The following is a 54,592-nucleotide window of genomic DNA, read 5'->3' as shown; positions in this document are numbered from 1 at the left end:
GCATCACCCTACTTTTGGTTGGAGAAGGGGGGAGAATTGCCCCTGGAGAACTTCTCTCAGCTCCTCTATTTGGCACTCTGGACAGCCAGCTCATCATTTTTCACCCAGCTGAGCTTCTCTTGACCCAGGGACCTTCTCTGTGTCCTCAGCATCATTTTATGCATTGAGTTCCCCTATTAGAGTCTAGACATCTTGAAGACAGGGACTACCTTTTTCCTGGTACTTAGCACCATGCCCGGTCCATAATAGAGGCCTTAATTAAGGTTTGTTGACTGCCTGACACTACAGTGTGACCCTCAGACAAGTGGCTTAATCATTCTCTAAGGGTCACTCTAAATTGCAAGGACAAATGCAGCTCTATGTTGGTAGAGGAAATTTCTTCACAAAGAGTTCTCTAAACCAGTGAAATCACAAGTACAAGCATATTGTGTATATGGAGATATAATTATATCTGGAGATATATGTATAATATTGTGTATATATATATATATATATATATATATATATGTTATTCAGTTGTTTTGGTCATATCTGACTCTGTGACTTCATTTGGAGTTTTCTTGGCAAAGATACAGGAGTGCTTTGCGTTTCCTTTTCCAGCTCATTTTACAGATGAGGAAGCTGAAGCAGTTAAGTGACTTGCCCAAGGTCACATAGCTAGTAAGTAAGTGCCCAAGTCTAGATCTAAACTAATATACATGTTAATTAGAAATGAATGGTATTTATACCTATTCATGATTTTATTAAATTTTAGGCATTTTATTGTTTGTCCTTCTGTGTGTGTGTGTGTGTGTGTGTGTGTGTATGTGTGTAAGCAAAACAACTCACAGACATTCATAGGATTTGGATCTGAAAGAGACTCTAGAGATTATTTAGTTTAGCCCTCTCAATTTAGAGAAAGAAACTGAGGCCCAGAGATACCCAATGAATAAAAGGTCTCCAGTGACACAGTATGCTACAGAACTGGGACTGGATTCCTCTCATTCTAAAGCACTATTTTTTTCCCCCACCATGTCTTGAATAGGGAATCATTGTACTGTCTTTTCCATTTTCTTCATCCCTATCAGAGCTTCTTGTCCATTCCTCCCCTCTCCTGAAAAGGACACAAAAGAAGAAACTTTAAGTAACTTCTTAAAAATGGTCAAGATAAAGCATGCACTCATTACAATAAGGTAGTAGACATCCTGGATTGTGGCACAGAGCACTGGACTTCCATTTGGAAGACCTGAACTCAAATCTAGCTCCCTACGCTTCTTAGCTGTGTAACCAGTCCTAACTCTCTAGCTGCCTCAGTTTCCTCATCTGTAAAATGGAAATATTTAATAGCACTTAACTGCCCAGGATAGTCACGAGGATCAGATGAGGCAGTATTTGAAGGATGCTTTGCACACCTCAAAGCACAATAGAAATGCTATTTTCATCATTATGAATACTATTATTCTCATCATCATTATTCTTCTTCTCCCTCTCGCCACCTCCACCCCCAATTTAGCTGCTTTGAGGGGATAGAGGGCTCACAACTGCGTTGTTCTCCGGTGCTTTGAAAATAGACGTTCCCACTCTAATGTTCGTGACTTGTGACTATATCCCTCTGCTTCCTGATTTTCCTGTTTTCCTCCCGAGTCAAAAAGCAAGAGTTTGTACCCCCACCCCCTCCCTTGAAATGTTAACAGCGTGTTTTCTTCGTGATGAGACAAAAGGTGCAAATTGCAGCCTCCTTCCCGCCTTCTTTTTCCGGATAATTTGCCTCAGTGCCTTCCGGGTGTCTCCTGTGGAAGATCCCCTCGGGGCCAGAAGAGCCTCCCCCCCTCCAGGATTCTGAGATAGTCTAGAGGCGCTCGGCTCCGCCAGCCCTGTCCCGCTTCCAGGCTCAGTGTGTGTCCTTCCCTGCTTCTTTCTGCAACTTCTCGTGAGTAAGCCCTGGTTCTAGGGGGGCTCCGGCCCCCCTCCGCCCACCGTCGTGAGCTTCCTCCGCTGCCTCGGCAATGACTTGTCCTTCTGTTTTTCTCCAAGTTCGCTGAGTGTCATCCTTCGCTACCGTCTTGCCTCTTCGAGGAAGGATGCGGCTGTTTAAGGAGATGGGCTTTGGGGGAAGCGAGCTACAGGAAGCCACCGTGCTCTTTCCCAAAAGGGATCCGGCCTCCCGGTTCTGGAACCAGCTCACGGTCCGTTTGCCGCGCCTCTTATATAGGGTGTCCCAAAAGTCTTAGTGCAGTTTTAAGATTATCAAAGCCTAAAACTGGACCGAGGCTTTTGGGACAACTTATATGTTTCCGTGGTACTGACTCCGGGGAAGTCCTGTTCGCGAGCTGGAGCCGGCTTGCCGTCCGCAGGTCTGGGTGCCTGGTGTGCAGGGTGTCCCAAAAGTCTTAGTGCAGTATTAAGATCTTTGAACCTATAACTGCACTAAGACTTTTGGGACAACCTCTACATTGACGTCGCCGTCATTGACTGAGAATCCCCTTCCGTCCCGGGGCCCACTGGCTTCCGGTCTGTGGTGCCTGCGATGTGTATCCGGAGCAGCATGTGGTGGGAGGGCATCACCTGATCATCTGAATAGCAAACAAAATGGAAGGAAAACACGTTTTTTGGCGTTCCCAGATGAGTACGGGGAGCCGGGCTGGGAGCCCTTTAAGTTACCCGCTTTCTGCTAAAGTACGTTTTTTGGTTGTTGTTTTTGTTCCCCAACCCTTCCCCCCCCCCCCCCCCCATTGAGGAAACTCCCTTTACAGGTACCGATTCACACAGGATCTGTGACCCTGTCTTTGGACAGTTTCCTCGATTGATGAGAGATTAAATGGTTTAGCCCGTACATGCTAGAAATGGGATTTGAACCCGGCTCCTGACAAGTGAGGCCTTTCTCTTTCTCAAAACAGACCTGTGGTTATAGGAGTATGAATGCAAGTCCACATCTCTGTATATAATAGAGATCTATACATCTCTACACAAGGACAGTGGGTTCATTAGTTAGAGCAGTGTTCAAGAGGATGATTTCCTAATAACAATAATAGCAATTTTTCTGGGTTATGCGTATATTGTCACTCAAATCCTATTTCCATATTATTCATTCTTATAATAGATTAATCTTTTAAAAACCAAAACCTCAAATCCTATACCCATATAAACGAGTGATAAATCATGTTTTCTTATGCGTTTCTACTCCCACAATTCTTTCTCTGGATGTAGATAGCATTCTTTCTCATAAGTCCCTCAGAATTGTCCTGGATCACTGCATTGCTTAATTATAGCAATTTTTAAATGGTTCCCATTTTAAAATATTTCTTAGCATTTCTGATGAGATGTTCCAAATGGATCTGGCTACTTTTCCCCATTGATCTTAATAAATAGTCATTGCCAGAGGGTGTCATTTCCTTCTCTTATTTTTCAGTTGTGTCCATTGTTTGAGACCCCATTTGCGGTTTTCTTGGCTTTTTCTTTTCTTTTTTTTCTTTTAAAATCTTTATTTTATTCCAATAGCAAATTTAAACATGTTTTCCAAAATTACATGATTCATGATTCACCTTCCCTTCTTCCCTCTCCCCCTTCTGGAGTTGACAAGGAATTCCACTGGGATATATATTATCACTATTTGAGGTTTTCTTGGCAAAGAGACCAGAGTTGTTTGCCATTTCCTTCTAAATTAGCTGATTTTATGGAGGAGAAAACTGAGGCAAATGGAGTGAAGTGACTTATCCTAGTCACATTAAGGAAGTGTCTGAGGCCAGTTTTGAACTTGGAAAGATGAGTCTTCTTGATTCTAGGTGTGGTACTCTCTCCACTGCTACCACCTTGCTGCCTCAATGAAATCATGATTAAAAAAACAAAAACAACCCCAATTAAAACAACAGCAACAACAACAACAACAAAAACCAAGCCAACAGCAAAATGAATAGGGAAAGTGTCTCATTTGAACAGCTGGGGTCTAGACAAGCCATGGCTTTCTTCCTTCCTCAGTTTCCCTGGTATGACTGGTGAGACAGTTTTTCTCAAGCTGTTAATAGATTTCATCAAGGAATCTCTAGGCAGTTGCTATATTACCTGCTGTAGACTGGGCTTTGGGGGGACCACTGCTCCTCCTTTGGTTGGCAGGATTGGGGAACCTCTTCCATGACCCAGAATCCTAAGGAAGCACACGTCGAGGAGCCCTGCATCTGGCTTTGTGTCAGTATGGCGGGAGATCCTCTGAACAGAGCTGTCTGCATGATCCTATAGTGTGATCATCTGCCATCATGTCCTATGTCATTGAATGTATATATTCAACAACCTGTTAAAAGCTAACGAGGTTATTTTTGCCCATGTGAGCCAGGGTATTGCAGGGTGGTGAACAGGGGGAGGTAGGGATAAAGACTACTGATGACTTTGTCAGGAATTTTAGAAACTTGAATGGGTCACATTCTAGAGATGATAGGATCAGAGGGATCTTCTTGTGTTTGTCCTTTGGCCTCCAAGCCATTTTCTTATTGATACATGTGGTGTCTTGTCCACATGTGACCACCATAGAGTTTCTGGATCCTTCTGACATGGAAACTTCTTCACCTTGGAGGTTTACTCCATGTCTGGCCTTCTCATATCAGAAATCCCCCTACCCCTTTGCCCTGGCTGGTGCAGTGAATAGAGACCTGGGCCCTGGAGTCAGGGGGACCCCGAGTTCAAATGTAGTTAAAGACACTGACTGTGTGACTCTGGGCAAGTTATTTAACCTCAGTTTGCCTATAAAATGGGGGTAATAATGGCACCTACCTCACAGGGTTGTTGTGAGGATCAAGTAAGGTCATTCTTGTGATGTGCTTAGCACGATGCCTACCAGATAGTAAAAGTTTTATATAAAAGCCTGTTCCTTTCCCCTGCCTCCCTCCATTAGCTGGCTTCTCTAGGACCTCCATTTTAAGGAGACCACCCAGGCCAGCCAGATCTTCATTCAGGCCAGGCTGCAGTCCTGACTCTGGACGTTCTCTACCATGCTGTAGACCAGGAGAAGCTCTCTCTATTTCTGGACTTCACACATTGGAAGAACTGTAACCTGAACCCGGCCCCCTCATCCCCCTCTCCCCCCTGCCCTTCATCCTCTTTTTATATGTTGAAACCCTCCATTAGGATGAAAGCTCTTTGGGGACAGGGACTATTTCTCCTCTTTCTGTTTATATTTATAATCTCAGCCATTAGTGTTCAGCTGCCTACGAAGAGAAGAAGAAACTAGCTAATATATACTCTATGTCCTCCAGTATATGTACTGTTCTCTGCCTATAGTTTCCTACCCTTGCAAAGAAGAAAATTCTATTTTCTCAGTTCTTCTTAGGGCCAGGCTTCAGGTCATTATCATTACATGGCATAAAGTTTCATAAAAACGTAGCTAATTAAATGTTCATTATGTAGGTGAGTGAAATTTTGCATTGGAAACTTGGGTGAAATGTCTTAGCTGGACAGATTTCAGCCCTGAACATTTGCTTGAAAACTGTTTCTGCTAATGTGCAAATATTAAGTTCCCTCATCGCCCATCTTTATAAATTAAATGACAGCTTTGGAGGAGAACATTTGTGATGTTTAGTGTCTTGATTTATAAGATAGTACTCCTTCCCATGTGGTCATTGCACATGCACCCTCCCCAAAGTTTAAAAGAGGAAAATCCATATTAGGTGAAAGCATGGTAACGTTATATTTGAAGCATGAAAGCAATTAGGAAAAACTTGTAAGCAGCTCTGTCAGTATACAGAGACCTACACCATATATATTTTTTACAAACCAGCAAGCCCAAAGCATTTAAATAGTGTTCACAGCCACTATATTCCAAAGAACATTCGTTTTACCTGCTCTGTCTTCATAAAAGAGGACTAGTCAGATTGGATTCAGAGAAACAGCTGAGCCCTCTGAAGTTGAGCCAGACCCAGTCCACTATGCCTGGAAGATGGGGAAGTTTCTTTACCTACTTTTTCTTGGGAAGTTCCCAGTGTCTTCCAGGCTCTCTGAGGTTGTCTTGAGACTGCTTTCCCATAGTATTGATGTTAATCATTTTGTTGTGGGGAACACCTTAGTGATTTTCTTGCCATAATCAATAAAAGCCATACCACCTTGATGGATTCTTTTTGAAGGCAACACCATTCTCACTAATTGGGAAGATTTTTATTTGTAGTGGAAGGTGGAAGACAGGTGACTAGCAAGCTCCTTTATCCTGGTAAAGGTGTCATCAGAAAGAGAAAGTTGAGCAATCCCTGTACTGAGACTGAGCCTGACCTTGATTTCATGAGCCGAACAAACGAATGCAAGGCAAATCTAAAGAGCATTAAAAATAACATATCCCACGTTTGCTCAACGGGGCTTCCTTATGTTATGTCTTAACTCTCATCAGCTAAGTCATTTAGTTTTGTACTTTACAAATCATTCAGTTGCAAAATGTTTCTAATTTTCTTGTTGTTAGGAGGGACATAATAGCTGTCTTCAAGTATCTGATGGGCTATAATGTGGAAGAGGGAGAAGATTTATTCTTTTTGGCCCCACTGGGAGTTTCCTAGAAATGATTGGTCTGGCATAAGCAACAACAGACATATATCTTGGATTGTAATGTAATCTTGGGTTGAAGGAGCAATGGGTGGGTAGTAAAAAGAGGAAAATCTAAATTTGATGTAAATAAAAATGTATAACAATTCATAGTCTCCAAAATGGCAGTTGACTACCCCAGTGGTAATGGGTTCCTCTTCATTAAATGTTTTCAAAGAGTACTTGATGAGTTTGTTATAGAGAGGAGTTTTGTTCATGGATGACTTGGATTAGATGATCTCTGAGCTTCTTGCCAGATATAAGATGCTGTTTTTCTGTTACCTACTTCACCATTGCCCCTAAAAGGATTTCACATGGAGAAATTTGCCCCTCAGAGACAGCATGGCCAAGTCAATAAAGTCAGAAAGACCTGGGTACAAAACTCATTTTAAATACCTGAATAACTGAGAAAGCCACAACCTCCCTAAATTTCAGTTTCCTCATCTCTGGCAAAGAATGACTTGTGAATCAGATGAGATAATGAAAGCACTGTGCTGAGGGCTGGGGATACAGATTGAAGAGTACCATAGTCCTTGCCCTCAAGGAACTTAGTTTGGGGAAATAATACATATAGAAGGTGATATATATATACACACACTATTTAATAAAAATGCTATGTAAATATTAGCTCTGTTGAAGATGCTGAAGACTTTTATTACCCTCTGGTTAAGCACAAAATGACTTAGTATTTCTCCTAAAAATCTCCATTTCAAAAAAAGTTTTATTGATGCCTTTTGTCATTATATCCTATCATCTCTGGGGTGGAGGGGAACATCCCCCTCTCCTTCAACCCACAAATGCAAATGAATGCTGCTTGTCCAATTGAAAATAGTCCCAGTAGAGTCTAAAGAAATCAGATAGCAGAATACCCAACTGCTTTGGCAGTCCCATTTAGGGAAGATCTCCATTCAAGCAACTGGGGCCCTGCATGGATAACCATCAGCTATCTGGGGAGGTCTGGACTGACTTTCCACCAATGTTGTGCAGGCTGATGTCCAATCTTGGTCACAAACTTTTCCCACCCTAGGAAGTGTCTTTCCTACAGTGGAGGCGAGTGTTTTTAATATTGCATCTCTTAAAATACCAGTCAATGTGTGACCACAGAAGTGAGGATTTGTTGTAGGGCGATGAATGAATGAATAAAAAAATTTATTAAATGGTTATTCTCTGTCAAACACTATGCAAAGTGCTGAGGATACACATAGAAAAATCAAGTCAAAAATCATTGCTTTCAAGGAACTCCATACTCTAATTAAAGGCAACAACATATAAAAAAAGAGTTTGGCTTCAAGGTGGATGGAAAGTCCCAAACACGCTGCGTCAGCAGTAGGTCATTTATTAGTCACTTGGAAGAAAGGCTACTGTTCATTTTAGCAATAGCGAAAGGACCATTACCCATTCCTATTTACTTAGGATTCTGCTCCAGAATGAGCTAGGATAGAAGCTTTGGAGGCTGACATTATTTGCTTTTTCACTTCAGTTCAAACATTGACCAATGAATTCCTATCTTTGGCATATAAGCAAATAAGATATTGTGGGTGCCCTCAAGGAATTTAGAAACCATTGGTTCTAGAGAGATATGACCTTCACACAACAAATCAAAATGCTAATTGGAATATGATAGAAAAGCCCAGAATTTCTGGAGAGTTGTAGCTTTTGGATTGGAGGATGAGGCTTTCCCTAAGGAGGATTCAGGCCTCTCTGGAGTGTGTTAGTCAATCATTGATTTTCCCCAGACTGATGAAATAAGAGTATTTTCCTTGTAGACAAGTCCTTGATTCTTCTCTCTCTGTGTTGTGTACACACTTGGGTCCAGTTAATTGCTCCTTAGCAGCAAGAGTTGAGGGTTACGAAGAAAGCAAATGAAGCCTAGGGTCATCTTACTGCTTATATTTAGACACGCCATGGCGGGGTAGACATGAACACTGATGGGCCACGATCAGAATTTTTAAACTTTTGGCTAAGAGTTGTTGCAAGATTCCAGGGCAAAGAGATAGATTGATATAAGCTTACAAGAAGTTACTAGGACAAGAACAGATCGAATCAAGAGTATCTCATAGAACATAAAAACGAGTACCATTTTTGAGTTATTTCATAAAAGGAAGAGGCATTGTGGATAGAGAACTAACTGGAGCCAAGAGGACTTATATTCAAGACTTGCCTCTGATATATACTGATTGTGTCACCTTGGCCAACTAATTTAATTTCTCATTACCTGCCCCCACTGACCCCCCACCCTAGTGGTACCAACCTGCTCTAGTTCTTTGAGTCTAAAAATGGCAGAAAGTTATTTCTCTTCCTCAGTACAGAAATTGACATGTAAACTCCTCATAGCAACAAAATCACAGTCTGAACCTCTCTAGTTCCCCTCATTTTTCATTTTGTTTTGTAATGTAGTGTCTAAAATAGTTTCCATTTCTTAAGCAAAGCCTGGATGCCCATTTGTCAGTTTTTATTTTTTGTCATCATTCATGGGTTTTCTTTCTTTGTACCATTTTTCCCCCATGAGATTATTAGTACCCTTAGAACCAAGGTGGTCTGTGATGTGATTATGTGATGAACATAGTGGAATCTAAGAGGTTGTAGCTCATTCATCAAAGAGTGTGGTAGCATCTGAGCTGCATAAAAAGATACCCCTTTCTATCCTACTACTTTAGAGAGATTGCCTCCTAAGGAAGTGAAGAATAAGCAAGAGAGCAGAATGACATTTAGTTATTAAAAAAAAAAAAAAGGCGGGGAGGAGTTTTCAGAAGACCAATTGAAGACCTTTAAAGAGGACTTTGATAGAAATCAGTATATTCATTGTGACCAAGCCAAGGTCTTGACTGCTGAAATAGGCTTGACTCCTCTTCAGATCAGGTACTAGTTCGGTAACTGAAGAACAAGAAAGAAAAAATATGAAGCCTGGCTCTTAAGAAATGCCCAAGCACTCTGTCCTAGAAGAATTCCATCCTCATTCAAGTGCCTGGAGTTCCCAAGCTTGTCCTAGTTCTTCATCCTTGGGTTCCCTCTAACCAAATCCAATGGAAATTAATTTTTATAATGGAAACAAATGTTTATACCCCTGTTAACAACTTCTATTGACCTTTAAATGTCCCTTTTTCTCTTCTGATTCCCCATAATTCCAAGTGTAGTGGGGCTAAGTTTTTGAAAATGTTCAAGTTTACTCAATATGAGACCTATGACTTAAAGAAATATCATCTGCCTAAATGTAACTAGAGGAAATATATTTTACACACAGACATTTGTCCATTTTTAAATATGTTGGAAGAACAAAAATAAAATATGAAAGGGGATGAAATGGTGGCCTAAGAGATTCAATGACTATTGTCCCCTGCCCCTGGTTGTCAGTGTAGATGGAAGTATAGAAATGCCCATACATTTCACTTGTCCTTTAGTCTATGGGCAGTAGATGCCATAGGATTGTAGTTGTAGTACTAGGGGAAACCTCAGAGGTCTTAGCATCTTACCCACCCATTTTACAGATGCGGAAGATGAATTTCCATCAAATAATAATCATTTATTAAGCACCTATGGTGTACTGGCCACTAGGTTAGAAAACTTGCTCAGAATCACATAGCTAGTAAATGGCTGAGGCCCAAGATTGCTTCCCTCTTGTCTTCCTGCCCCGAGAGATCGTAGCCCAGAAGAGATGGCTTATCTCAAGTAAAATGGTTCCAAAATGTATTTAATCTCCTCCCTGCCCTACAGAACTTGTGATATTATGTTACATGCCATGCAAAAGATTCCTGCATTGTCATTTGCATGGATTATAAACATCTCATCATAATTATTGATTGAGATTCATTCTAAGAATGACCCACAAATGGGTAGATCAGTGTCATGATTTTTCCAACTTTTCCTATTTATCCAGCATACAGATTGTTTGTACCTAATTGTTTGCTCTTTTTCCTCTTTGTACTGTGAGCTCCTGGAGGGCCCACCATGGTGCCGGGTAATTAATAAATACTTATTGACTCATCTATAGACTGATGAGTGGCTTGAGCATTGGCTCAGGAGTCAGAGGACCAAGTTTCACAGTCTTAGCTTCACTACTTAGCATCTCCCTTGAGCTAGTCACCTAAACTCTGTGGTCCTGGCCTTCCTCAAACATAAAACAAAAGTGTTGGGTTCTGTGAGCCCTGTCTATCTCTAAAGTTAGGATCCTTCAGCCTCCTCCATCCAGGATCCAACTATTGACATTTTCAGGGTCACTCCCTGCACAGAGATCCCATTCCTGACCTGAATGATGCCTCCTCTGAGTTCTCAGTGGATGGGAACATTTTCAGTTCAACAGACATTTAGTTGGGGCCCAATTGCATGCAAGGCTTTGCCTAGGTTTCCAGGCACCAAACTCTGTAGGGGCTGAATTTGGGGAAGTGAGAGGCAAGGAGCTGGGGGTGTGAAGGGACAAAAGTGTAAGCAAACCCAATGGGGTAGTAGTGCCTGATGAAGAGAGCAGGGAAGAGTGGGGACCTGAGCCAGTCCCAGATGGAAGATAGCCATTTGGAGAGGAGTTAAAGCGTTGCAGCTTAGATACATAGAGCGATACCTTCTCAAGAACCGGGAGGGAGGAGTTGAGATGTCAAACCGGAGAGACAAGCTGCTTGTTTGTTCCTTTTGTCTGAGATGTGACATGGCAGGAAGGAGATTGCTCAGAGAGAAGGCTAGAAGGAGCCAGACTGGGGAGAGCCTTCCGTGCTTGGCTTTCCTCTCCATTTATAATATTCTAATTTGTATTTTAATTTTGTGTGTACGTGCTTTGTTATCTCTCCAATTAGGCTGTAAGCTTTTCAAGTTCTTTTTTTCCTCAACATGTAGAGGTGCCTGTACATATCAGAAATTAAATAAATGTTTGTTAAATTGAATTGAGTATCAAATGAATGTGCGTGTGTATAAAGTCATTCCAATTTAATTCCCAATTATATGCTTTGCATTTTCCTGACATTTTTTAACTTTTCAAAAGATCTGTACATAGAGTCTCTCATTTTATTGGGGCAAGACGAGGAGCCGACATTAAGGCGCCACGGACAAGGACGACAAAATGTTAAGGGTGAATTTCCAGATCCAGGACTTGGCCTGCAAAGTACCTGCAGACATTGATGCATTTAAAGGGTGTAAGACTTGAAGACATGAGCATGGCTCTAAATGTCAGCTCTTGAAGAAACTCGGGTCAGGTTATTTTATGGACAAAGTGCAAGCCGTCTCAGGGCAGTAAAGCTTTAGACTGCATCCTGCAAATATCAGGGCTTGACTTCCCAGTGTTTTCTTTCTTTCTCTCCCCAAAAGAGCTTTGTAGATGGCTTAGGACTGTTGCAAAAAGACAGTCCCTGTGGAAATCTAACCAAAACTGTCTCCAGGAGTTTGTATTCAAATCCTCTTAAGATTTTATGGCTAAAAAAGCTTCTCCCCTAACTTCTCTCCTCCCACCAAAATCAGACTAATATTAGTAAATTAATGTTTTACTTTACTATGAAATTAAAAAAAAAAAAAGACTGGTGCTAAAGCTCCTTCAGAGATTAGCTTGGTGTTCAGAGAATAAACAGCTTGTTGAGACATTTTCCTGGTTGCCCTCTTAGCTGAAATGTTCTCATTCCACATTTCTGTTTCTTGGCTTCTTTTCAGGCCCTAGTGAAGACCCAGATCCCCCTAAATGCTAGCGCCTTCCTTCTAAGATGTTCTCCGATTTGTCCTGTTTCGGTCTCTCTTGGATGTGCACAGTTCCTTGCATGTTGTGTCCCCCATTAAATTTTTCTTCGATCCCCAGTAATTAGAGCATTGTGCCCAGAATATTTGTAAAGAGCCAACAAACAATAGTTGGCTCCACTTGGTACCTGATTAAGTTGGCTGTTGGCCCATCAGTTGTTGGCACTGCTATCAGAATTAAGTTTAGGTGGATCAATGTATTTTTTAGGATTGTTTCAAAATCTGAGTCTCATGTATTGTTTTGGACATGACCAAAGCAGAATTCTGTTTCATTTGTTTATACATATTTGTTACAAGGATTTTCCTTTTCTTCTTTTCTTGGTGGTGAAAAAAGGGAGAGAAAATTGAGAAAGAAAGGAGAGAAAATAGATTTTTGTTCATTTTTTAAAATAACAAAGTTAAATTTTAAAATAGACAAATAAGTAGATAAAAATAGATAAATAAAACCTTGTCTCCTCTGGATACACTCCACTGAAGCAATAGGATATGCTGGAAAGTAAGGTAGATTTAGGGTCAGAGGACCTAGCTTCAAATCCTGGCATTTGCCCTTATGTGAGACTGATGAATCACTCAACAGCTAAAATTCACTTTCCTTATCTATAAGGAAAAGAGATGAGACCAGAGGACATTCAAAGGTCCTTCCAACTTTTTACGCCTTTAATCTTTTCATCATTGTATGTAAGGAAACAGTCCAATATCATTGCCACTCTAAAAAAATTTTTTTATTAAAAACTTTGTTGTTGTTTTTTTTAGATTACCTAACTTTCCCTCCATAGGCTTCCACCTCCTCTCCTTTTCCAGAGGTGCATTCCCCATGAATGCCATTCTTACCAACATATAGCCAGGGTGAAGTTTTGTCTTCTGAGGATCCCTCTGGGGAACTTAATTGAAGCTCCATTTGCTTGGTGCTCAGTCCATTTTGGACCCTTGGGAAACATTCTACTCTTTATAAAGCTCATGTAAGGCCACATCCCAGGAGTCTGAAAAACTGGATGCCTCCCTTTATCTGTCCCAGAGAGGACAATGAAATATGATGTTTTGAAAGTTTTGAGATAACTGCTGAATTATGGCAGCTCACACCAATGGTGGCTGAATCCTGAGTTAACTGGGGAATGAATGAATTCTGATTTTAATCACTGGATGTTTCCTGCCATTCCTGCGAGTTTTTCTAATAAGACTATAATATGAAGCTTCTTAGTGTTCATTGCAAAATGGTTATTAAACCTACACATTTATCAAAGGCTTATTTTTGCAAGAAATAATTATTATCAAATATGATCATGTGTACAAAGTCCTTTGTAAACCTTAGAGTACTACAAAGAAGTCACATGTATTATTGACAAATTTATCAGACTATTTTTTTTTAAATCCTTGTACTTCGGTGTATTGTCTCATAGGTGGAAGATTGGCAAGGGTGGGCAATGGGGGTCAAGTGACTTGCCCAGGGTCACACAGCTGGGAAGTGGCTGAGGCCAGATTTGAACCTAGGACCTCCTGTCTCTAGACCTGACTCTCACTCCACTGAGCTACCCAGCTGCCCCTATCAGACTATTTTTAAAAAAACATTTTTTATTTTAATAACAAAATTTCCACATAAGTTTTCTGAAGTCATATGATTCATATTGTCTCCCTTCTTTCTTTCCTCCCTTCTCCCAGAGCTGACATACAATTCAATCTGGGTTATGCATGCATTATCACACAAAACATTTCTATATTATTCATTTTTGATAGCAAATAATCTTATAGAACCAAAACCCCAAATTCATATGCCCAAATGAACAAGTGATAAATCATATGTTTTCATCTACATTTCTGCTCCAACAGTTCTTTTTCTTTTTCTTTTTAAACCCCTATCTTCCATCTTGGAGTCAATACTATGTATAAGACTGGTAAGAGCTAGGCAATGGGGGTTAAGTGACTTGCCCAGGGTCACACAGCTGGGAAGTGTCTGAGGCCAAGTTTGAACCTAGGACCTCCCATCTCTAGGTCTGGCTCTCAATCCACTGAGACACCCAGCTGCCCCCCACAGTTCTTTTTCTAGCTGTGGATAGCATTCTTTTTCATAAGTCAGAATTGTCCTGGATCATCATATTGCTGTTAGTGGCAAAGTCTATTACATTTGATTGTCCCACAGTGTTTCAGTTACTGTGTGCAATGTTCTCCTGATTATGTTTATTTTACTCTGCATCGGTTCACGTAGGTCTTTCCAGTTCTTTCTGAAATCATCCTGTTCATCATTCCTTATAGCACAATAGTATTCCATCAGTATATATCACAATTTGTTCAGCCATTCCCCCATTGAGGGATATCCCTTTAGTTTCCAACTTTTTGTCACCATAAAAAGAGCAGTTATAAATATTTTTGTACAAACAAGTCCTTTCTCATTTTTTTTACATCTTTTTCAGATACAGACCCAATAGTGGTATTACTAAATCAAAAGGCATACATTCGTTTTTTATAGCCCTTTAGACATAATTCCAAATTGCCCTTGGGAATGGTAGGATCCCACCTCCACCAGCAATGCATTAATGTCCAGATTTTTCCACTTCCCCTCCAACATTTATCATTTTCCTTTACTATGATATTGGCCAATCTGATAGGTATGAGGTGGTACCTCAGAGTTGTTTTAATTTACACTTCTCTAATCAAGAGAGATTTAGAATATGTTTTTCATATGATTATTGAAAGCTTTTATTTCTTCCTCTGAAAACTGCCTGTTCACGTCCTTTGACCATTTACTAATTGGGGAATGACTTGGTTCCTTATAAATTTGACTTAGTTCTTTTTTATTTGAGAATTGAGACCTTTATCAGAGAAATTTGTTATGAACACTTTTTCCCAGTTTGTTGTTTCCCTTCTAATCTTGGTTGCATTGGTTTTGTTTGGGAAAAAAATCTTTTTAATTTAATATAACCAAAATTATTCTTTTTACATCTAGTAATATTCTGTCTCTTGTTTGGTCATAATTTCTTCACTTCTCCATAGATCTGACAGGTAAACTATTCTATGTTCCCCTAATTTACTTATAACATCACTCTTTATGTTTAAATCATATACCCATTTTGATTTTAGTGGTATAGGGTGTGAGATATTGATCTAAACCTAATTTTTACCATACTCTTTTCTAATTTTCCCACCAGTTTTTTGTTCAAATAGTGAGTTCTTATCCCTTTGGGTTTATCAAATACTAGATTGCTGAGGTCATTTATCCCTAATCTATTCCATTCATCCTCCCTTTTATTTCTTAGCCAATATCAGATTGTTTTGATAATCAGTGCTTTATAGTTCATTTTAAGATCTGGTACTGCTAGGCCTCTGATCTTCATATGTTTTTTTCATTAGTTCCCTTGATATTCTTGACCTTTTGTTCTTCCAGATGAATTTTGGTATTATTTTTTCTAGTTCTATAAAAATAGTTTTTGGTACTTTGATAACTATGGCACTGAATAAATAAATTAATTTAGGTAGTATTGTCATTTTTATTCTATTAGCTCAGCCCACCCATGAACAATTAATGTTTTTCCGATTGTTTAGATCTAATTTTGTGTGAAAAGTGTTTTGTAGTTGTGATCATATAATAATTCCTGCGTTTTCAAAGGCTATTTTAAAAGATGTCCAGAACAATAACTTGCAGAGAGAGAGACCTGCCAAAATGTTCAAATAGAATTCATTCTCTTTTTCCTAAGCCCTTGAGTCCTGCCAATTGATGAGAGTACATTCTGTCAGTCCAATCCCCCAAGTTAGAAACTTGAAAGTCCTCTTTGACTCCTCTTTCTCCCTCACCCCTTCTCAAAATTCAATCTCCAGATCATCTATTCTCTCTCAATAACACCTCCTCCATCCATCCCCTTCCTTCAGCTCCCATGGCCATTGCCCTATTGCAACCCCTCATCATCTTTCATCTGGAATATTGTAGTAGCCTCCACACTGGACTCCCAGCCTCTTCTCTCTCTCCTTTTCGCTACATCATCTACATCATTGCCAATATGCCTGTCTTAAAGGGGGTGCCATCATGCTGATCCTCTCTTTAAGAACCTTCCTGCCTATTGCCTATTGCCACTAGGTTGAAAACATCTCTCTCAGAGCTTAGCATCTAAAGCTCTTCATGATCTGATTCATCCCAACCTTTCCAGGTGTTTGGAAGTATGGCTATCCAAAATGGCTCATTTAATAATCCCTTTCAGTTCAAATGGGCTTATTATTATTATCTCCTAAAGGCAACCATTTCCCACTTCCACACTATATACAAGTTGACCCCATTCCTAGAATTCACTTTCCTCACTTCTGTTGTAAGAAAATCCCAGTTTGCTTCAAGATTCAACTCCTATGGGAAGCTTTAGCTATTTCATTCGTTAGTATTTTCTCTCTCCTCTTAAAATTATTTTATGTATTTGTGTATATGTACTTTTCTGTTTACATTTTGTATTCTCAAATGGCAAGTAGTATATTGGTGTGTGTCCTTATATGTTTACCTTTTGTATTCCTAAATGGCAAATTGCCCTTTGAGGGCAAGGATTGTCATTTTTGTCTGTATTCCCAATACCTATGGACCTGGTACCTAGTAGATTCTTTCTTTTTTAACTCAACTTTTTGGTTACATTTTAAATTCCAAATCTCCTTCCCTCCCCACTCCTCAATAGAGAAGACCACTATTTGATATCTATGTCTATATCTATATATATTATATATGTAGAAAACCATATAATTTATATTTCTATTGAGCAGTTATTTCTCTGGAGGTGGATAGCATCTTCCTTTGTTAATATTAAGATTACTCAGAATATCTAGTAGGTTGGTTCTTAATAAGGGTTTGTTGACTTGTTGAGATAGAAAGATGATACCTTGTTTAAGGAATCTGCACAAATAATCCAGTTCTTTCCTTCCTTCCTTCCTTCCTTCCTTCCTTCCTCCTTCCCTCCCTCCCTCCCTCCCTCCCTCCTTTCTTTCTTTCTTTCTTTCTTTCTTTCTTTCTTTCTTTCTTTCTTCTTTCTTTCTTTTTCTCTTTCCTTTTTTGAGCAGATGAAATCATGAGGGAAAGGGGAACTAGAACAAAACCACTAAATTTTTTTTAACAGAATAGGTCAATGGCTCATTTAATAAATTAGAATAAGCTAATGTAAAGATGTTTTACCTTCCCTGAGAATATACCAGTTGAATGGTATATCAAAGCAATGCAGAACTGATAATTTCATAGGATCCCACCCCTGGAAACCAAGAAGGAACTTAGAAGTCCTGCAGTCACAGGATCAATACTCAAAATTAAAGAGAACCTTCATGGTCATCTAGTCCAAATACCATATTTTAATGAAGAAAGGAGCTCCAGAGAGGATAAATGACTTGTTTTGGGTAAATACATTCAAGGGGTGACAGAGCTTGAAACAGAATCCTCCAACTCCCAATTCCAAGACCATTGGCCTTTCCTCTGTACCATTCTGCTAGCTGTTGTGTTTCTATGTAATTAGAAAACAAAACAAACAAAAAAACCCAAAACTTGTGTATGGAGTCAGGAAGATCTGAGTTTCATTTCTGCCTCAGACACTAGCCATATAAGCCTAGGCAAGGTTCGTACCCTCTCTGGGTCTCAGTTTTCTCATCTGTTGAAGGAATGAGACTCAAAGATCTTTAAGGTCCCCTCCAGTTCAAAAAACAACAACAACAACAAAAACAAACCTTAGGAGAGGTTAGAGGAAATATTTCAAAATGAAATCAGTGAATCAGGAAGACCTGAGAATAAATACATCCTCCAGTCACTTCATTTAATTGTGGGTCCCTGGGCAAGTCATTTAACCTGTTTCTGCCTCAGTTTTTTCAACTGTAAATTGAGGATAAGAATAGCACCTACCCATAGCTGTGGGGAGTATCTAAAGAGATAGTGTTTATAAAGTGCTTTGTAAACCATAATTGCTCTAGAAATGCTAAGTACAAGAGGTAATAAGGAAGTCCTTAGTGAAAGCAGTTTCTGTTGAGGGGCCTGTATGGAAGCCACATTAGAAAGGTAGGTGAAGGAGGGAGAAAGAACTAGCATAATGCATTCTTTTTAGTACTTTGGCTTAGAATGCTTGGGAAATGGTTTTTTGTTTTTTTTTATAGGCTGAAGACCTAAAAAGGGACAAAGAAAGGGTGGAGATGAGATTAAAGAGAGAAGAGAGAAAAAAGAACATCAATGGAGCAAGATTCTAGGAGGAGATTTAGCTGCTGGGGGTTCAAAGACAAAACTCATAGAGCCATTGCCATTGGGTAGGCAATGCACCTTGGGCTGGGGTAGTCTTAGGAAGAACTCAGGAAGAAGAGGCAGGGGGTAGATTGTGGACAGAGAAATTCTGAGGTGTGGAGGGAGGCCCCTGTGCTACTGTGGGTCTGAAGGACCCAAGATCTGAACACCCCAGGGCTTGACACAATGCCTGGCCCATAAGTAGGCCTTTAAAAATGTTCATTAATTGATTGATCATAACAATAGATCCTCAAAGTAAACCAATAAGATCCAAAGGCAGGTTGGGGCAAGTGTTACTTAGAGGCTGTAGGCTAGCCTTTGCAGCTGTAGACAGAAAAGTCCCTGCCATCAAGGCATTTAGGTTCCAATGGAGGATTGGTCTATTTACATCTGTCAGCTCATTTGGTCTTCACAACAACCCTCTGAGGTGGGTACAGGGATTATCTCTATTTTACAGATGATGAAACTGAGACTCAGAGGTTAAGTCCCTGTCTGAGGCAAGATTTGAACTCAAGTCTTCCTGGTTGCAGATTCCTTGCTCCATATTCTAGGCTTACAGGCTGGATATATAAAAAGTCAAAAATGAAACATTCCTGACTTCAAGGAGCTTCCATTCTTTCATACCATAGAGAGGGAAGAGATTTTGGGTCTTGACAGTAATGGAACCATAAAGCAGTTGGTTGTCATTCCCACTCTGGTACCAATAGCAATATCGATTTGATAATTGTTCAGGGAACGAGAGATAGAAAGGAGTGACCAGAGATAGATGGCAAGATCATTCACTGAGGGAATTCATTTCACTTGGTGGGTTAGACCAGATGTTCCCTCAAGGCCCCTTCTAGTTCTCAGAATGTGTGATTCTGAGAGCCCAAGGCCTGGCTAGAGGGCCAGAGAGTTGCTGATCCTGGTGAGAAGGAAGACAAAATAGCAAGAGACTCATGCTAGGTAGACCCTGGCACCTAGAGGGGTAGGTAGATGGGATTCATAGATGAGACACTTATAGATCATGACACATCCAGTGTCACTCAACGGGCAGGTGTGGAGCAAGGCCTAGCTAGCTCCCATTGATTGGGAGGTTCTTTTTGTTTAGGACATAAGGATGGAGAGACCTTCCTAGCCTGGTGGAGTGGGAGGAGAGGGTGCCATGGTCTGGTGAGAAGAGAAAGAAGAGAATGCTGACCTTGACCTTATTCCTACCATCTGAGACCAGTTCCACTCAGAAATAACAGAGGAAGACTGGCTGAAATAATTTCAAGTTTGAAGAGAAGTAAAAAAAAAAAATCCCCAAAGCTAAATTAGGATGGTCTTAACTACCATAGTTATTGGGAGCTGAGAAAGACTTAAAGAGAGAAAGAAAACAAATTAGCTAGCTAAGATAGAAGATGCCTCAGATGCAAATATCTCTCATGAAGAAAGGGCTAAATGAATGGGTATAAATGGAATGATCTAACTAGTCACTTCAGACACAAAAGGTTGGTATAGGCACAGGGCCCTGTGAGAGCTCTTTTGGGATGTGATATTTAGGCCTTCAAAGATCTTAGATACCATCAAGTCCATACATCTTATTTAAAGATGAAGAAACCTGGCAACGTGAAAAGAGCAGAACTGGCCTATGAGTCCAAATTCATTGCTCATTCCACTCTACCACATAACAACACAGATAATGCAACTTTAGATGACCTCTGAGGTCCCTCCAGCCTAAAATCCATGATTCTGGGGTGCTAAAATATAAATAGTACATCCTTTGAATCAGGGTTGGCCAAGCTCTACGAGGTGGGGCCGGCCAGATCCTCAGGATGTCTTGCCACTCATCAGTGTTCATTTCCTGCTTCTCCTGGCTGATATTACTCCATCCTTTTCTCCTACCATGTTTCCTGAACATTCAAAATGGCAGCTAAATTTGGAGGTCATAAAATATATGCCCGACTACCCTACAGAACTGGGATGAGAACTAGTGACATCCCACACTTTTTCTCATTCATTCATTCCACAAGCATTAATTTAGCATCTAGTGTGTGCTGGGGACCTTTGTCTTAAAACTCTTAAGAGTTTATAGGGAGAAGGTATAAAAAGGTATATTGGTTTCCTACATCTAGAGGTTGGTATGTATGGCTGGCTTATAGGGAACCCAAGGGAGCAGTCCTGAGAGATGGGTCAAAGAACATACAAATGAGGGGGACATCTGGGTAGCTCAGTGGATTGAGAGCCAGGTCTAGAGATGGGAGGTCCTAGGTTCAAATCTGACCTCAGACACTTCCCAGCTGTGTGACCCTGGGCAAGTCACTTGACCCCCATTGCCTATCCCTTACTGCTCTTCTGCCTTGGAGCCAATACACAGTATTGACTCCAAGATTACCAACAGAAGGTAAGGTTTTTTTTTTTTTTTTTAAGAACATACAAATGAGATGAAGAAGAACTTGCAGCACCCAGCCGGTTGTCTCTGCCTCTAGGCCCCAAGCAGTGAGTGCTGTCATTGGTGCTTTGGGCATGTCCAGTGGCCAGCTAGGATGACTTGTCTTTCTGAATTTGCATTTTGCAGTGCCATAGAGAACGGGAGCCCACCTGACCCTGTAGACTGGGAGGTCATAGATGTCGTCAATTATTTCCGTGCCGTGGGATTCGCAGAACAATCCATTGCTTTTCAAGAACAGGTAAAATCTGTATGGAAAAACAGCTGTTGATTTTTGGATGTAACCGATGTGGGACCTTGTTTTGTTTGACTAGACTTCCCTGTTACAAGGGCTTTGTTTCTGTTTTTCTTTTCTATTGGACAAGGGGTGAAAGGAAAAGAAATAAATATTTGTTCATTGGAAATTGAATTAAAATTTTTAGGAAGAAAACTATTGGCTTGGGTTGCCATTCTGCACCTCATGAGAGTAGGAGCTTTGTCCTTAATTATCAAACCAGGGAAATGGGTAAAAGGAAGGGCAAGTGAACAACTGTTCTTTGGTGTGGCCTCTGCACAGACAGCTCTTGGGCCTGGGAATCAGGAGATGAAGATGACAGAAAAAAAATTAAAATGAGAGAGCTAGCCTATCTTTGCCATTCTTTGTATACCTAGCATTTTGCATAATGCCTGACACACACTCTAGGCATTTAATAAATTCTTGTTCACTAGATGACTTGCAGAAGTACCCCTAGATGTAAGCCAAAATTAGTCTGAGACCCAGTTCCCCCTCCTCCCCCAGTATTAACAATCACTTTTTCTTTTCTTTTTAAATGTATTCATTTGTTTGTTAAAGTTCCCTGGTATTTCCCTCCTCTGCACTAGAGAAGATATATATATATATATATAATATAATACATATATATTATATATATATATGTGTGTGTGTGTGTATAAAATGTATGTGTGTATGTGTGTGTATAAAATATATATATTATGTGTTTGTATATATAAATACATATATATGTATATATAAAACTATGTCTTGCATGTTTCCATTTATCATTTCTTTCTCTAGAAGGTGGACATTCACAAGTTATTCTTCAAACAGTATTTCTGTTGCTTTATATAATGTTCTCTTGGTTCTGCTCATTTCTCTCTTTGTAATTTCATGGAGGTCTTTCCATGTTTGTTTATTTTTTAATTAACCTGCTTCTCATTTCTTACCATGCAGTTGTATGTCATTGCAATTGTATGCCACAACTTGTTTAGCCATTCCCCAATGGATGGGCGTCTCCTCGATTTCCAGTTCTTTGCCACCACAAAGGCACTGCTATAAATATTTTAGAAAATAGAAGTTCTTTTCCTTTTTCTCTGATCATCTTGAGAAATAGATCTAATAGTGGTATTTCTGAATCAAAGACTATCCACACATTTGTAACTCTTTGGGCATGATTTCAGAGAAAAGTCCTTTTTCATGAGAGATAGGGATGTTCTTTGAAAGCAGGGTGCTTTATTTGTATTTGTGTCTCCAGTGACTAGTGCCTCCCTTGATACATAGTAGATCCTTAATAATTTCTCATTGGTTTATTTGTTGATGGATTTTGGAGATGACCATAAAACTTCGACCCAGACATGATTAAAAGAGCAGATAGAACAGGTCCAACTTCTGGCCAGAAGGTTTGTGGGCACGTCTATAGGCAATTAGGTAACTTGGTATATAAAATGTTGTGTGTCAAGTCAGGGACACTCAAGTTCAAATCCAATGTTGGACTCTGACTCAGCTATGAAAGTTTGGGCAAGTCACTTCATCCCTATTGGCTTCAATTTCCTCATCTATAAAATGGGAATCATCATAGCACCCAGTTCCCAGGGTTGTTTCGACAATTAAATGAAATAATAATTGTAAGGCACTTAGCACAGTGCCTGGCATAGAGTAAGTGCTGTATAAATATTAGCTATTATGATTTGTTTCAGGGCATTTATCCAGAAGCTCCATTTTTAGGTGCTTAGAGCAAAGGTTGGTGATGGGGAGCAGGGAGATGGGTGAGAGGAGTTCCCCTCACCCCAAAAATCTTCAGGCAAAGCCAGGATACATTGCAGGTACCATAGTGCTGCCCCACCATCCCCAGCACCAGGGATGGATATGGGAAGCTGAAGGGGCTTCAGCAGCATGGAAGTGGTTGGAAAGCATCTTTCCCCTGCTCTCTGTGCCATCTTGCCCTCATGGAGATCCCTGTCTGGGAAGTCAACCAGTTTCCACTAAACTTAATTCATCTGTCTAACTTGACAAATATGGAAAGGATCTGTTGTTTGTTCGGTTGTGTGGTAACGTCCCCATCTACCTGTGCTGGTGTGAAGATTCCCTTAGATAAACAGCCTTCTATGATGTGGGGTTTAGGTTTTATAAGATTATTCAATTGCAAAAATGAATAATCTAGAAATGTTTTGTGATATGATACATAATATAATCCAGTTGAATTGCTTGCCAGATCCTGGAATGGGGAGGGAAGGAAGGAGGGAAGGAGACCATTTGGACCATATAACTTCAGAAAACTTATGTGGAAATGTATTACAATTGGTAAAAAATAATGATAATTTTAATTAAAAAAATAGACAGCCTTCAAGATTGTCAGAAAAATGTACCAAGCTTCAAGTTCAGCTGGTGTTAAGACCCTCCGGACTCAGGTCTCTGCACTGTGCCTTGTACAACTGACACAAGATGATCCCTTCGTGGGCTTCCATCTTGGAAGGTGCCTCAGGACATTGGGCTCCATTTGCAGAACCTCAGACATTAGAGGGTACTAGATCCACAGTGGTGAAGCAGATAAGGGACATTTTGGTGGAGGGTTTCCAGATAATAAAAGAAAACTAAGCCATCTGGGCTGCAGGATGTTGATGAGGAAAAGAATCCATCCTTTCCCAAACACCATTCCTCCTTTCACCTTCTGGTTGTCTTCCACCATTGGTTGCTTGGCTCAGATCCAGAGACACAGATGGATAAGAGGGCCGGGGAGCCTCGTTTGGACTAACAGTGAGAGCTCATGTTTCCCAAGAGCTTCTTCTCATAACTGTCCTCTGATGTAGTCCATGCAAATGTTATTATTCCTAATTTACAAGTGAGGAAACTGAGGCTAATGCAGCCTCAAGTCAGGAATCTAAAGGGCTCTGGCTGGTCCTTCACCTACAGAGGGTTACTGATTTAGAGCAGGTCTGGCCCCCCTTCTCATTTTACCAATGAGGGAAATTGGTCCCAACATCTGACGTGATTTGTCTCCTGTCACAATGGGAATACATTTCAGAGCTGACCACCTTTAGCTTGCTGAGCTTCATAAGATACCTTCAGTTATGACTTTTTTTCTTAAAACCCTAAGAATCAATTCATCAAGATGTACTGGCTCCAAAGCAGAAGAGTGATAAGGGCCAAGCAATGGTGTTTAAGTGACTTGCCCAAGTTTCCACACCTAGAAAATGTCTCGAGGCCAAATTTGAACCCAGACCTCCCCATTTCTGGACCTGGCTCTCAATCCATTGAAGCCACCTAGCTGCCCCCAGTCATGGCTTTCTTAAAACCTGATCCGTGTCTTTTTCTGCATATTTGGTAACTCCCCAAATCCTAGCTTTTGGAAAGACTTGTGGAAGGTGTCTGATGGGCTAGACTAGGTTTCATCTTTGTTTTTAGAGGCACAGTGTCCATCTGGATGAATAGAGCTGAATAAATCCCTTCTGAAATTTAAATGATACTTGAAAAGGTTAGCCAAAAATGAGTTAGCAGAAACTAATACAGCCTCTACAGGCTGTATTCCCAGTTGTCCCGAAGCTTTTCGCTTCCTGAATTGAGATGGCCACAGCCCAGATTAGAAGAGGGGTGTAAATATTCTTTTCGGCACATCCAGCCCTTTAAGAATCCCATGAAGAGTTTCAGAAGTAGAAATAGCTCAGCTCAGAGATGCATCCTTTGGAGGAAGGCCTTGCCAAGCCTGACCTTACTTGTTTGGCACAGGGAAACTGGGAGTTCAAATGGGAATGGTCTTTTCCTTAAAACGTTTTCATTCAGAAATACTTCAGGGGAGAAAAATAACTTCTTGTAACTGTGTTGATCCAGTTGGCCTTGGAGCCTGAGAAATAGAATCTCGGGGGACTGGAGTTGTGCAAGTGTGGCCTAACAGCCAGATGGATTCTTATTCTCAAGGAAGAAGGGGAGGGACAGGACTGAGGCTATCTTGAGGAATCCTGCGTCTTCCAAATTCCCATCATTTTTTTTTCCTTCTGTAAGAGACAAGAAACTAGTGGAGTTGGGACTGACCTGAAGTTTGTTCTGTCCCTTGAGGAGACAAGACAAGCAAGCTCCCATGTTTTCTAATGACAGGGGAATCTGAATCTTGGGTGAATTGATTCTCCCATCAGTTTGAGACAAGAGGCCTTCCATTTTTGGCTAATAGGCGAGGACTTTCCAGGACATTTTTTTTAAACCCTTACTTTCCATCTTGGAGTCAGTACTGTGTATTGGCTCCAAGGCAGAAGAGTGGTAAGGGTAGGCAATGGAGGTCAAGTGACTTGCCCAGGATCACACAGCTGGGAAGTGTCTGCTGAGGTCAGATTTGAACCTAGGACTTCCCGTCTCTAGGCCTGGCTCTCAATCCACCGAGCTACCCAGCTGGCCCCTTTCCGGGACATTTTAATCATCTCAGTAGACCCTCACTTTAAAATGCCCATGCTGAGGTGCTTCCAAACCCAATGATGGCCAGAATTTTTTACCCAGCCATGCCCTTTCAGATACAGTAGCTGGGGGACCCTTGTCCCCACCCCCCTCCAAAATTGGTATTCTCTGTATCGTTGGATTCTCATCCCCCTGGGAAACTATTGGTCTTGATGGAATCTGGTCTAGAGCTTGCTTATGAGACCAGTTGTGGCCTACTTCTTGTCAGAGGTCAGGAGTTCCCTTATTACTGCCATCTTCCTCCACTGGACAGGCCTGCCATTGCTAGTTTCCAACGTGTTTCCTTCTTCCTATGCCAGGCTGATAGCCTGTTATTGGCTAGGGTGTTGCTCTAGCAACCAGATTCAGTTGTTGCCTTTTCCCTGCCAGTCACCCTGGAGGATGTCAGGCCATTAAGCGCAGTTTGTTTGGAGGCCAGTTGCCATCTTGGCCTGTGTGGCCCATTGTCCAGCTGGGCTCCTGGATTCATTTGGAGACTTCATTAGTTCTCTATTCTTTATATAGCTGGACCTATCTGGGGCACAATCTTCCCCAAAGGGTAATTCCTGGGAAATGGTTTCAGAGCATCTGTGAAAAAGACCCTCAAGGGGAGAATGTGGTCTCCCTCTGACCACTGACATGGCATTAACCCATTCTCCTGGAGTTGCTTTTTCCACGGATGGTTCTGTGCTGATTGACTGGCACATTATCATCTCACAGGGTCTCAGCGTCAGAAGGGACCTCAAAGTTCTCCATCCAGCTCACACCGGAGTAGGACTCCTTTCCACAACATCCCTGGCTGGGGCAGCTAGTTATTGTTTGAAGACCTCCCTGCCACTTCCCCAGGTGACCCATTCCACTCAGGCATCACTCTCCTGGTTTGTTCCTGTCATCCATCCCTGCTGTATCCATTTCTTCCCTTTGGGGTTGTAGAGATTAAATTTATGGTTGGACTAAATATAAGAGAATATGGTCACTGATTTTAAAAATTAGTACAACTCAAGTCAAAATGACTTTTTAGCAGCCGTATTTACAAAAAGAGGGAAAGAGGGAAACTAGAGAAATGTAAAGAAAGGTAGATATCTAACCTAACACACTCAATATTTTCTCTGGAGCCTGGCTCCACTTTGGCACAGCTAGTTAACCCCTCAGCCAAAGGACTTGGTTGTCAATTAAGGAGGAACTTCACCCACAAAGCCTCTTCCAAGAGGGAGGCTTTTCTGGTCCTAATCTTTCCAGAAGCCAGGAAAGGAGGGCCAGCTTTTATCACTCACCCAATCCATAGCTCAAAGCTGCAGTCCCAGTCCAAAGGGGAAGATCCAAGAGTAGTCTTACTAGAAGCAGTTCAAGTCACCAGCCCCAAGTCCTTCATGTTGAAGATTCATGCCAAACACCAAAGACCCCCTCTTGGAGAGGAAGTTTATCATCTTCTGTAGTCCCTTTTTTATGTCACTTCCTGTCCCTTCCTCCACTTTACAGGGACCAATTGCAGTTTTAAAATTTGCTTAGCACTGCTCAGGGGGGCAGTCAGTCACTTATGAAGATGTTACTTTAGTAAGTTGTTTTTGAACCTCCCCTACATAATGTTTAGTAGGGGTGTCTTTGCTCTGGGTTGATTAAATTTAAAAGTAGGCAAGGGCAGAGTCAATACCATCTTCACAGGGTCAAGTAGAACAAGACTTCTCCTTGTTCCACATGGTATTGTTGATAAAAAGTGACATTAATAGAATGCTTTAAAATTTGTAAAGGACAAATTTGTGTTAGATTGACCCCAGTGTTTGCGGAAAAGGGGGTGCTCACCACTTTCACTTTTTAATCAGATTATAGCAGCAATTAAGGAGTAATTTCTGGTTTTGCAGAGAGCAGGGGATGTTAGATATAGAATATCAGACACAGTTGACCCCCCCCCTTAAAAAAACATTTTCTTTTAAAAATAAGAAATGATTCACTGGGTAGGACTGGCCTTAAATATGGTGTCACCGCTGATGATATTGACAAAATAAAGACAGTGTCTTTAAAGGTTAAAAAAATATATTTTCCCTTTTTTTTCCATAATAGCCCTGTGGGGATAAGTTTGACAGGTTCTATTCTTCCCATTTCAGAGATGAAAAAATTGAGAAAAGTGTTCACATGGATACATAGTCATGGGTATTTAGGTAAGGCAGTGAATGGAGTGCTAGTCCTGGAGTCAGGAAGACCTGGGTTCAGATCTGAACTCAGACACTATCTGTGTGAGTCTGGGCAAGTCTCTTAACTGCTGCTGCCCACCTTAGTTTTTCTCATCTATAAAATGGGGATAATAGCAGCACCTGCCTCTCAGGGTTGTTGGGAGCATCAAAGGAAACAATAATTATAACCAATGCATAATAAGTGGCATGCAAATGTTGGCTATTATTATTGTTATTACCATTAAATGATACTAAGTCTACTACTATTCCCACTGCACCAATGCTCTCTCAAATAGTCCTTTAGACACTTGGTGACAGCTATTCATACCCTGCTTCCCCCTCTTCCTCATCCTTTCACGTCCAGGCAAATATCCCTGCTTGCTTTCCACCAATATTTGTAGCAGTCAACAAGCATGTTATATTGCACATCTGCTGTGTGCTAGGCACAATGCTAGGCACTGGGCCGGGGGAGGCATAAAGACGAAAAATAAAGACATTTCAGCTTTCAAAGAACATGGGATAGCATCATCTCTTTGTCTCTCACCATATTGGAGGCACCATTTTGTCTGAAGCACAGAGAACTTAAAGATGTGCCCCACTGTGCCTCAGCTGGGATTTGACTTCAGATAAAAATCTGGAGCTGAAAGAGACCTCAAAGGCTTATCTCTCCCATTGAACAAAGAAACTTAGGCACAGTTTAAGTTAATTTAATTACGTTAAGTGATTCATTCAATATCATACACCTTCAGAGATGGAATCTGAACCCAGATCCCTTCATTCCAAAGCCAAGATCTCTTACACTATACCATATTGACCTCAAAGCTTCCAAACATTTCACTTTACAGATGAGGCCATCAAGGCCCACAGAAGTACAAAGCAACTTGCCTAGAACCTCACAGATCTAAGCGGAAAAGACTAACTTTTAGCCAAAGTTATTATGTGACTCCAACCAGAACTCTTTTTCACACTGATTCTGGTTATTGCCATTCCCAAACTTAAAGCCACATATTTTACTTTAAAGAAAACGATATCAGTAGAGAAGGAAGTTCTGTTAATCCAGCTTGGCAATGGGTACGCTTCCCATTGAACATCAGCTCTAAGTCATGGCAGGAAAACCCCCTTTGTCTTTGGAGTTCTAACCATCATTTTTCTCTGTCTCCCTCTCTCTTTCTGCTCATCAAGTCTCTGGGAAGATAGATTTCCATAAACCAACCCACTGTCTCTCTTTTCTTTTTGTTGTCTTTTTGCTGGGCTCCTTAAGTCATTACAACTTGAGTGGCATGAATGGTTGTGTCTCTAGACTGCTCCTTGCTTTTAAGACAATCTTCTTTTCCAATGCCATGACATCACAGAACACAACTCATGATGTTCAATTCATTACACTCTATTATTCCATTGCTCACCCCAAAACTCACCAAATAGAACAGTATTTTACTGTAAATAGCTACTCACTCAGCATTTTTGTTGAAGTTGTTCACTCGAAACATCTTTTCCCCTTTAGGGAGGAAATAAAAATCATGTAGGATGATATTTTCCCACATTGGCTGATTGGTGATTTGTGATCCTTTCTGGAGGACGTATTGGGGCTCAGTTAATTAAATCAGATGAAAAACCTCATTGCTTCTCAGAAAGTAATAGCAACTACCTCCAAAATCAATGGCAAAGAGAGGAAGCCACTCTAAGCAATAAGCAGCATTTGCTGAGTTGGAGTGGCTACAGGAAGAAAAGTTCTGAAAACTACGTGTTCAGAATTTAGGGCATCTTCAGTTTCAGTCAGTACATATGTCCTCCACTGATGGAATTCACAACTTTTTTTTTTCTTGCCAGAGTTGCTCTGGACAAAAATGTCATCGCTATCTGGCAACCCTAAACATAAGCATCTTTGAGGTACTGAGGTTAGTCTTTGGATGAGAAGATATTTCCAGTGTGGGTAGATCCCAACTTTGAGAACTGCTGCCCCAAGGAGGACCAAAAGTTTCTAGCTGGAAAAGACCCTGGGAAGCTATCCCAACCCAATCCCCTCATTTTACAGATAAAGAAATTAGAGAATCCTAGAGAGATAAAGTGAGTACAAGTAGATATTAGTGGAGAAGAACCTTCCAATTTGGAAGTTACATTTATTTTCATAAAACTATTCTTTCCTATAAAACCCGAAGTCTGAAAGCTTTCAAAGAACCTTGATACTTTGATATTTCTAAATTGTGACAGATTTCAGGAAGGCTTAAACTGTTGAAGAGTGTCATGAGTAAGGAAGGAAATGATACTGAAATTTTGCTATGGATGGGAATTTCACTGCATGCAAATGCAAAAAAAAATGGATTAATATTTACCAGAACAAATATAAAATGCACGACAAAATAGCCATTAATTGAAAGCAGAACTTGTAGGAAAATAGCACATTGAATTCTTGCCTTAATTGGGAAGATTTTATAATAAACAGAAAAATATTAAATTGAATTTTTAAAAAATTGAATATAGATAACTTTTCCCTGGATCATCTGATTTATGGAGTTTCTTTCAGAACTGAACAGTAAGAAAATGGGTTTGTCTGAAGACTCATAAGAATGGAAGTTTAAAAATTCCTTCTAAAGACATCTTAAAAAACACCTTGCTCAATTTATTCTTTGTTTTATCATTTCTGTAAGATGATGGTTTTGCCTTTTGGAACTTGGAGGGTACTGGGGCTTGCTCCTAATCTAGAGTTTTTCCTTTGCTATTCTTTTTTGTTGGGGAACTAGGTGATACAGTGGATAGAGTGCTAGACTTGGAGTCAGGAAGACTCATTTTTCTGTGTTCAAATCTGGACTTGAACACTTACTAGCTGGATGTCCCTGGGCAAGTCACTTAGCCCTCAGTTTCCTGATTTGTAAAATGAGCTGGAGAAGGAAATGGCAAGAAAATGGCAAGAAATGATAAGAAATGGCCAAGAATCATACGCAACTGAATAAGATAAACAGCATTCTTCATTGCTGCCTTAGGAGGCACAATAGCTGGACACAGTCATTGTTTCACCATCATTATTTCTCTTCCTCCAACACTGCTCACTACTTTGCCTTCATGAACCTAAATCCTCTGCCCCCTTGTACAATCTAACTAATCCGAGACCTTTTGGCCCTTTTACAGTGAGAGTCAAGAAGGGAATTGGGTCTTGCTCAGTAGGTGAAATCCTCTTTTGCGGTCAGTTTGACTGGTAGATGCTCAATTCTATCTATTTAGAGGTAGCTGCATTTTTTCCTTAGAGTGCTTTTCATTGGAAGGAGGTTGGGGCAAGTATGCATTTTGGGAGAGAATCAGTAAAATCCATTCCTAAGATTTTCTGGCTTTTCTATTTTTTTTTATTTGAAATTTATCCCATTTGTTCAGTAAGCTATTTGTAACGTGTTCTACAAACCTTAAATAAAAAATACATGCTATTATGATTGTGATTATTATGAATTTGTTGTTTTCGTGCATTCTCTTCTGATCAGAAGAATGCAGATGATTGCCTATACAATTCACTGACCTAAGTTCAAGGCATATTTTTCATACGACCTTCTTGGATGTGGTTGGACATTAAGCCTGCTCATCCTCATGCATAATTTTCCAACTATTTTAATGGATGATAGATAAATACGTGTTCTATTTGGTGGTCCAAAGGTGATTTTAGAGGTCACCATTTTGAAGCAAAAACTCAAAGGAATGCAGCTCATCCAAGAGTGATTCATCAGACGTTCCTTACACATCCATCATTTGGGAGGCATAAGACAAAACTGGGCCCAACATGGTTTAAGAGTAGGCTCAGCTCATGCCTTTTCTTTCACATCTCCCAGTTGTTAGTGTTCCCCAAATATGTATGTATATGTATACATATATAGATGTGTGTATATATATATACAGTTTGTGGTTTTTGTTTTCATAAATAATTTGTTGGCTCTCTTGATTAAATATGAGCCCCTTTAGCTCAGGCACTGATTCATTTCTTGCCTTTTGCCTCAACCATGGCACCTAGCCAAGAAGTTCACCATCAGAAACTTCGATGTTCTGTGAAGTTCATTCCAGATCTAAATTTCCCAAGTCTTCAGTTCTTATCCCACTTCTCAAGACAGCCTCACTTCCAAAGCTTCCCCATCATGGACAATAAGGAGCATTCTTCCTCCCTTCCAAGGAGCCCCATAGAGGGTAGCTGTTGGTGGCGCAGCTCATCTCCCACCCCCCAAGGGAGAGCCACCAAGATGGTGGCCCAGCCGGGGTCTCCATTAGGTCACTGAAAGCACTGACCCTCACAATGAACTGAACCAGATTATGTGTCTGTCTGCTGTGGAGGCAAGGCCTTTTCTGTTGCGGTCTTGTTTCGGCCAAGCCAGTGGCCTCCAGAACACCCCTCCTCGGTGCCGGGCTTGCCAGGTCCTTGGGGCTACTTCATCCTACATTCTGTGCCATGAGCCTCACACTTCCACCAATAGGAGCCCAAGGCAGAGCCCAGGCCACAGAGTCATTGGCTGAGAATTCTGAGCTCACAATCGCTCCATCCTTGGTAATGAACTGCTGAGGGCAGGGGGCTAGAAATTCCAGAGGACACCAAGGAGGGGTTTCTTCCCCAGAAGAAGATTTCTGCCAAGGAAGCGATGTGGTAGGAAGAGAAGGGAGGTCTTGTGGTAGGTCAGGAAAGCAAGCCCCCCCCAACCCCCTCACCTCCGTCCTTCACAAGGTGTGTGGAAGTTCCTCAGGCGGCCCGGCTGTGGTGTGGCAGTGGATGACTTGATGTTGTTCCGGAGGCCGGTGAGAAAGCATGGTGAATTATTATAAAGTTCTAGGAGTGCCTCGGAATGCCTCGCCAGCTGACATTAAGAAGGCTTACCACCAGCTGGCCTTGCAGGTTCACCCTGACAAGAACCCAGAGAATAGGGAAGCGGCAGAGAAGAAGTTCAAGCAAGTGGCCGAGGCCTACGAGGTCTTGTCCGACGCCAGGAAACGCGATGACTATGACACTTCCAGAGGGAGCTATATCAGGAGAGAAGAGAAGGGTGACAACAGCCGAGAGACGAGCCAGCTGGAAGATCTGACGTTCCACATGCCCCGCAGCGCCTTCCAGGACATTTTTGACGACGATGACCTCTTTTCGAGGGATTTTTTGTCGACGGGCCACATGAGCTGCCCCGGGAGCCGGCGTAGGCCCCGACCCAGGGGGAGGTATCACACTTCTCTTTTTGATGTGGCCCCCGTCCTGGGCACAGGGTTCTCCACCTTTGTCTCCCTGGGTTCAGGAAGAAGCACGGGCTCTACTTGGTCCTTCGTGCCATTTGTGAGCAGCAGCATGGGAAACTTCAGACTCGTCACCACCTGCAGTCAGATAGTAAATGGCAGAAGAATCGTTACAAAGAAAATATTTGAGAATGGGAGAGAGAGGATCGAAGTGGAAGAAGAGAGGATGATCCAGTAGGTTCTTCGGCCACAACTGGTAAGGAATGAGGGCCGTTTGGCATGAAAGAGGGTCTACCCGCTGCCCACAGGTGGCACACGCTGCCACCTCCCCAGTCATTGAAACAAAAACCCTAAATACTTACAGGGTGCCTTCAAGCTTGCTAGAGACCATTAATATATTATTCTGGGTTATGTTGCTCTTTATTAAACTATTTTAATTTTATCAATAGCTCAAGCTGTTTGAAGGACAAAGTTCTCAAATATATTAAAAAATATTTTTTTTAAAACTTTTTTAGCAATGGAGGTAGCAGGGTACCTGGGTTCAGAGGACCTTGGTCCACTTCCCAGCTCTTCCACTTGCATTCTGTGTGACTTTAGGCAAATCTCTAGGCCTCCAGATCTTCAAAATGGTAGATTTGACCAACGCATGACTGTTGTCTAAAATACAGGTCAAAAGTTCCCGCGTCCTATACAGTTTGGGTCTGTAGGTTGAGAGCCTGAAGGGAGCTTGGGATCCAGTCTCACGCCTTCATTTTACAGGTGATCCTATTGAGAACTAGAGAGAGATTAAGTGACTCTTCAGTCCCACAGGTAGGAAGAAGCAGCTGTGATGTGAATGCAGGTAGGCCGAGAATGCTCTCTCCCTCCTCATGTTGCCTCCCTAAGAGGTCTCTTGGTAATTCATAGGACATTTTCCCTCCTACTATTTTAAATAATTTACACTTTTACAAGGAACATTTGAGCCTTCCTATACACACACACACACACACACACACACACACACACACATATATATATATATATTTTTTTTTCCCTTTCTTTCATGGGAAGCCATTGTTTAACTCTACTTTGTTATCACATGAGGGAACACGGTCCAGTGGGACAAAGGAAAATCTTTGTCCCGAGTCCATCTCCACCAGCCCTTAGAGGTGTGAAGCTGAGTAAATGACTCAGGACTCTAATCTCCCCATCCGTCCAATGAGGATAAGTTCTCCCTTGCCCATGTCACAGTGCTCTTGTGAAGATCCAATGAGATTAAGACACAGGATGGTAAATTGAAAACTGGTTCAGTTACAAGATGGAAGACGCTGCCATCATGAACGAGAAGCTATTTGGTATGGACGATGGAGAGCAGGACTTGTCGAGAAGACCTGGGTTCATCTTCTGTCTGTTACCTGGGCAGGGGAAAGTTTCAGTTTCCTCATCTTTTAAATGGGGATCATGATACACACAGCACTTTCCTCTCACAGTTGTTATGAGGTTCAAGTGAAATAATATGTGTAAAGAGATTTGTAACTCGATTGCAATTTCTACTGTGCTGACTTGATAGAGACGAATCTGAAAAACAGGAAGGAATAATTAGTAAAAAAAAATTAGTAAATAAAAAATAATAAATTAGTAAAAATTAGTAAATTTTTTCAAAACTGTAATCATTTTTGTATGTATGTATAAATACATAAAACACAAATATATGTGTACATATCTATGTAAGTGAAAATATTGTAATATTACATATGTGTGTATACATATGGAAAAGACTTACCTTGATGCCATTGGTGGATATTGAACTATAATAATTTTTTTAAACCCTTCCCCCTTCCATCTTAGAATCAGTACTGTATATTGGTTCTGAGACAGAAGAGCAGTAAGAGCTAGACAGTGGGGGTCAAGTGACTTGCCCAGGGTCACACAGCTAGGTAGCATTTGAGACCAGATTTGAACTTGGGACCTCCCTGTCTCTAGGTCTGGCTCTCAAGCACCCAGCTCCCGCCAACAACAATGATAATTTATAAAGCTCACATTCCTTCTTTTGGAGCTCAAGTTTGGTCAATATTTTCAATTCAATATTTGTTTTTTTCAAGAATGGAAGGTGTCAGGCCTCCATTAAGCTAGCAAGATTCAGCCACAAAATAAAAATGAGAACAGCTTATGGTATTCCCCGCCATATGCTTCAAGGTCTTTCAGCAACATGTTGGCGTAGGCACGTAGGACTAGAGAATATTAAGGCAGTTCATTAAGCATCCCCTAGACCCGTTCCCTTTTTCAGATGAGGAAACTGAGGATGAGAGGGAGAAAGGCAGCTGGCCACAATTCTGATTTCCCTGGCTCAAGATTCCTCTTCCCATTAGACCACTTGCCCACGTAGGCAGATGATGAGAAGGCCTGAGAAGAGCTTTTCGTACTATTTCATCCGTTCCTCACAAGAGAACCATTCTTGTCCCCATTTTACTGGTGAGGATGCAGAGTCTCAGAGAGGTTAAGCAAATTGTTTCTAGTCCCCAGTTTGTGTCAGAAGCGAACCTTTGAACCTGACTTTTAAGGGCTTAATGTCGTTCCTACCACCAGGCGATGCCTTCTAGTATTACACACGCTTCTGGTTCTGACTGAGTTCCATCAGGTCCCACTGGAGAAATCGCATGCTCAGAACCTGACTGGCTCCTGCCACCGCGACCCCCCCAACCTGTGTGGTTTGACCACAGAAATTTATTCTTTGTATTTTAACCTCGGTTGGTTGACAGAGACTTGACACTGAAAAATGCCTCAGCTCCTTCTGTAGGGGTCAGCGATTCAGCAGTGCCCATGTCTAGGGGAGGCAGAGGGCAGGAGGGTGAGAATCGAGACGGACCTGCTGACTTCTGCCCAGCAGCAATTATTACCTGCCTCCGTCTCCCAAAACTCAAAGGCGTCAGTCAGAAATCTGATGTTGTCCATCGAATCCGTGTGTATTTGTTTGTTTTTAATTGTGAATTCCATCTGGCCCTTTCTTTTCCTAATCCTGGTCCAAGGTGAACAGCAAAGTGTCTGCTGAGCACAGGGAAAACAAAATTGGGGCATGAAACACGATTTTCCATTTTGTCTGAAGTGGAAGCCAGATTTCGGCGTCTTTCCCAGACATCCTCTGCTTTTGACAGAAGTGCTGACTTGTGGAAGATCTTAATGCCAACCAACATGAAAAGATTTCACTTTCTAGGCCTTCGTGGAAGCCTCCTGATTTTGCAGGGCAGGGCAGAGGCAGATCCATCTGTCTTAATCTTTGTGTAAAACATACACATCCAGCATCCCCTTCAATGAATGACTAAAAGCAAAGCTGGGGAGCTTGTGGATCAGACCATTTATTTTTAAAAGTCCCAAATGAGAACAAGTGGATGGTAAGGCTGTGGGCAAAGATTAGAGGTTGCCCATCTCCAGAAAACAAACCTTGATCCGTTTATGCTTCTGGATGCTAGTGACATCACAAAGCCTTCAGGCCTGTGCCTGCCCCCTGGGTGGCAAGAAAATCTATTTGCTGGGAGCCCACACTTGCACTTTTTAAAAATTCTGTTTGATCGTTATAAAGCTCACAACTGAGCTGCCCTAGGAAAGGGGGAAGAATGATCAAACGACTGGGAGGGCACATGGCTAGGCTGAGCCATGGGGCTGGTAAAAGATTCTGTTCTCTTGCCTCCTTAAAGAGCCATCCTGAGAACTTGCCTCCCTGGTTATGGGGTGATAGAGAGTCCAGGCACATAGTTTTTTGTTCAGATGCAAAATCCAGTGAAGTCCTGAGACGTCTAAACCCACAAATGTCTCGGGCTGAACGAAAAGAGTTTGCTGAAGCTTTACTGCCAGAAACAACATGGAACCTGGAGATTCAGACTGTCATGGGGGCCATAGCAAAGTGGAGGGTGATAATGATGATGATGATGATGGTGGTGGTGGTGGTGGTGGTGGTGATGGTGATGATGATGGGTGATGCCATCCTTAATTCCCTAGCACTCTTCCCAAGAGATATTCAAGTCAGTTCATTAGGATCTGATCATATTTATTCTTACAACAGCTCTCTCAAGTAGATGAGAAGTTTAGGAAATTTATCCCTTCAACGAGCTGTCTATATCACTCTGGGGAAAGAACTCTTCCTTTCGGAGCTGTCGGAGCTCCTCCAGCCTCATGCCCCGCTGCATGCCACCTCTCACATAGCCATTGATCTCCATTGCCTAAATGAGCTCACCTGCAATGTGGAGGGACAGTGGGAAGCAATTTGCTTTACTTGGAAAAATGGGTCTAGACATGAGGGGGAAATGAGCACTGTGACCATCAGGAGTTTTGCCCCTCTGCTTCTTAGGGCTCAAATCCAGGGTTCTAATTTCTGAATTCTTGCCAATTCTGTTGATGAGAAATAAATAGTAGGTGACATTACCCACAGCACTATTATTCCAAGGATCTCAAAACACTTTCTGCTTCAATTATGTGTGTGTGAGTGAGAGAAGAAAGAGACAGAGGGAGAGAGAGACAGAGCCAGAGGGAGGGAGGGAGAGAGAGAGACCAAGAGAGTGACTGAGAGAGCTACTTTTCATTTCCTTTATATGTAAGTTCCTCAAAGGTAGGGAATGTTTTCCTTTTATCTTTGTGTCCTTACTATTATGTGTGTGTATACATTTTTTGCCAAGTCCTGTGACTTTATCAATGTAGGGACTCTTCCAGTATGGAAATTCTCTCCACTAGTACAGATATAGATCAGCACCTCACCCGTAATTTATAGTATTAGAATGTTGCCTGAGATGCTTCATTGATTCAGTGACTTGCTCACAGTCATGTAGCTAATTCTCTCTCAAAGGCAAGACTTGATCCAGATCTTTCTCCCTCTAGGACTTCTCCCATTCAGAGCACTCACTCTATCACATTCTATCTCAGATTGTACATTCTATCCATGTGCATACTGGGAGCTCTTGGATGGGATGGCTGGCTCGCCATCTTGAGTTTCCATTCACTTCAGCATTAAGAATAAGATGGATGGCAATTTGCTGGGGCTTTAAAGTTTGCTTCCTCTTGTGGCACTAGCCTTCCTAATCTCAGATGAAGTGAAACTTTTATCTTACTTTGGTCCTGACCTGTGATTTTATCTGCTTCCCAGTATGCAAATTTTCTCCATGGATCCAGATGGGCAAGTCTACTACTTTAGCTTCAGATTTTTCTTGAGAGTGAGTTATGCAGGGCACTGGGAGAAGACAGAGGACTTATCCATGGTTCAACAAGCCTCCGCATGCCCAAGGAAGACATTGAAGAAGGTCTTCCCGACTCTGTGTGCAAAGTACGAGAGGGCAGCATATTGTAGTGAACCGAAGGCAGGACTTGGAGGTGGGAAGATCAAGACTTAAATCTTGGCTATAATTGACCTTGGGCAAGTCATTTGTCTTCTTGGGGTTGTGTGCAATACTCTAAAACCTTAAGTGACAGATGAATACCGATCTGCCTTATTGGTGGGAATCTCCACACTAGAGAGTCTTCTATGTTTATGACATCAGAAATCTGAGTGGAAAAAAAAAGTATAAGGTCCCATTCTAGGCCAGTGGAGGTACAAAGATAAAGCCTCTCCTGCCTGCACCCTCAAGGAGATTCCATATCTTGGCTTTATGCTTATAGAATCTCAACTATTGCAACTCACAGGGGAGTCAGAATCTTTCTTAGAACATCCCTAAAAAGTGCTTATTCAGCTTTTGTTCATGTAGCTCAGCAGAAGTGATAGCCCTGGGAGCAGCTAGATGGCTCAATGGATAGAGAGCCAGGCCTGGAGTGGGGAGGACCTGTGTTCAAATCTAACCGTATTTACTTCCCAACTATGTGATGATGACTCTGGGCAATTTGCTTAACCCAGATTGCCCAGCTCTTACTGCTCTTCTGTCTTAGAATAAGGTGAGAGTTAAAAAAAAAGAAGTGACAGGCTGCTTGATTGACAGTTAAATTATTGATTGAAAGGAACTTGATTTTTTTCCTTATAACTTTCTGTTATAACTTTTTTTTTTCCTTATAACTTTTTGTTATAACTTTCTGTGTGGGCCTCCTGGCAAACCACAGAATGGAGGGAAACATGCTATCAGTAGCTGGCTTAGAGATCTCCCAGCAGCCCACTTTCCTGGAAACTGCTCTCAGGTTTCAGTCCTTCCATGCCTGCTCACCAGTTATATGACCTTCGGGCCAATCTTTCCACTCCTCTGAGCATCGGGTCCATCTGAAAATCAAAGGATTGGAGCTGAGGGTCCCTAAGGTTCTACTAGCTTTAATCCTTTTATCTTTGATGGCAATTGATTGATTGATATCCCAATGCATGCATTAACTGTTAAAAGTCTAGTATGGGTTTGGAATACTGTTTGTTTTGTTTGTTTTTAAGAGGAAAATCAAGACCCAGTAATAAGGTTAAGATAGGTTGCCCAAGGCCATCATCAATGAGTCCAACATGACCAAGACTTTGGAAATCTGAGTGCCTGTTGGCACATCAAGTGCTTGATGTTAGGAATCTTGTGTGTGTGTGTTTCTTGTTTCCTTCAAATCATTTGAAGAAATCAGTAACTTAGTTCTTCTTGTCATGTTTCAATCTAGAGAGCTACGGTTTTCCCAAATTCAGGTCATGACCTATAGACCTTACCATCAGTTACTAAGATGTAATCCTTGAGATTTTGATAGCTTTGACTAGATGTGGGTTATGTTTAATCAAATCCCAATTTGTTTGGCTTTTTTTAAGGGAAAATGACATTTGGAAACATTTTTCTTGAGCTTGTCCCATGTGAAATAAAACAATTTAGGTTTTTTGGTTTGCTAACAATCCCCAGGACTTTATTTCTTCCTTCAAAATGGAAGAGCAAGATTTCTCAGACTCTCTGGAGCTTTTAAAGGTAAAAATTGGTTTTATTTTATGCTTTCTGTTTTAGGAAATTGATGGAAAATCCCTGCTGCTGATGACAAGGAATGATGTGTTGACAGGACTTTCATTAAAATTGGGTCCTGCTCTGAAAATCTACGAATATCATGTAAAACCTCTGCAGACACGGCATTTAAAGAACAACTCCTCATAGTACAGTCAAATTGGGGCCTTGGACCTCAAATAATAAATGATTAAGTAATTTAGTTTCATGTGATGAAACTTTGTAAACATAGAAATACATATACATGTATATGTTGAGAATTTAAACCAAAAGAAAACTTTATCCTATGGGATAGAATAAGCAATCCACTGTCCCCAATTCAACCATCAGTAGCTAGGAACACCACCAGAATGCATGGTTTTCCTTTGGGGGGTGGTTATCAATAGAATCATGGAGGGAATTGGGCTCCAAGGCTTTGAATGACAAGGCTTGCTTTATGTATATCTTCATTCTCTCACGTGCTGTTTCCCCCAAACTCTCAAAAAGACAAAGAAACAAGAAGACAAACATCTTTGCTTATGGACTTAGAGGTGGAAAAAAGAAAAAGGAGGTTGGAAGTTGGGTGTGGGAAGGGAGAAAAGTGAAAGGAAGAACCCTCCCCAAGTTCCTGCTCCTTGTAGCTTTGTGTTACTTGGTTGGAATTGCCAACACCCTTATTTATAGAGGGTTCTCTACTTGACCTTATTAAGGTTTACATGTGTTGCCATATGATGTTTTAAAGGAATGAGCAGACAGTGTGCACATAAGCCCATTCCTGAGCCAAAGGCAATGCTGAGAAGTGAAGTGCTGTTAAGTATTTGGGATAATCATCCACTTCCAGCTTGTTTTCATGAGGAAGTTATGGCATTTTCTGCATAGGGTTGCTTTTAAATAGGTTCTATTGTTTGGAAGAAAATGTTTTTACTTTATGGTTTATATTTATAATAACTTGTGTTTTGAAGAACTCTGCAGACAGCTATAAAAAAAGACTTACTCTTTGCACAGAATTTTTGTTAATATATATTCTTTTATGATGGTGTGGCTTTTTTCCCCCAATTGTCTGATGCTTTCCTTGTTTAATTTCTGGTTTGAAAACTTGCTTTTAAGAGCTTAAATAAATGAGCTTGCTACTCATCTCTGTTCCAAGAGACATTTGTTCAATCTGCTTATACCAATGCCATGTTGAATTGGTTCCCTTTGATCCTAATAAAGTATTGCTTTAGTTTGTTCCCAGTGAATTTTTGCCCTTTCTGCTTTGTTGCTTGTTCGTTTGGATGAACAAGTAATTGTCTTCTAGAGACATTTACTAATGGTCAGGTTCTGATGACCGTGCCAAATAAAGTACGGATAGAGGGGAATTAATTCAATTTATTACTTCAATTCAACAAGTATTAAGTGCATATACTTGGTACCAGGCACTGGTACATTGCTAGGGATATGGATACAAAAAAGCTGAGTCTCTGTCCTCAAGGAGTTTACATACATGGGATACAACAGGGACATTGATTAATCAATCAATACAAACTATGGAAAAATAATTTCATTGAAGGAGTTAAAAACTGAAAGAATCCCAAAGCCCTTGTTTGAGAAATGACATTTGAACTGAACTTTAACCTTGGAATCCTTAGTTCCCAAGAAATGGAGGTGAGGAAAGAGTATTATAGGCATTGGGCTAAATTGTGCTAAGGCATAAAAGTAGGAGTTAAATGTTGAATGCAGAACAGCAGGTAGACCAACTGAAGGGTGTTTGTGTGAAATTAATTTAAAAATATAGACTGAAGCCAGATTGTGAAAGACTTTAGATGGCTAACTATGGTTAAATTAATCCAGATGACAAAGGAGAAATGTCAAGTCCAAACAGAAGTCCTTTGGGATCTAAATCATCTAATGTCACCAAATGTGGGGCTATTCCCTCCTGGGATATTTTAGGTTATCATTGATACCTTTTGTTTTCCTTAAGTTATCATTCTGCAGCAGTATTTTGACCAGAAAACATGGAGGCTGAAGGTTAAGAGTTACACCATAAGCCATTTAACAAAGGAGATCAGTAACATTTATGTTTTTTGTTTTTGTTCAAAAGTCATATGTAGAATGGTGCAGTGAATTTGGAGTCAAAAGGTAACAGCTCAAATTCCAGGGTTGCCACTTGTCATATAGGGTTGACCGTGGGATCATTTACCTCTCTAGGTCTTGGTTTCTCATCTTTAAAATGAAAGGGATTGAACCAAGATGAATATAAAGGTCCCTTCCAGCTCTATCTTTCTGAGCCTATGAGCAATGAGGATTTATTGAACGACTTCTATGTGCAAGGGTTCTGCTAGGATGGGGAAGGTAAATAAGGGTGTATGCAGAAAGTCCTTGATTCTTTTCCTTAAGAAACACACAGGAGGCAGCTGGGTAGCTCAGTGGATTGAGAGTCAGGCCTAGAGACGGGAGGTCCTACGTTCAAATCTGGTCTCAGACACTTCCCAGCTGTGTGAACCTGGGCAAGTCACTTGACCCTCATTGCCCACCCTTACCACTCTTCCACCTATGAGCCAATACACAGAAGTTTAGGGTTTATTAAAAAAAAAGAAAGAAACAGAATAGTTGAAGAAATAAGACTAAACAAAAAAAAACTTTCTTTGAGTGAAGTAGACAAGAATTGGAAGGGGTCTCAGTGGCCACGAAGTCCTACATGCACCTAAAAAAGAAACTCTTTACAATATACCCATCTACCCTTTTCCTGAAGGCCTCCAATGAGAAGGAACCCATCTCCTCGCCTGGTAGCCCATCTCTAGTGAGGAAGTTTTTGCTGAAGATAGGCTGAAAGTTTTCTCTTTTTGCAGCTTCTATCCATTGCTCATCTCCCCTCTGTAGCCACAGAGAATAAACCTAATCCTTCTGAAATTCCAAAAAAGCTGAGATTATTTTGGACTAGAGTAACCAAAGAAGGTTTCAGTGAGGAGGTTCTATAATAAAGAGGGTCCAACTTTGAGGAAATAACCTTTCCAAAATAGTTTTCCATCAGCATAAATGAAAATCATCCTTGTCCCTCCTCTGATTCACCAGGGATATTATGAGATCCAAAGAAAGATAGTACTTGAGATCTGCCCTGGTGTATCATATTTTCAACTATATTTGGTGGTTATTCTGTTGTCCAGCCATTATACTGAACACAGTAGCTGGTATTGTTCATAGGTAACTCTACCCTGTGCCCATACTCACATTCATTCCATTAGTTTAGTGAGTCCAAACCAATCCATTACAAGCCAACAAGTATTGATTAAGGGATTACTATGCTCAAGGAGAAAGGCAAGATAGAGAATTAGCTTTGAAGTCAAGAATATGAGTGTTGAAGCCTTCCCTCTGACACACACCAGCTCTGGGATCTCAGGGAAAGTCCTTTGAACTGTCAGGATCTATCTTAGATGATGCCAGTCAGTCAAACATTAATAAATTTCAGGGACCATACTAAGTGCTGGCATGACCAAGAAAGGTAAAAAGACAACTCCTGCTCCCAGACAGTTCACTGGGGAAAACAACATGCGTGTTACAATGGATAAACAAGCTATATACAGGATAAATAGGGAATAATCAACAGAGAAAAGTATTAGAATTAGGAAATGTTGGAAAAGGATTCCTATAGAAGGTAGGATTTTAGATGAGACTTGGAGAAAACCAAGGAAGACCAGAGAAGGAAATGAGAAGGGCCAACAGTCCATTCTGATGTTTCGATGAGTTATTGATCTGCATTGATGGAAAGAGTTGCCACAAGTTTCCTTCCAGGGTGAAATTCTCTGGAATATTGCTTTTCCCCTCCATATCATAAAAAGCACTGAGGCTACAAAGATAAAATTATTTAAAAGGCCCTTCCCTCAAGGTGCTTACAGTCTGTTGCATAGTTAACTGAAACCCAAAAGCCATCCTGGATGCACTGGAAATGCTGTGCGTGATATGAAATGAAGGAACAGCATTTTGGACTGATCGATTTAAAAGAAAACAGAAAAGAGATTATATAGCCTCTCTAGTCTCTTGTGAATCCTTTCCAGCAGTCTCTTTTCTAATCGAGGCAAAAAAAAAAAAATAACCAACCTCAGAGACAGAAGGTAGGTCCCTAAGATGTTGAAGAATGTCCCGCTACAGGCAGGCCCTGCAGACTCCAGGGAGCCATCAGGATGCCACGTTGGACAATAATTAAAAGCCGTCTTCTCTATGACTTTACCAGGGGAGAAACACCATGATCAGAACAGACCACGGAGGATGGCTGATGTTTGAAATGTGTCCTGGGTGGCTCCTGTAACCAGACAGCTGCAGAAATGGGCAAAATCTGATTTCTTTTTCAGCTCACGCAGAACTTTCAACAAATTTATGAAGCCTGAAGCCTGGCTAGGCACCTTGAAGAAATGAAGCCCTAAAAGGAAAAAGAGCAATTATGGAAGCAGGTTGAGCATGACCTTTTGCCAAGATGTCTTCTGTGGAGAGGACTCAGTGAGGAGCCTCTTAATATTGGAGATATCTTGCAAAATGACTTAGTGAATTGATCTACAGCAAGAGAGAGGTGGTGTGGTCTACTGGAGGCACGGAAGAACTTGGCTTTAAGGAGGACCTGGGTTTGAATTCTGACTTAAGGCATCTATTGACTGTGTGATCTGGGGCAAAGCACCTCACCTCAGTTTCCTTATTTCTAAAATGGGAAAAATAATATGATTATTTTGGGGATCCAATGAGATTAGACATTTAAAGTGTTTGGCAAATATGAAAGCAATATGTAAATATGAGTATCAGAGAAGGACCTTTTATTACATGAAAATTAGACATTATTTGATAGATAGAATATAGACATTTCATGATAGATAGAATATAGATATGATATGATAGATATAATATAGACCTATGATAGGTATAATTTAGATATGTGATAGACATAATATGGATATAGGACAAACATAATATAGACATTATATATGTATAATATAGATATATGATAGATATAATACAGACATTTGATACATATATAGACAGATGATAGGTATAATAGACATCACATGTCAGATATAATATATACAAGTATAATATTGATATTATATGATAGACACAATATAGATATATGATAGATATTATATGATAGATTTAATATAGAACATTATATGATTGGTATAACATAGACAATAATGTTAGAACCTAGCACAAAGATGGAACCCTCAGCTGTGAGGGGAACAAAAACTTAGATTATTAGATTAGAATACAGAATAAACTGGAGCACTAGATGCCTAATGAACAAGATGGATTTAAATAATGGTTGTCTAGTTTGGTGTAAGTTTCTGGCTTCTATTCTCTTTGACCATCCTTAGTGAGTTAAGGTCCTTTTTATTTTGTTCTTCTTACACTCTTCCAGTGGATGTCATCAGGGGTAAAAAGCAGAATTTCCATCATGTTAGATTAGATTTCTTAGTACCTTTGAAGAAGTTTAATTTACCAAAGTCCTGAGGATTTTGGAGATTCAGACAAAAAATAGCTATTGGTGATTCATCATCAGCATTAAAGGGAATGTACCAAATGGTGATCTGTAGAGGTCAATACCTGGCCCAGAACTATTGAGTATTTTCAATCGTGATTTGTATTGTAATAATAATACTAATACTAATGCTAAGAACAACAACAATAAGGCCCTCCATGAGTGACATCCACATGACCTCAACAAACAATACATTAATAAAGAAGGGATGGTAGAACAAATATCTGAGTCAGAAAGATTTGTTTTTAGACATGGAGGGTTTATGATGGCAATTGAAAATCAGGTCATTCCACCAGAAATTACAAATGAATTCTACTTAGAGAGCTAGGACTTAGGGATCAATGCAGATTATATAATGAAGTGGTAGAAAACTGTACAAAAGGTCACTTCAAGTTGCATCAGCTAGCCAGGTACCTAGGAAGACACAATTAAATGGCTAGAATGAGATAACAAAAATACCCCATCCTTTATATAATGGCTATATAATAACCTACACATGCAAATCTTAAAATCTTCTTGAAATATCCTTGCTATGTGTTGCCTCAGAGTCATTCACCATCTGTGGACCTGACTTAATTTCCTCATCTGTAAAATGAGGGGACTGGACTAAAACATGAAGCTTCCTTCCAGCTCTGTATCTATCATCCTGTGGTCAAGAAGAATTCATCAACCATCACCTATATGCATAGGATTTTCCAATAAAAATGCTGAGAGACAGTGAGGCATGATGAGCTGAAGAACTGGCCTTGAAACCAAGAAGATTTCAAGTTCAAGACCCACTTCTGATATAGAGTGGCTCTGTGACATTGGGCAAGTCAGTTTATTTCTCCAAAAGCTCTAAACAGCTCTCTACATTGCCCACCTGCTTTGGTTGGGAGCATTTTCTCACCCTGTATCAGTGAAATGACAAGTTTGGCCACTGAGCAACATGACATTTCTATTGCCCCCAACTCCTCAAGCAGAACATTTGAACCATAAAAATTTAAGAATAAATTATTTAAAAAGCATTTATTAGCTATTTACTCCCTATTTGTGATTCATCTTCTTACCAAGCTTCCCTATAGGCATTGCATTAAATATTGGGGATACAAATATAAAAGCAAAGGCTCTCCTTACCTTCAAGGGTAAGGATGAGAGAATGATGACCAGAGAGGAATATTTTGGTTTGGAAAGTTCCTGAGATGGTAAGTGAAAATAAGGGGAATAGATTAAAACATCTTTTCAAGAAACAATGGCAGAACCAATTTGATCAGATCAGAAGTAGAGGTGGACTGGTGAGGGGAAACTCCAAGTGGGTGAGAAGGTGGTCAGAGCCTGAAGCATGGCTGGGATCTGCTTGAAATATGAGTGAAGTGGGACAATCATTCATTAATCAGGACAGAAGGAGGTGAAGGGCAAAAGTTCAGAAAAATATAAAAGTTAAAATCTTCATTGCATAAGTGATATCATTGTGCAGAATATTTATAATCTCCAAACTATGCAGAAGGAAAAGACTTTTGGCAGGAGACCTTTCATGTCCTTCTAGTGCAATCAGTGTCACTGCCGTTGTTTGCACAAACCTATCTTTGGGAGTATAGTCTTCCCATTAGATTGGAAACTCCTTGAGCTCTCTACTGTTTTCGCTTTCTCTTTGTATCCTTAGTGCTTAATTAGCACATTGTGGGTCATGAAAAAAGTACTTAAATGTTTGTTGTTTGGTTGACTGAAGTCATCAAAACTACATGGAAACAGGATGAAGTATTTACACCTCCTCTCTGTCATCCTATGTGTTACTAAAATTGTTCCAAATTTACTTTTGATAAATTTATAGAAGATGAGTTTATATCTTAATATTCTTATTCAATTACAAGAAATCAACCATTTTGTCCATCTGCAGAAGAGTCTAAAGAACCCTAAATAAGCAAAAATAATAGCAAGAGAGCCATGTCCCAGGATTGAGCTGAGTTTCTATCTGAATACGTTATAATGGATTAAAGATTATTGGAGGGCTGAAATCAAAGAGTTAATCATTCGACATCAACATGGCAAGAAGTCTCTAGTAAAGGACACAGGGATCTGTACTTGACTGAGTGCTGTTTAGTATTTCTATCAATGTATCTTGGATGAATGACATAGATGGCATGCTCATCAAATTTGTAGACAACACAAATCTGGAAGAGATAGCTAAGACATTGGAAAACAGTCAAGATCTCAAATGATCTTAATGGATCAGTTTGGAACATACGGTTGAATTGAACAAGATGAAATCCAGTTTGGGATAAATGTAAGTCCTGCATTGGGGTACCAAAATTAAAACAAAAAATCAGCTTCACCAGTATAAGATGGGAGCTATGGTTATGTGGGGAACAGAGATGGTAGTATTTTCAGTTTGCCTGAAAAAGATCTGGGAGTCATAGGGGACTGTATGCTAGGTGGCACAAAGGCTACACTGCCATGCCCGAAATTAAGAAGACACATCTTCTTGAGTTCAAATCCAGCCTCAGATACTTACTAGCTATGTAAACCTGAAAAAAATCACTTAATCTTGTTTGCTTCAGTTCTTTTTTAAAATGAACTAAAGAAAGGAATGGCAAACTGCTACAGAATCTCCTACAAGAAAACCCAAAAAGGGTCATAAAGAGTTGGGCATGACTGAAATGACTTGACAACAAAGCTCAATTTGGGTCAGCATTGTGATGTGGCAGCCAGAAAATTAATGTGATTTGGAGCTACACTAAAGGACATATTACAATATAATCATGCCACTTTACTCTGCCCTACTCTGATCTGGAGTTTTGTGTTAAGAATTGAGAGCCACAGTTTAGCTTCAACAAGCCAGAGAGGAAGGCATCCAGGATGGTGAGAAAAGTCATATAAGGATCAGTTGAAGGAACAAATAATGTTTAGAGCTTGGAGGAGACTCAGGAGAGATACAATCACTGTCTTAAAATATTTGAAGAACTGTCATGTGGAAGAGAAATTATTCTGTTTGGCTCAAGAAAGCAGAACCAGGAGCAATGGGAATAATCTACAGAGGGAACATTTAGACTTGATTTCAGGAAAAACTTCCTAACGAATTAGAAATGTCCCAAAGTTATACTGCCTCAAGATGTGATGGGTTTTTCTTCATGTGAGGTCTTGAAGCAGAAATTAGATAACCCCTTGTTGAGTATGTTATGGGTAGGTTGACTAGATGGTTACCTCAAAAATTCTGAGATTCTGCAATTATTATTATTTTTATTTCATTGAATCTTTCTTTGGGAATATCAGTATGTCATTTACATGCCAAATGTAAATTTCTTAACATATGTCAAAGAAATAGAGAGACAGCTTCAAAATTGAGTCAAGAAGTGACATTGAACCAATGGATAATGGTAATATCTTTGGTCTCCTCCATACAAGACACACTAAGAGAAGGTTGTGGCTGAATACATCAAGACTTGCGCATATCATGAAATCAAACCTGAATGGGAAGAATACATTTAAAGCAATTAACACCTACACAATTCTAGATTAAATATATGCCTGATGAGCTATAAAACAAACTATAACAAATTTAGAAAGTATCCTAACAAAAGCCTTTGTAACATTAACAAAACACAGGGCTTATTACATTAAGACAGCTAAAGAAAGATTACACTTTGTCACCACAAAGGAGGAAGATTTATAGACAGTGTTAGAATATGTCTTAAAAACCCTACAGAAATACTTTTGGAATAAGCAGACATTATCCCTTCATTAACTAATAGTTAAGGTTAATAATAGCTAAGTGCTCTTAGACTTGTCCAACAGAATAAGTGAAATAACTAAGATCCAAGAATAGAATCAAAAGGCCCTTTATGGGAGATATCTGTGTGAACTTGGCCCATATTGTTTTAATACAGAAGAATCAAAAAACCCTGAGGGATTCAGATTTGTAGGAAATCAGAATCTAATTATTGATATAAGAAATTACAGAAGTTATCTTTAAGAACCCGGGAGTCAGTGATCAAAGTAAATTGGGCAAGGAAGGGGTAAAAACCATGCAACACATCACACTGTAGGCTGTAAATAAAAAAAAGTCACCTACCTAATACCTAGTACCATGACATGGTGCCTAGAGTTATGTATCAGAAGTTTACTATCTTTCTTGGACTGACATGACAAATTCCTGTGCTACAAATAAAGACTTCAAAATTTCCTAGAGCAGTGGTATCACTCTCAAAAAGAAACAGAGCCCACTAGTTCATATTAAAGATTCTTGTGAACCATATATTTTCCCAATTTTAAATTCTATTATTTGTTTTATTGTATGTTTATTTTATTAAATATTTCCCAATTGCATTTTAGTCTGGTTTTGGCAGCAGCAGTGTTGCCCATAGGCCATATATTTGACAAGTCTGTCTTAGAGAAATCAACCAATAAACTCTACTAGCATTAGATTACTATCACAGTCACAATTATTGCCTACAATAACCTGAATATAGCACGTATCCACTGAAATTTAAGAAAAATGTTTCTAGTAGATGTCACTATCCCAAATACTTGTAATCTCTGAGATAATAAGGAATAAAAAGTCTTCAAGATTTGGACCTAGTGAAAGAGATCAAATTCACTTGGGAACAGGATAAAGAATATATCATGCTTGTTATCCATATGTAACTGGAATTATATGAAAGATGTCTTTGGTGAACTTAAAGAGGACGAACATACATCCTAATGCTTTTAGTTAGTCAGTCAACAAGTATTTATTAAGTTCTTGTTCTGTGCTAAATCCTGAGGTAAAAAAAGAATGACAAAGCAATTCCTCACCTCAAGGATCTCACATTCTGATAGAGGAGAAAGCATGTGAATAACTATATACAAGATCTGTCTCTTTCTCCCTTGTTTTTCTCCTTATCTTTATCTGGCTATCTGTCTTCATAAAGAGATCTGTAGATTTGTCTGTACTGATCTAGATCTATGTAGAGTTAGCTAGCTACGTGGATGGATCTTGTATGTGGTTATTTTCATGCTATGTATAAATTGAGATCTATCTATTTAACTCTATCTATCTATCTATCTATCTATCTATCTATCTATCTATCTATCTATCTATCTATCTATCTGTCTATCTATCTATCTGACTGTCTGTCTGTCTATCTACCTATCTCTCTATTCATCTATCCATCTATCCAACCATCCATCCATCTATCTATCTATCTATCTATCTATCTATCTATCTATCTATCTATCTATCTATCTGTCTGTCTGTCTGTCTATCTTTGTCTTGTCTATCTGTTTGTCTGCCGATCTTCTTATCCATCTGTCTAAAACATGAAAGAGAACTCTAAAAGAAAAGGCATTAGCAGTTGGGAGGAGCAGGAAAAGTACAGTGAGTCTCGAAGGAAGCCTGGGAAAATAAGAAGCAAAGGTGAGGAGGCAGAAGATTTCAAGGATAGTGGATAGCCACTACAAAGATAAAGAGACAAAGGACAGTGCCATACATAAGGAACTGCAAGTAGCTCCATGGAGCTAGACTGTAGAGCATATGAAAAAGAAAAGAAAAGGAATAAGCATTTATATAGGACCTGCTATGTGCCTGGCACTGTGCTAAGAACTTTTTACAAATAATTGTTGCCCACAACAACCCTATGAGGTAGATCTATTTCCCCTATTTTACAGATGAAGAAACTGAGGCAGATGTTAGTGACTTGCCTAGGATCATACAATTAGGAAGTATCTAAGACTAGATTTGAACTCAAGTTTTCCTGACTCTAGATTCAGCACTCTATGCAATGCCTCTATGGAATGGAATAAACAGAAGATGTCATAGCTGATCCCTTGCAGTAATATGGAGATATCATAGTTTATTGAGCAGGGGAATGATATGGTGAAACCTATGGTTTAGAAAAATAAATTTGGCAGCTGAGGATATAGATTAGGCATTTAGATCTCTCTGTTTCTTTCAATTTTCTCAAATATTAATTGGGGGTAATAATAGTACCACATCCCAGAATTGAGATCACTGAGATATTTTTGAAAAACATTTAACACACAGCACCTGGCATATAGTAGGAACTTTATAAATTCAGTCTTAGACATTTACTAGCTATGTGACCCTGAACAAGTCACTCAATCTCTGTTTGACTCAGTTTCCTCATATGTAAAATAGGGATAATAACAGTAACAATCTTCCAAGGTTGTTGTGAAGATCAAATGAGATGACTCTACAGCACTTAGCACAATGCCTAGCACTATATGATTAATAATTAACTATTATTAATCATTGTTATCTGAAAGAATTGGAATTCCTCAGAAAGTAATATGGAAATCTGGAAGGAGACCTTTGGAGGCAAAGATAATGAGTTCTGTTTTGGATAAGTTCAGTTTGAGATGATTCTGGGTCATTCAGTTCAAGATATCCAAATGGCAGTTGGTGATAAGGGACTGTAGCTCAGGGGAGAAACAAGGATTGAATACATAGTCATCATTCAGAATGGGGGATCCAGGAAAATGTGAAGTCTCCAAAACTCAAAGAGGAGACAATATCCAAGAGAAGGAAGTGAGCAATTGTGTCAAATACTGAAGAGGTCAACAGGGATGAGAATTGAGAAAATGCCAATATAGTTGGCATTTCAGAGATCATTGGAAACTTTGGAAGCCAGATTAGAAGGGGTCTAGAAGAGGGCAGTTACCTTCGGTTTACTTAGCTATAAAACAAGAGTGTTTGATTTGCTAATCATAACATTAAATATAAGAATAATGGTGGGAGACCTTCCAGGTCAGAGTCTCTCTAAACTCTATAAAGGAAATAAAGATGATGATGATGAGAGTAATAATAATGATAATCTATCAAGACATCTTTTGGAAGGAATTAAAATCCTAACAATAGGAGTGAATAAATATTATTATTTAAAAAATAGTTTTTATAGGGAGCTTTAAGGTTTATAAAGTGGTTTACATATATTACTTCATTTGATTAATTCATGAACAAATAAAATTATTAAGCATTTACTATGTGCTAAACCTCAAAGACAAAAACATAAAAAGATAGATAATTCCTACACTCAAAACTTCATATTCTAATGGAAGAGACTATACATATAGGGGAGAGTTGCCTAAGAAAGGACACTTAGGTCCAGAAATTTATACATATAATGAGGGAGCTAAAAACAAAGCAGAGGCAGCTGCAACTCAGTATTTAAGAGTTCTGGGCCTGGAGTCAGGAAAACTCAAGTTCAAATCTGGCCTTGTGTGACCCTGGGAAAATTGCTTAACTTCTGATCTTCTGACAAAAGGATCCACTGGATCCCCTAGAGAAGGAAATAGCAAATCACTCTAGTATCCCTGTCAAAAAATACTCCATGTATAGCTGTGTTCCATAGGGTTGCAAGGAGTTGGACACTATTGAACAACAGAAGAACAATGTAGAGAAATAAATTGACAAACTTCATCCAGGAATAATGGCAGAGTTGATTTGATGATGGATTATGGTTTCAGAACAGGGTTAGGTGACTGGCCCAGGGTCATACTACTAGTAAATGTCAGTAGCCACATTTAAACTCAGGAAGACTGATTCCAGACCTGTCACTCTGACCACTGATTCATCTATCTGCCTTTGTGCATATATACGTACATATAAATATGTGTATATGTATATAAACATAATATATTTAACATACATATATAAGGTTGCCTTGAAATTAATTTTGGTGTATTTTTTGTGTTTTGTTTATATATATATATATATAATATACTATATAGATTTTGTTCATATATATAACATACTATATATTTTATTTATATATATATAACACACACTATATAAATATATATACATATATATATTCAGATATATATGTATGTGTCTTACAAACATACCCTCCAAGTTAAATATAGATGGAAGGCTTTATTACTAGATGTTTGGCTCCTTTGTGAAGGGTAGAATTGGAGCCCAATTTTAAATGGAAGCCAGAAGCCAGAGACAAAGAGGGAGATCATTCTAGCCAGCGAAGAAGCACCAAGTCAAAAAATATGAAGTATCCTGTTCAACAGAGAGCGAGGCCAGTGTTGTCCCATCACAGAGTATATGGAGGAGAGTAAAGCTCTAATATTTTATAATTATGAACTTAACTTCTCTCAGAACCAATTTCTTTGGTTCAGCAGTACCTCTCTGTAGGAGACACATCATTTCTGTTTCTGAACAGAATTAAGAGGGAAGAAGAGAAGGTGGGAACGTACAATATGCCCATTCAGGAAGCACCAGTTAGTGTCCCCCCTGTAGGTTTTTCAGTGATTAAATATCCCAGGTTCTCTTTCTGGATTAATTTAACCTTCCTGGATGTACCAGAAGTTGAAAAATAATTTAGGAACTGCTGAGGCAGAGCAGAAATCAGGGGAAGTTTCTTTTCTGTCTTTCTATAACCAGAGAACCTAGCAAGGTAGCTCATTCAGAATACAAGTTTAGTCAGTTCTTGCTGAACTGAATGGAAATGAAATTAATTGAAATGAACTTAATAACTACAATTGTCTTGGATTGTGCTGATTCTTGGAATCCTTGGAAACTTGCCAAGCCCAATAGGAAAGAGCTATAGTACCCAGTAGGGGCAAAGAAAAGGAATATTCATTTACATGGTTCCTATTATGGATTGGGCATTGTGCTAAGCTCTTTGTAATTATTATATTATTTGGTCCCCCCAGCAACCCAGAAAAGTAGATGCTGTTATTATCCCCTTTTCCCAGTTGAAGAAACTGAGACAAGCAGAGGTTAAGTTATTTCTCCAGGGTTGCACGGGAGTGAGTGTCTGAGGATGGATTTGAACTCATCTCTTCCCAGGAATCTATCCCCTACACCACCTAGTTGCTTCTGAACAGTGAAAAGACTAACCAAGAGTAAAAGAAGGTGAAAAAAGGGGAATCTTTGGCTGTCCCATGGGTGAGAAGCCATGCCAGGATCTCATGAACTCATCTGGGAAAGTCAGAAAAAGCTGAAGATCTCAGATCATCTCCAGATGGGGTAAGTGATAGATGCTCTTTCACAGCAAGAACACAGGCTGTTCAAGCAAAGCTGGCACCTGCCCTCTACCTGTGCAATCAATCAATCAATTTATTAAGTACCTACTGTGTGTTAGACTCTGCTATTACAAAGACAAAAGAAGAAATAACTCCTTTTTTAATGTAGCTGGCATCTTGTTGGAGACCAGGGGACAGACAAAACAAAGATGATGTCTACCTATGAGGTTTGAGGGGGAGAGAAGGGCTCTAGTAGCTGTAAGTCAGTCAGTTAGCATTTATTAAGTGCCAACTATGTTCCTAAGGGCTATGCGGTGTCCAGGTGGAACAGTGGATAAACAGCAGTAAGTCTGAAGTCAGGAAGACCAGAGCTCAAATCCCACTTC

General features: G+C 40.1%; 2 protein-coding genes across 2 annotated transcripts; both read left to right on the top strand.

The window, feature by feature from the left end:
- The first annotated feature begins 20,955 nt into the window (after positions 1 to 20,955).
- Positions 20,956 to 39,928, top strand: SAMD13 (sterile alpha motif domain containing 13). Its single transcript, XM_044674852.1, has 2 exons — positions 20,956 to 21,099; positions 39,785 to 39,928. The coding sequence occupies exons 1-2, from the start codon at positions 20,956 to 20,958 to the stop codon at positions 39,926 to 39,928; spliced, it is 288 nt and encodes a 95-aa protein (XP_044530787.1).
- On the top strand, positions 32,470 to 33,120 carry LOC123244485 (dnaJ homolog subfamily B member 6-like). The gene has a single exon (XM_044672995.1). The coding sequence runs from the start codon at positions 32,470 to 32,472 to the stop codon at positions 33,118 to 33,120; it is 651 nt and encodes a 216-aa protein (XP_044528930.1).
- Positions 39,929 to 54,592: the final 14,664 nt, after the last annotated feature.

This window comes from Gracilinanus agilis, chromosome 4 (genome assembly GCF_016433145.1).
Source record: "Gracilinanus agilis isolate LMUSP501 chromosome 4, AgileGrace, whole genome shotgun sequence".
NCBI classification, from domain to species: domain Eukaryota; kingdom Metazoa; phylum Chordata; class Mammalia; order Didelphimorphia; family Didelphidae; genus Gracilinanus; species Gracilinanus agilis.
Note: the sequence above shows the minus strand (reverse complement) of the source record. Positions and strands in the feature narration are given on the sequence as shown.

Coding starts and splice junctions, on each gene's coding strand:
- LOC123244485 (XM_044672995.1), top strand. CDS start 32,470: ATGGTGAATTATTATAAAGTTCTAGGAGTGCCTCGGAATGCCTCGCCA.
- SAMD13 (XM_044674852.1), top strand. CDS start 20,956: ATGACTTGTCTTTCTGAATTTGCATTTTGCAGTGCCATAGAGAACGGG. Junction 21,100..39,784: donor CCATTGCTTTTCAAGAACAG/GTAAAATCTGTA, acceptor TTTCTGTTTTAG/GAAATTGATGGAAAATCCCT.